At 44.6% G+C, this 72,089-nt stretch overlaps 1 protein-coding gene across 1 annotated transcript; it reads left to right on the forward strand.

The window, feature by feature from the left end:
* The first annotated feature begins 5,572 nt into the window (after positions 1 to 5,572).
* Positions 5,573 to 54,740, forward strand: LOC144693674 (beta-arrestin-1-like). Its single transcript, XM_078563551.1, has 12 exons — positions 5,573 to 5,704; positions 9,854 to 9,998; positions 15,843 to 15,903; positions 18,012 to 18,056; positions 20,716 to 20,915; positions 23,742 to 23,801; positions 28,589 to 28,662; positions 29,062 to 29,197; positions 35,263 to 35,347; positions 49,725 to 49,797; positions 51,750 to 51,887; positions 54,659 to 54,740. The coding sequence occupies exons 2-12, from the start codon at positions 9,882 to 9,884 to the stop codon at positions 54,738 to 54,740; spliced, it is 1,071 nt and encodes a 356-aa protein (XP_078419677.1). The 5' UTR covers positions 5,573 to 5,704; positions 9,854 to 9,881.
* The last annotated feature ends 17,349 nt before the right edge of the window (positions 54,741 to 72,089 follow it).

Consider the following 72,089-nt stretch of genomic DNA (forward strand, 5'->3'; position numbering starts at 1 on the left):
TGTGATGACATCTCCCAGAATATGTCCAGCCAGAGTTCGTAACCTTATTAAGAAACCCAATTATTGAAGATAGCACACAGACTTTTGTTTCAATGCCATTTCTACCTCAATTTCTTAAAAAAAAACTAAGCCAAGGCTTCGTTTGTCACAAGATCCCAGCCAGAATCTTCTGTTCTGCTCTAACTTTACTGTATAATACACAATGGTAAAACCGATCTCCATTTAAAAGCCTCGTTTATTTTAATTTGCACACTGGGTTCTTACAATAGATATTTTCAGCTAGAAGCTGGAATCTTAAATTAGCAAATGTACCTCAAATTTGGATGATTTGTTTGCACACAGAGCCGCAAGCAGGAAAGCACGTGATCTTTCAATGAGAGTTTTGCTGAATGTGCCACGGCACAACCAAACTTGCCTGCCATCTTCCATAGCAATGATTGGTGGTTTGCTAATGGGTACCACCTGACTACCTCATCAAGTGTGGCTTGCAGTTGGTGGACACTGCTGTCAATCTTCTGTCATCACCCAGAGGCTGATAACCCCCAGCTCTGCATGCCAGTGAGAATGATTTCTGTGCAATGAGGGAGCGTCAGGGCGCAGCCATTTAATGGACATGAGTGAGCAGCATTCAGATTCCCAAGGTGCAATACAGCACAGCACAAGTAGGTTTTTTGGGTTTGCCAACAGTAAATTGAACATGCAGAGTGGGCTAAAGGGTAGGGATCTCAAGGGAGCTGAAGACCAGGACATTTGAGCAATTTGGAGAAAACTGATGGGACACTGGGACATTTAGTGAAAAACCTGGACCGTCTTGGCAAAACTGGAATGTCTGGACGCACAAAAACTTTTACGACATGGTACTTGTCTGGTGCAAGCAGGTGAGATTTTGACGACTATTTAACTCTTACACCGAAGATGGACGCCAATGAACTTTTGAACTAAAAGTGATCTTTTACTGTGATGCCAAGCACCAGCAGTTTTAACTAGGTCATGCTCATGTGAATGAATCACTTAATTCAGGATATATTTCAATTGTGTAGATACTAGCATTCTTAATTGGCTTAATTGTCCATGTCCAAATATAGCAAGACCTGGACAATATCCAGGCTTGGGCTGACAAGTGGCAAGTAACATTTGGGCCACACAAGAGCCAGGCAATGACCATCCCCAACAAGATGGTTGCCCCTTGACATTCAAATGGCACTACTGTTGCTGAATCCCCCACTATCAACATCCTATGGGTTACCATTGACCTAAAACTAAACTGGACTAGGCATATAAATACTGTGGCTACAAGAGCAGGTCAGTGGCTGGGAATCGTGTGACGAGTAACTCACCTCCTGATACCCTAAAGACTGTCCATCATCTACAAGGCACAAGTCAGGAGTGTGATGGAATATTCTCCACTTGCCTGGATGAGTGCAGCTCCAGCAACACTCAAGAAGCTTGACACCGTCCAGAACAAAGCAGCCTGCTTGACTGGCACCCCTTCCACAAGCATTCACTCCCTCCACTACCAACGAACAGTGGCAGCAGCGTGTACCATCTACAAGATGCACTGTAGAAACTCACCAAGAGTCCTTAGGCAGCACCTTCCAAACTCACAACCATTACCATCTAGAAGGCAAAGGACAGCGCCACCTGGAAGTTCCCCTCCAAGCCACTCACCATCCTGACTTGGAAATATATCACCGTTCCTTCACTGTCGCTGGGTCAAAATCCTGGAACTCCCCCTGCTAACAGCACTGTGGGTGTACCTACACCATATGGACTGCAGCGGTTCAAGAAGGCAGCTCACCACTACCTTCTCAAGGGCAATTAGGGATGGGTAATAGATGCTGGCCTAGCCAACGACATCCACATCCTGTAAATGAATTTTAAAAAATTGCTAATTGGCATGGGAAACGAGTGTTCTTTGTGACAAAATTACAGTTTAGTCAGATAACTTCAATGCAGTTCTGAGGAAGTGCTGCACCTTTTGAATGAGGTGTTAAACTGAGGACCCGTCTACCTTATTGGGTGGACATAACAGATCATATGGCACTATTGGGGGAGTTCTTCCTGCATCTTAATCAATATTATCCCTCAATGAACATTACTAAAACAGACTAACTGGGGGTCATGATCTCAATGCTATTTGTAGGACTTGAATGTGCATATTAGCTACAAGGAGATCTACATTACAACAGTGACTGCACTTCTAAAGTATTTCACTGACTGTAAGCTGCTTTAGTACATCCTGAGGTCATGAAATGTGGTGTTATAAATGCAAGCATTTCTTTATAATAAGGGAATCCACTCAGTTATGTTCTCTGTTGGGGAGAACAGTAGTGAAGCTGAATGGAGATAGAGGAATGTAGGAATGGCTGCAGAATTAACCATTAATGCAATGAACAAGTATAAAATGGCTGAGCTAGCCACTGTATTTTAAAACAGAAGTAGGGTAAGAGGAGCTCCAGCACAACAAATCTGTTCTCCAAGCCAGATAATCTATTCTTACAGTGGACAGTGTTGATAATAAGTTCTGCTGAATTAAACTTCCCTGTGAGTGCTTTTCTTTCTAGTGTCTGAAGTCACTGATTACACAAATAATCAACAATAGTGGAACAATCACACCAGTTTGATGCTGAAAGTTCCTCTCTGACTGATCCCCAAGCTTGGTGAAGTTGGAAGTGACAGAACACCCTCACCAAAGGATAATTATAATTTTTGGTGACCATCTAAAATGGGTGCATGGCAGATTGGCTGCCTAATACACACCTTGTCAAACTTTCCTTTCCAATTGATCCAATATTGGCTGTTTTACACTATAACCAAAAATCAAATTCCATCCTATGCCCTCAGTAGTGGGAAAATCACTGACGAGCTGATGGGTAGCTGGTTTTGAGGACTCACCACAGATTTGCTTGTATGCACCCCAATCAGATCAACCATGATCTTATTGAATGGCAGAGGAGGCTTGAAGGGCTGAATGATCTGCTCCTATTCTTAATTCGTATGTTCATATGCCCCATAGCGAACTGCAATGAAATCTTCGTGGCCGTTTATGCATGTCAGGCTACTGGACTCATCCAACCTTTTGCAGCATGCTGCTTTGCATGGTTCCCAATGGCTGCACCAACACATAATGCTCAGAAAGTGGAAATCACTCTGTTCAAGTTCTGAACCATTCCACTGCTCTGTTTTGAGCATGATCCTAGTGGCTATCTGAGCCTCTTATTCCGTTTTAACATAGAAACATAGAAAATAGGAGCAGGAGTAGGCCATTCAGCCCTTCGAGCCATTCATTATGATCATGGCTGATCATCCAACTCAATTGCCTGCTCCAGCTTTCTCCCCATATCCTCTAGATATAAGCTTTCAACCCTTGCTTGTGGCAATGTGTAAGGGCATGGGCTGGGGCTGAAAAGGATATCTTTGGACCTCAAGCACCCATCTGTTAAGTCTTCCTACCCCTTCAAATAATTGTGGCACAGTAAATCATGACTGCTACCAGGCCATTCACATGCATAATGTGTCATACATCAAGTGCATATGAAGTGAGTGGAACTGTTTCTTCCCATGAATGCAGTTTCTATTACCAATCTACAACACCAGTTTTATGCCCAAGGCAGCAAGTTGAAAATCTCACCTAAAGATCTCTAGCTGTCCCTCACTCATAGAACAGGGATATCAATCAGCTAACAACTGTCAAATTCTCCAACCTTTCAATTCACTGATGCACTATGACCATAACAGATGCCTTATTTGATCATGCAAATGACTTTATTAATTTCCTATTGAAAACAGCGAGCAGCACAAAGGAGCCCTACGTTCTATCACCTGGCTGGATTTCCCAAAGCACAGAGACATATTGCTGAAATTCATAGCCCTACAGGCCCTAATCCAATAATATTCCCTTTATGAACAATTAAAGAGCTTACATTCGATCAACAAGCAACCAGGCTATGATCACAGGAAGAAAATCATGAATTTTATTGCTTGCTATCCTAGTAGAGCACACATTATGGGAAATTGCTGGATTTATCTTATTTGAAAGACCAAGAAACCTGAATGGATAGTGACCAAGACCAGTCATTGTCGCACTGGCTAATGACAGTTCAGGCTAGGCCAGGAGAGAGCTACATTAAAGCAGTGGCTGAGTTCGCTTTTCCTTGATGAGTAGCACAGCTTCTGTGTCTCAATCACAGCACTCCTGAAATTCAGCTCAACTTTTTGCTTGTTTCCTTTCCCATTCTCTCTCTTTGTCTCTCTCCTTTCCCATTTTGTCGGTGTGTGTCTCTCTCTCCTTTCCCACTCTGTCTACATCTCTCTCTGTGATGGAGTCAGGTGACCTGGTCCCTTTCTTCCCCGCCCCAGGTTACCCACTATAAAGTTTATAGTGTGGAACTTCTAATTTCTGCGTTATCCCAAAAAGTTCCTCTATCCTGGAAAAGATTGTATCTCTGTTGTCATATCTATCTGGAAAGTTAAGTTCTCTGAGTTGAGATTTGAACATTTAGAACACTGACTGCCCTTTTGAAAAGCAGACAACTTAATAGGAAGTTATTAGAAGTAGATAAAGAATGCTAAAGTACTTGTTTGTCTTCTTTCTGTTCCATGGTATAAAATTAATTTTTCCTGTCCTCCTTTATTCTCATCTTCCCCGACAGCACACATCAATCTGACCATCCTAGTCATGGTTGACCTGGACATCTGTTCTCAGATCTTTCCTATTAAGGCACTTGAGTTGGTTACCCACTGTGGCTGTCCGGGTTACTCACACTTCGCCACCTGAGCTTCCCATCCCTACCCTGTGCTCTTGCTCCTGCTCCTGGATCTCAGGCTTCGCTCTCTTGTCCTCTCCCCACAGCCTGGGCCTCTGGTGACTGCGGCCAAGGCTCAGGCATTAGAACATGGTGGCGGCTGGCCCAGAGTGCAGCACGCGGAGGGGCACAGGGCTGGGATTTTGAAATCTCCCTACGGGCTGGATGAAAAAATACAATGGGCCAGATCCGGCCCCTGGGCCACAGGAATTGGGATGCATCTCCAGCGTGACAGGACTTCTCCCCACCACAAAAATGCACTTCTGACCTCAACTAATTTTCCAACTTTGTGGTCTTGTTATAATTTTAGCAAGATTCCTAGGTAGTGCTCACCTGCAATGGGGATGAAGAATGGCTGTAACACACCAGCACTCTTGCATCCACTGTAGAATTGGCATAAACTCAAAACAAATGTCAAGACTTTCAAATTGATTAGATGGACATTCCCTGGGCAAATCTGTCAGCGACAGCTGTTCATCATTTGCATATTATTACAAGAATAATGAAGGTCACCAGTGGGTGGGAAAATGGTCCCTTTCTTTCCTCCACCATATTCTGCTCAGAAATTCATGGAAAGAGGACATTGTAAATCTTTTGCGTACAATAGGACAATTAAAAGATTATTAAAAGAAGCTTTATAATATGGAGTTGTAACCTTGGGAAGGATTTGTTGTACTTACATTGTCTCCTTATCACAAACTGTAATCCACTCAAATGCTGACACATGTTGTGACTACAAATTTGTATAATCGCTGACCTGCAACTATCAGTAAGTATTTCAATAGTTCATCTTAAGACAAAGGTTCGTCCCGCTCACTGACTGAGATATCTGAAGGAAGAAAGGGAATTTTCAAGACACTGTTGGTCTTTCAGTCCCAGACTGAGGTTGGCTGTTTGAGGTATTTTGTTAAAATGTACCTGTCCTATGTTAAATCAGGTTGATGGATAAACTGGGGCCAGGATTTTACATTGGTTGGATGGGATCGGCGTGGCCGGTTGCAGAGCCGACCACCAATTAAGGCCCGCCCAGCGTGGATTGCGAGCAGTAGCGCTGAGCGCTACCTGTGTGGGCGGGGGCAGGACGGAGAGTCGGGTCCAACGCTTTTTCGCAAACGCGCGCGGAAGAGGGCTTCAATCTCCCTGAGGCACAAAGCTGCTTCAGGGAGATTGAAATGCTTTTCAAAAAAGTAAATAAATACATTAAAAATTTAATGAAACATGCCTCCTCATGTGACTGTGTCACATGAGATGGGACATGTTTTTATTTTTCAAATAAAAGTTTTATTTAATTTGTAATAACTTTAGGAAGCCTCCTCCCGCTTGTGGATGAGGTTTCCTAAAAAACATAAAGGCCGCTTGGCCTTTTTGCCCAACCATTAGGTTGGACAGATAGCATAAATTTGAAGTTAATTAGTTTGTTATTAGGCCTTTCAATTATCGGCGGGCGTGCAGCTGACTCCGGCGCGCGCCTGCTGAATGAAATATCACGAGACAGCAGGATGATATTGGGACGCACGCCTGATGCCATCGCACATCATATTACGTTCCAGTGTATCGGGTGTGCGCCCACAAGCCGAATGTAAAATTCTGCCCTGGGAGATGAGAACCAGCATGTTGCATGGGTTTAAATGGCCTTTCTGTATTTGTCAGCTGCTTGTTTCATAGCAAGTAAACAGAATAATTAGAGAAAAATCTTGAAATAAAAGGTGAAATATTTTAATTTTGAATGATTATTAAATATTTTGCCTGTACTATTCAATTCCAGCAGTGTTAATCTATAAAAGGCTCCGAAAGTGCAATTTTACCATAACTTTTATTTTAAGGTTGAGAAAGTCAGGAATGAGGAGATGTTAGGTAGCTGTAACCAAAATTTTCAGAATTATTAAAGGAATTAACAAAATTGATTCAGGAACATTAATCCCTGTGACAAGGTGTTCAAATCCCCGGGGAATTGAAGTTAAGACTAAGAAGGAGAGTCAGGAAAACTTTATCACCCAAAGGGTAAATGATGGAATAGGTTCGTAGGGAAGGATTTTGAAACATTCAAATTGGACCAGAAGAGAATCATATGTGTTCCTTTTGAGAGAAGGAACTGTAGAATGAGGTGAGAAGGTAGTAGGTGGGTTTGATGAATCTGGTGAGAAGATAGACAGACAAGGTCAAGGGATATGGCAACAAGGTTGGTAGATTAGGTGACCCATAAGGTCAGGTTTGCTGGACCCAATGGGCTTTTTCTTAAAATTTCCCACACTCTAGAATGCTGTGCCATGTTTTAGAATATGTGACGTGTATTCAAATGTCTCAAATTCATCAGGCATTCGCACAAAATTTCCATTGGCGGGCGCATGCCGGAGTCGGCAGTGCACCCTCCAACAATTAAGAGGCTTATTAAGGCCATTAAAAAGCTAATTGAAATAAATTTTTCGCTGCCTGCCCAACCTCATGGTTGGTGGGCAGGCGAAAATGCCAAGCAGCCTTTGCACTTTTTTGGAAACCTCATCCATGGGCAGGATGAGGTTTCCAAAAGCAAATAATAATAAAATAAAAACTTTCATTTTTCATTAATAACATGTCCCTGCTGATGTGACAGAGTCACATGAGGGGACATGTTTCACTACATTTTTTTTTATTTTTCTATTTTTCATACGGCTTCACCTCCCCGAGGCAGTTCCGTGCCTCAGGGAGATTATGTAGCATGCACTCACGAGCATGTGCAATATTCGCGCTTGGCCCGCTCGCCCTCCTTCCCCCGCCTGCACAGGCAGCGCTAAGCGCTGCCGCTCGTGTTTCACGCTGAACGGGCCTTGATTGGGTCGCCAGCATGAAATTGCCTTCTGGGCCCGATCGTGGGCAGCAGTCAGCTTCCTGACTGCCCCTGCCGAGCCCGCACGCCAAGGGTAAAATTCTGCCCATGAATTAACTTGCAGAATGGGCATATAATTTCCAAATACATGCCAATACTGATAACTGAGATATTACATTTTGATGAGAAAAATAATGTGGTCACATTTAATTTAGAAAATACAAATCTAAACAGGATAGAGAAGCAAAGGGGTCTGGTAGTATACATGCACAAATCACTTAAAAGAGCAATACAGATTAGTTAGGTCTTTAAAGAAGCAAACCAAACATTAGTATCTATTTGTAGAAGGATGGAATTGAGAAGTAGAGAAGTTATGCTAAACCTGTATTGAACGTTGCATAGACCACACTTGGAGTATTGTGTGCAGTTCTGCTCATCATATTAGAAAACGAATATAGAAGAACTGGAGAGAGTATAAAAAAGCTTAACAAGGATGATATCAGAACTGTGAGGTTATACCTATCAGGAAAGGATTAACAGACCTGGTCTCCTGTCCCATTAAAAGAGAAGGCTGAGGGATGACCTGATAGAGATCTTCAAAATTATGAAATATTTTGAAGAGTAGAACCAGCAGAATATTTCCATTTGTAGGGTAGAGCAAAACCCAAGGCAATTGATATGATAGTCACCGAGAAATCAAATAGGGAATTCAGAAGAAACTTCTTTACACAAATATTGTTGAGAATGTGGGGCTCAAGATCAACATAACCTTTTATCCCTTCTCCTTCACATGCTTATGTAGTTTCCCCTTAATTGTATTTATACTATTCATCTCAGCTACACATGAATTATAGATGGTGATCCAGGTTTTGGAAGTATTAGGGGAGTTAGTGAGAGTTATCACTTTTGGTTTATTTTGCCCAAGCAAATTCTGTAATCAACTGTATTGATTTCTTATGTCTGTATAATTTTTATTGTTAATAAATCTGATTTAAAATTTATAACCTGAGTCACATTGTCTGATGGAATGTTTATTATTGACTTCTGAGAGAACACAGGAATGAGTATGTCATAGCCAGTAAGTTAGAAAGATTTCTATTTGACCCGAGTATATGGCTGGAATTTAAAGTGGGATAGTGTTCCCATCCATTGACTGGAAAGTCAAGGCAAGCCAGCCTTCATTGGCCCTGGAAGTTATGGCTAGATTTTATGATTATCAGGCATTTAAATGGCTGAAGTCCCTCTGAGATAGGTTGTCCCACCTCCAAAAGCTGCTAGCCAATTAGAGGGCCACAGTTCTGCAGTCCCAGCAGCGCCATTGGGAGCAGTAGCCACTACTGGGACTGAAGCAAGTCCCCAATTAGAGCAGTGATGGAGGCCAGAGAAATAGGCAAGTAAGGCAGGGTTGCAAGGTGAGATTGGGGATGTTGGTGGCAATCAGAAGGCTGGGCAGGGTGATCAGATGGGGCCTGCTCTTTCAAATGGGTGGGCCCTCAAGGGGCCCCAGAATGCCTGAACAGGAGGATCCCATCTCCAAGCCAATGGTCAGGCCGCCAGGATACACCTGGTGGTCTCATCACGTGTCAGGGGCAACACCGCCACTCCCCACTGCTGTTAGTAAATTACGAGCGACTGTGGAAGGAGAGCTTAAGTGATCATTATTTGGCCACTGAAGGGCCTCAATTGGCTCAAGGGTGGCCGAGCCGCCCACCAGCTCCCCGCAGCTGGTAAAATTCCAGTGGAGGTGGGCAGGTGATGGGCATGCTTGTGTCCAACATCCCACCCACCATTATCCCCCAAACCTAATAGCCCACTCTCAGTGAGGGATGTAAAATTCTCACCTATATTACCAGAGTTTACATGCATATTCGTGTATATAAGGTCACACTTCAGTTGGTAGCGAGTGAGAGCTTGTTTTACACAAGTGGTGTTTGGCAAAGAACACAAGAATAATGCCTGAGTATTAACCCTAAAAATAAAACAGGGACACTGCATGATGTAAAGGAAGTTACTCAGTTAATGACTAAAGGTTAGAAATGACGGCTTAGGCCATTTATCGAATTCCTTCTCCGCCATTTCAGCAAAGGTTATTATCTGATGTGTGAACAATTCACTTGCTTTCTAGCATTATCATTAACCAGTCTTCAATCTTTTTAAAGGGAAGTCTTTTTTAACAGAATAATGCCATAATGAGAATGTGCCGTTGTGTATTTACCATTTCTTTTTTACTTTTTTTGCTTCTCAGTCTATTCCATCACAACACACCAGGAAAGATGAGCAACGCCCAGACCCAGAATACCCCTGCTCCCAGCGTGGTTATTGCCAAGATGACCTCTCCACCTACAGCTCCCAAAAACATTGTCTTCAAAAAGACTACCCGTGACAAATCGGTACGTGACCTCCAATTAGCTTTCAGTTTTCCTCTCTTTTCTTTTTCCCCCTCACCGACCTAATTTCCGGCCTCCATTTTTCATCTAAGACTACAGCGTCACATTGATGTGTGGGAGTTTCAGGCTGTGCGAGCAGTCTGAAATTAGGGAAGGTGCACAGCCAGAAAACAAAAGCTACAGTGGTGACATTTAACCAGCTGCACAGTGGAGGTTGCAATTTTTCTGCTGCCGTGGGGGCTTTACAATACAAATGGCACAGATTCCAGAGTAGCAGCACAGACAAAATAACAAATGAAATCACTTCTACTGGGAGCATTGCAGTGTAATATACAGATAGCAATGCCTATCAATACACCAATTGCCTTAAATATGCTGCATAAACATACCTCAACACATCTATACTAGGTCCATGCTGACACTTCAGTGCAGTGTTGAGAGAGTGCTGAACTATCAGAGATGTTAGCTTTCAGTTGAGGCATTAACCGAGTTTAGTTGGAACTTAAAGATCCCAAAACAGTATTCAATGAGGAGCGGTGGAGTTGTCCCCAAGATTCTGGCTGAAATGTATCCCTCAGTAAACACAACCACAATGCTGTGTGGGAGCTTGCTGTGCACAAATTGGTTGCTGCATTTCATATATTACAAGTGACTACACTTCAAAAAAGCACTCCATTAGCTGCATTTTGGGATATCCTCTGGTCATAAAAGTCTAAGTACTTGCTTTCAGTAATCAACCACTGATCTGCAGCAATGCAATGTGATGTGTGATTTGTGCAGAAATTGGACAGGTCTTTGTCATCTACATTTAAAGATCAATCTTTCAGGTGGTCCTAAACTCAGAGAGGGGTAGGGATCAACCCTGAAACCATCTAGCTCTAATATCACATCATAAGGTGCATTATACATTAGACAAATTGGTAAAGGAGGGTGGTATCTACCATATCGCACTTGCTTCTAAATACAAGAAACCACTTTAAAACATTAAATTCAGATAGGGCAGGTGATTATATTTTCACCGTTTCCTTGAAATGAGTCTGTATGCAATGGCTACCTGTACTGACATTACTTCTTTGTTCCTTTAAACTCCTGCGTGTTGGAAGCTGAGCAAAATCCATGAATTAAAGAGATCCCTTGAAAAAAGATATCCTGAAATGTGCTTGATCTGAGTTTTCACACTTCTCAGTCAGCTGGGCTAGAAAAACAGGGCCCTAGACAAACTTGAAACTAGTTGCCGGTTATCGAAGTGTTGCTTAAAAGAGCATACTATGCAACTTTCTTTCCTCACTGCCCTGTGGCCACCAGAGGAAACAGAGTTGTAACCTGTTAATTAGCAAACCAGAGCAATGCTTATCAGCTAGTTTAGAGCAGCTAACCAGCTTCTCCTTTCTAGACTGTAACCAAGCAGGTACTCGCTTTGGGCCAGTGGTAGCATTCTCATCTCTCAGTCAGAGGGTTTTAAGTTCAAGCCTCATGGAAGGATTTTAGCACAGAATCCACACTGACTCTTGAGTGTAGCAGCATCTCCCCTCTGAGGGAGTTGTGCACTGTTGGAGGAGCTGTCTTTCAGTTGAGAAATTAAAACATGGTCCCCTTCACCTTTCTGATGGATGTAAAATATTTAATGGTACCGTTCAAAGAAGAGGAAAGGGACTTCCCCTGGACATCTTTGCCTCCCAACCAACATCACCACAACAGAGTATCTGGTCATTTATCTCATTGTTTTTATGGGACCTTGCTTTGTGCAAATTGGTTGCCATGATTCCCTACATTAAAACCATGAGTCCACTTAGAAAAAATACTTCATTGGCTGTGAAGCACTTTGTGATATCTTGAAATTATGTAAGGTCACTATATAATTGTTCTTTCTTTTTTTCTGTATTTCTTTCTGTAGTAATTGTAGCTTTAAGACTTATTGTATTGTATAGTATCACGTGAGAGTATGAATGAATCACTCACTGAAGTGTGGGGAACCTTAGAGTGGGAGTTCTTTTTCTAGTTGTGGAGCTGGATGGAAGCATGTAACTGCTGCTGCATCCCGTAAATAAAGTTTGACGTTTCTACTGAGAAACCTGTCTGGAAAATCAAGTCCATAAAAAACTGATAATGAGGATAAATCGGGTCCAGCATTGTCCCTTGCCCAGCAACTCTAAGTATCTTGTTTAAACAGAAGCAAAGGAAGATATACTCACGAGATATGACACATTTTAGCAGGATTGACCCCTTCAAACCATCCACAGCAGATTGGTGTCAATATGTAGAACACCTCAGGTTCTATTTCCAGGCAAATTAAATGATGGGGGAGGAAAAGAGGAGAGCAATTGTCCTAAGCATTTGCAGGAGTAAAATCTATAACTTAATCCGAAGTTTGACGGCCCTGAATGCACCCTATTCAAAGACCTTCAGTAAATTGGTAGACCTCATTAAGGGAGACTTTCAACCCAAACCCTCAGTCACCATCCAGGGGTTCAGGTTTAATTCGAGGGTTAGAGTCCTGGGGGAGACCATTGCTACATATATTTGAAACAACTGACTGAATACTGTGATTTGGGGGAAACCCTAAGTGATATGTTCAGGGCTCACTTGGTCTACAGTGTGCAAGATGATGCCGTTCAATGACGCTTATTAGTTGAAGTAAACCTCAAATTTAAAAAAACATTGGAAATAGCGCTCATGATGGAAAGCACTGAATGGGATGTGCAGGCTATACAAAGTGCACAAAATGGAGCCATTTTCCAGTTGGGGTGGGAACAGACAGCTGGGTGTGGCACAAAAAGCCGGGACTCCACCGCGAAGCAGGAGACAGTCCCCTCTACCCGAAAATGTAAAATAAATACAGGAAACAGCTCAGCAACAAATCTGAAAATGAATTGTTACTGATGTGGAAGCAATCATACTCCTGAAACTTGCTGTTTTAAAGAGGTGGGGTGCTATGCCATTAAAGAGGGCACATACTGAAGCATTGTAAAGCAAGATTGAGACACACTCCCAGGCTGCAAACTAAGTCAATCGAAGTACATAATGTGGAAGGACCAGAAACCACCAATTCTGATATTTACTCCCTCTTTAATGTAAAAGTAGGGAAGACAGAGCCAATCACTGTTACTGTGCAGGTAAACAGAAAACCTTTAAAGATGGAAGTGGACACTGGTGCTTCAACCACTGTAGTAGGAGAGCACACCTTCAATTATTTAAACAAGGGTACTCAACAATTGAATTTGGAGTAGACTTCAGCCAAATTGAAAACTTACACTAACGAAGCTATCCAAGTGAAGGGTATTACCACTGCACCTGTTTATTATAAGCACCAAACAGCACAGCTCCCAATGATAGCAGTAAAAGGTGAAGGACCAAGCCTTCTAGATCGCATTGTTTGAGGGAAATTAACCTTGATTGGCCAATGAGATTTCAAAAGGAAGCAGGAAGAGTTTCTGAGTTGGAAAAGAAACAAAGCAAGTTACTTTAGAATGAGCTTGGAGAGTCAAAGGGCGTTAACAGGATGTTAAAGGAGTGTGTAGCCATTCAGCAACTTGAGGAAATGAAGACTCTTAAACAGCAGCATGGAAGAACAGCAGAAGAAACTCAAGGAGACCCTGCTGAATTACAGAATTCAAGATGAAGCAAGTGAGCCTCGCAAAGAAAAGGAAAACCTGTTGAAAGACCTTCACACACGTCAAGGATCCTTCAAGTCAAAGTTTGTACCTCTGGAAAATTACGAAGAGAAGCAGAAAGAACTTAACATCACTGTGAAAAAACTGAAGAACCAGTTGGCAGGGAAGATGCAGCAATGTTCAAGGTTCCAGGAGGAAGGCAACATTACAAGAAGGAGACAAAAGAGCTGAAGAACTAGCCGAGTGAAACAAAAGAGGCATTAGAAGGAAAAGTTGTGGAACTTTCCAAAACACAAGTGGGTGATGAAGCTATGAGTAGCTCAACCCCTGAACGGAACCAAGTTGAGATTTCACCTGAGAGAAGTCAGGCCAACTGTGAAGTCAAGGTGAAGGACGAGACTAAACTCTGTGGTAGACAGAAGAAGACAAGATGGAAGATGGTTCAGAAAAGACAATGAACAACACCCCATACTACTACAGGTTAAACACCTTCAGAGCTACTAATGATGTGATGCCTCTGAACGAGATTAAGCCTTGTACCTCCCAATTTGGAGGGGCAGGTGGAAAAAAGTCAAGGGAATCTAAAAGCGACCGATTGGGCAGGATTTTTAGGTCGGCGTGCGGGTGAGGTCGGTGGGCCTGTGAGCAGCCGGGGGACAGACCGCTGCCAGTGACCAGCCCCCGACCACAATTTCATGCTGACTGGCTGCTAACTGGCCAGCCAGCATGAAACACATGCTGAAATGCTCAGCGCTGCCAGGGTGGGGGCGGGAGGAGGGCAGGTACTGACATAAGTGCGGGTGCGGGGGAGTGCGGAATGAAAGCTCCCTGAAGGCACAAAGCTGCCTCAGGGAGCTGAAGAACTTAGAAAGCAATAAATAAAGATTTTAAAATCCAGAAAAAATTGTCCACGCATCAGAATCAGTTATCTAAACATACACATGATGAAAGTTCTGTCCATACATTTTATTTTTTTAAATTTAATAATGGAAACCTCATCCCGCCCTTGGATTAAGTTTCATCAAAAATGCAAAGTCCGCCTGGCAGATTTGCCCATCCACCAGTCGCAAGGTTGGACAGACCACGAAAAATCGGGTACAATTGGAACTTTAATGGGCTTAATTGCCCTCTTAATTGTCAGCGGGTGCTTTTCCAACTTTCACGCACACCCGCTGACTTAAATATCACGCACTATTTTACGTTCGAGCGGGTCGGGAGCACACCCGCAAGCCAAGCTAAAAAGTCTGCCTGTGTTTTGCATAGTCATGAGTGAGAATTTACTGTTGGTGAAGCAGCAGATGTACAAAACTTCGGTGGTGGGTGGAATTGGTTACCTGGTGTAATAGTTTCTGTGACTGGACCCTTGTTGTACCAATAGAAGTAGAGGGCCAGATCACCTGCAAACATTTGAGAAGAAGGGAGATATCCCAACAAAATGATGCTCCACCTGTAATCATTGTAGAACCTGTGGCCCCTGTTGAAATTGTTCAGCCAAGGATAGACATACCAGATGTCTCTGTTGGAGTAGATAACACTGAACTGCCTGTGCCTAAAGAGGTACTTGATGTTGCTGCGGTTCCAGATTATGTGGATCCTGTAAGAGATTCGAAAGTCGTGGAGCTAGGACATTCCACCCAGATCAAGAGACCACTTGAGAGACTGACTTTATAATTCCATAATCTGTGTATATATTTGTAATGTCATGAAGGTAGATATTCTTGTAAATACAAACTGTTCAAAAATTTTAAAGGGGGAGGAATGTAGTAATTGTAGCTTTAAGGAATGTAATGACTGTAGCTTTAAGACTTATGTTGTATAGTCTTGAATTGTATAGTTTCAAATGACAGTGTGAATGAATTAGCTCTCAGCATGGGAACCTTAGAGTGGGAGTTCTTCTTCTAATTGTGGAGCTTGATGGAAGCATGTAACTGCTGCTGCTGTCTGTAAATAAAGTTCAATATTTCTAATGGGAAACCTGTCTGGAAAATCAAGTAACACTGTCTTACTTTATTTCATTCTTTCTTTCTTTCTTTTGTTCTTTCATTCTTTCTTTCTAAACTGCAAGGATTTTATTCTGAAACTAAACTCAGTTTAATCTTGGGTCATGAGTAACCACAATAATAAAATTATATTACATAGAAGCACAGGTTATTGTTGTGACAGGCAGAGGGTATAACTGGCATTGACTATCTCAGTCATGGGCTGTGCTAACAGTGTTTTATCTCTGCTTTCACAGATTGCTGTCTACTTGGGCAAGAGAGACTTTATAGCTCATGTCGCCCATACTGATGCCGTGGGTAAGTGCAAGTTCCAGCAGAGAACCAACTGCTTTAGGTAGCAGCTGTGTACTAACCTGTAATTACCATGTTTCTTAGTATTAACAAATTGGCCCTTCAAATAAAATTGCTTGGCATTGTGTAAGTTTCCCTGTTAAGTGTTTGTTAGCTGATATGAGAAAGAGCTTATGCTAACTTCCTCAGGCTTGATCTTTAATGAAAAGGTGGTATGTGACAATTATTTAGAGATGTCATTATGACCATGGAAGGAAAAGAAATGCAAAGCATAAAAAATCTGGAAACAGGATCAGCATAGAGTTGATGGCAATGCAAAGAAAAACATGGACTGTCCTCATGGTACAAACAAGGTTTCTACAGCATCAGTCACCATTGCCATCAAAATCATCAGTTTTGTCGCAGAGATACTACAGATTTGCACATGAGATGGGAAACCAAACCACAAACCACATTGTGAATGATTATGAATGATTAGGAATAGAACGTGGCAAACAGGGCTATGAATATTTAGTACATCTGCTCAAAAAATCAACCTGCTGTTTCCATTAAAATTCCAAGAGGCATTCAGAAATAGAGGCCGATAAGGACACCTGAGAAAAAACACCTTTGCAACTTTTAACGTGTCAAACTATTCTTTCTGAACAAAGCACAGGAAAAGGTTGCTGCTATTGACAGTTCAGCAATCCAAATTTATAATTATCATAATGTACAACCCCAATATAATAAAACTCAATATGTTTCTGATATATAACCCAACTTCAATGCAATAAACCTCCCAACATTATCCATCCCAATATAATACATTAACAATAAAACCTTCAACATAACCCCTCCACAAGATATTACATTGTCAATTACATTGAGGGAAGTGGTGGTATAGAGGTATTATCACTGGGCTAATATTCCAGAGAGGTAATGCTCTGGGGACCCAGGTTTGAATCCCACCATGGCAGCTGGTGAAATTTGAATTCAACAAAAATATGGAATTAAAAGTCTGATGATGACCACAAAAACATTGCCGATTGTCATAAAAACCTATCTAGCTCGCTCATGTCCTTTAGGGAAGGAAATCTGCTGTCCTTACCTGATCTGGCCTACACATGACTCCAGACCCACAACAATATGGTTGACTCTTAAATGCCCTCTGCGCAAGGCAATTAGGGATGGGCAATAAACACTGGCCCAGTTAGTGATACCCACACCCCATGAACAAATAAAAAATAATAATCCATCCTGAAAATAAAACAGCTCCAACATAATTCATCTATATAATATACCTAATGTAATATTTTTCTGATATAATTCAATATTTTTCCCCAATTCAATCTATCTCCAATATAATTTTTCCCCAATAAAACCCATCTCCAACATAATCCACCCCCAAACTTACAGATCTCCAATATAATATATCATCAATGTCCATCTCCCAAATAATGTAGCTATATAATGCAGCGGAGAAATTCATTTATGTAGCCCCGCTTCCATCGGTGCCATGCAGACATTATGTCGATTCCTGGAGGTCAGGTAGTTGTAGTGCCACCAGTGCCACCTGCACTGGTTTCCTGATTGATAGCATTGAGGAAACTGCACAGGCCATTCAGGTGGCAGCCTGTGGCAGTGCTTGCAGCCATCCCCACCCCCCGATCCCCCAACCAGCCTTGGAATCGACGTGGTCCGTGAGGTGCCACTAGAAGCAGCTCTATGTGAACAAATTACTCCCCCACAATATAAAACTTTTCTTCTGTAATCCATTCCCAATAAAATCTATCCAATGTGATCTAACTCCAATAACAGTACATACCACACAATGCCCCAAGACAGATTGTTGGCAGGATTGGCAGCGGGCATTGTTCCACATAGCATCCCAGGATTGGTGGCTGGGAGGGTTGGCACTGAATCTGGGCTGAATCACAGTGGTTAGTGAGAGGACTGGCACTCGGCCTGATTGATAGAGTGTCCCTGAGTTTGTTAATAGGAGATCTGGGACTGTTACTGTATGAATCACATGGTGTTCCTGAGCTGGTTAATGAGAAGGCCGGTTGGTGCTGGATGAAACAGGCCGCGTGGCCAGGGCTGGTTTCAGTAACTGACCTTATCTTGTTTCTCTGCAGATGGTGTGATTGTATTGGATACTGGCTACATAAAGGATATGAAAGGTGAGAAATCCCTCTCTTTGTTGAACAAAATAACCATCTGAACTACCTGCTCAGATTCTTGCCTTTCTGTAGGCTTGTCTAATCAGAGAAGTGAGGCCAACTGACATTAATTGTTTGAGGGCTGCAATAATAATCAAATCAAAAATAGAAAACATCGCACTTGCAGACTGTGCTTGATACACACTGAGCCTCACAAACAACAAAACCTCAAAGACACAAAACCTCACAGACACAAAGCCACACATTCACACTCAACCCTCACACACTCTGAGCCTCACACACTCTGAACCCTCAAACTCTGAACCCTCACACTCTGAACCCTCACACTCTGAACCCTCACACACTCTGAACCCTCACACTCTGAACCCTCACACTCTGAACCCTCACACTCTGAACCCTTACACATTCTGAACCCTCTCACATTCTGAACCTTCTCATACTCTGAACCCTCATATTCTGAACTCTTACACACTCTAAACCTTCTCACACTCTGAATCCTTACACACTCTGAACCCTCACACACTGAACTCTGACACTCTGTATCCTCACACACTCTGAACTCTCTTACACTCTGAACTCTGACACTCTGAACCCTCACACACTCTGAACCCTCTCATACTCTGAACCCTTACACACTCTGAACCCTTACACACTCTGAACACTCACACTCTGAACCCTCACACACTCTGAACCCTCTCATACTCTGAACACTCACATTCTGAACCCTCACACACTCTGAACTCTGACACTCTGAATCCTCACACACTCTGAACTCTCTTACACTCTGAACCCTCACACACGCTGAACCCTCTCATACTCTGAACACTCACACTCTGAACTCTTACACATTCTGAACCCTTTCACACTCTGAACACTCACACTCTGAACCCTCACATTCTGAACCCTCACACACTCTGAACACTCATACTCTGAACCCTTACACACTCTGAATCCTCACACTCTGTACCCTCACACATTGAACGCTCACCCTGATTTCATTTATGTCAATTAAAGAGCCGATTGGGTTCAGTATAAAACAGACTGCTGATTCACTATCACCTGTTTTATTCAACTTCCCAAGACAAAATTATAGCCTCTTTTGTCCTGCTCATATGTACACACAATAAGCCATGCACACACATGTACAGACAGATATCTTCTGCATGCACCTGTGTCCTCACATGTGTAAGTGCAAATGGGTAATAACATTGAGGTGTTGGGGCACACATTGGTATGTGGTGCACCCCTTTCAAGGTTGTATGTTGGGTACAAAACATACCAATTTCGCCTTGAAACATTCTGCACCCAACTTTCACAGCTATTGAATACATTGTTAAATTCCTGAGGCCCATTTTTTAGACATCCTGGGCAGATGTTATAAACATGGGTAAGGTTCCTTGAACAGGCTAACTAGGAGCCTGTTTGAAGGTACCATTGGAGTTTGTAATCAGCAGAACCAACGTCAAGCCTGCCCTGGTCAGTATTCTTCAGAATCCTTCTAATTTGTGTTTGTTAATTTGTGAAAAAAAAATCTCATTCAGGTAGAGCTAGGAGGAGCATGATGTTGCCCTTATTGTGTTGTGATTTCACCCTGCTTCATATGGCTTGCTCTAAGCCTCTCCTGGCTTTGAACTGGGGGACACTACCTAAATGACAATTCCCTCTAAATTCGCATTTCAGTGTGTGTGAGGCTCAGAGTGTGTGAAATTCACATTTCCAACTGGGCGAGCTGTCTATTGTAGTGTGACCAACTCAACCTGGAGATGCAGATGAAGCCCTTGGCCAATTTGTATTGATCTCTGGGTGTCTTGGTTTGGGTGTACCTTGGCCATGCAGTGCCAGGCCCAATCACAGGGCCAGTCAGTTACCCACTTTAGTATCTTCAGTCTTTGAAATGAGACTTTGAATAGCCTAGTTCTAATAGACTGAAGATACTCAGTTTACAACCCTATATTTATATTCTCAGATTGACACTCCAATCTACCACCCCAATTAATCTCATGTCTGAGCAGTTCACAGGCGGCCCAGTAGGTGTAAAGGCTTTGATTATTGAAGGTGCTTGCCTGATGAAACCCTGTTTCTCTCCACAGATGCTGCCTGACTTGCTGAATATTTCCAGCATCTTCTATTTTTATTTATTTGATTCTCCTTTCCTCTCTTCCTCTTTTCACAGGCCACCTAGCTGTGTGATTTACAGATGTTTTATCTTGCTTTCCAACACAGTAGACAGCAATGGAAAGATTGTCCAAGTATCTATAGCAGTACCAAAAACTGTATATTAAATTATGTTTGCTAAAGCTTTAAAAGACCACTTTCACGATTGCAGTGGATGATGGCATAGCCCGACATTCATAAATGCCAGAAATTATTGAAAAATGTACACAATGGGATTTGGTGACCCTCAGGTGGGAAGAAGAATTGGTGGGACTGCTGAAATTAAGAACTCAGAGCACAGGAAGCCATAGGTGTAAACCTCATTATGTCATGTCATGAGCCAACTAGTGAACAATAACTCATTGAACTGAATACAGGTCTACTCTGAGACAACCTGCAGTAGGGAGCTTTAATGAAATATCCTTGTAGTACAAGTTGCAGAATTATTTTGAACGTTGTTTGTTGCTGATGTCAGCCCACTATTACTTCTGGATCGTTGTTTCAGTTTTTTGCAGACTGCACTGTGCATTCCGCTATGGACGTGAGGATATGGATGTTTGTGGGTTGAAGTTCAGACGAGACCTGTATATGACCACGTTGCAAATCTATCCTCCTCCCTCGGGAGAAAAGCCTAAACCCCAAACCAAGTTGCAAGAGCATTTAGAAAGGAAGTTTGGAGATAAAGCTTATTCATTCTACTTCCAGGTATTTCTCTCCCTTGAGAAGTCTGAGAGTTACTGCCATCCTTGTCACTGGGGAGGAGCTAAAAGGCTATTTGATTATTTTTGATGCTTGTAATGGCTTAACCTGGCACAGCTGCTTTTCAATACTGCATACTCTTGGTCCCTCATACACCCTGGGTCCCAGCATGGTTCAGAGTTGAGGTTTTGCTAAAATGAATTAAACTGTTGCTAGATCCATGCCGCTCCTGCCTGCCAATGAATTGGGGGTATGGTGGCAGAGTGGTTATGTCTCTGGACTAGTTATAAATCCAGAGGCCTTGACTGATGATCCAGAGAATGAGTTCAAATCCCACTATGACAGCCGAGGGAATTTAAATTCAATTAAACAAAATCTGGAATAAGATATGCTAGTGTCTGTAATGGTAAATGAAACTACCAAATTGCCATAAAACCCCATTTGGTTCAGTAATTCCTTCAAGGAAGGAAATCTGTTGTCTATACACAGCCTGGCCTCCACACGACTCCCAGCTCCAGGAATCTGATTGACTCTTAACTTCCCTCAGTTCAACTCAAGAAGGCAGCTCACCATCACCTTCTCTACAGCAATTAGAGATGAACGATAAATGCTGGCCTGGCCAGCAACGCCCACATCCTGAGAATGATTTTTAAAAATATTGCCAAAGAGGCAGCAGAGGGAAGGACACACAAAGTGATCAGTTTCAGCTGAGCAATAACAACTAAACTTCTAGTCCTGCCACAGTGCGACTGCTGCTAACCTCATGCCATTCATGCTGACTCCATAAAGAATGTTCTCTTGTGTGTCCTGCCTACTTAAGTTGAAATGTTGTACTCCCTGTGCAAATTGGGCACTCTGAAGAGAGTCTTGCTACTGTGGGGAGTGGGTTATTTGCCATAACAGCAGGGTCGATGAAGGTAGCACATTTGATGTAGTCTACATGGATTTCCCCAAGGCTTTTAACAAGGTCACACATGGCAGACTTGTCTGAAAATTAAAAGCTCTTGGATCCAAGGAAAAGTGGAAAGTTGGATCCAAAATTGGCCCAGTGACAAAAGCAAGGGGTAATTATTGACTGGTGTTTTGTGACAGGAAAGCTATTTCGAATGGGATTCTGCAGGGCTCAGTACTGGATCCTTTGCTATACATGGTATATATCAATGACTTAGACTTAAATGTAGGAGCTATGATTAAGAAATTTGCAGATGATACAAAAATTGCTGTGTTGTTGCTCGTGAGGAAGAAAGGTGTAGACCGCAGGAAGATATCAATAGACTGGTCAGGTGGGTAGAAAAGTGGAAAACAGAATTCAGTCCAGAGAAGTGTGAGGTAATGCATTTGGAGAGGACAAACAAGGCAAGGGAATATACAACAAATGGTAGGATTCCGAGAGTGTGGAGAAATGTATGGACATTGGAGTAAATGTCCACAGACCCTTGAAGGTAGGAGGGCAGATAGATAAATGGTTAAGAAGACATATGGGGGAGAATCTTTGGCTCGGCGAGCAGGGGCGGGGCCCGCTCGCCGAGGCATAAAATGATGCGGGGTGACATCGGGCATGTGTCCCAACGTCACCGTGCGTCATTTAGATTTTCAGTTCGGCGGGCGCGCAGCTGACTCAGCTGTGTGCCTGCCGAACTGTCAAAGGCCAGTTAACTAACAATTAAAATAATTAATGAAGCTGCCTGTCCAACCTTAAGGTTGGCGGGCAGGCAAAGAGCCCAGACGGCCTTCGCATTTTTCATGGAACCTCATCCATAGGTGGGATGAGGTTTCATGAATGATTTTAAATTTTCACAAAAATTTTTATTGAAAAATAATGCACATGCCCCAGCTCATGTGATAGTTTCAGATGAGAGGACATGTCATAAAATTTTTTTCAACACTTTATTGAACTGTTAAAACTTAAAACTAATCTCCCTGAGGCACCCCTGTGCTTCAGGTAGATTTCTGCACTCTTTTACAAGCCAACTCAGGGTATCCACGCCACCCCCCCCCCCACCGCCCCCCCATCGCACAGGGAGCGCACAGCGCTTCCGGGTGTGCGTCACACTGGGCGGGCCTAAATTGGCCCGCCCACATAAAATGGCGGCGCGGACCCAATCGGGTGCACTGACCGGGTCTGCATCCGCCCCCGCACAACCCCCCACAACAGGGGGAAAATTCTACCCATGGGATACTTTCCTTTATTGGCCAAGGCCTAGAGTATAAGAGCAGGGATATTATGCTAGAATTGTAGAGAACACTGGTTGGACCGCAGCTAGAGTACCATGTACAGTTCTGGCCACAACATTACAGGAAGGATGCAATTGCACAAAAGAGGTTATAGAAAAGATTTATGGGAATGTTTCCAAGATTTGAAAATTTTAGCTATGAAGAAAGATCGGATAGGTTAGAGCTGTTTTCTTTGAAGGAGAAGAAGTTGAGGGGCAACTTGAGATTTACAAAATTAAGAGGTGCCTGGATAGAGTGGATTTAGAAGGACTGATTTCCATTAGCAGAGAGATCAACAACAAGAGGGTATAGATTTAATGTAATTGGTAGGAAGATTACAGCAATGTGTCCATGTTATTATAATGATATAATACCTTGGGCTTATTTACTGTGCAAGACACAAAATAAAGGGTATTGGAAGGCAGCTGAATTGTAAAATAAGCCCCAGGCTGCTCCCTCCCTAGACAAAATTATATGATGCAGGAGACATGAACAATTATGGTAAATAAAAAAGAAATACAGATGCGAAATACTACAGCTTATTTTTCTTAGATTTGTGCTGCATTGAAAGGTGGACCGACTTCAAAGTGTTAATGCTTTTTCTTTCTCCTTTGACAGTTCCCAGACTATCTACCCTGCTCTGTAACCTTGCAGCCTGGTCCAAAGGAAGTTGATAAGGTGAGATCTTTAAGACACTGCATGGGGTAATGGGGTGCGAAACTGGAATGAATGCCTGAAGGAATTGGAACACTGGCTCAGTACAGATCACATCTTATAGTGTGTTAAACCAAAGCCCAAATATTGCTGACATCTGCCCATGGGCTTTACCTAGAAGGTACTGAAGAAACTTGAGCCTTTGAGGCTGCGACACATGACCAAGTTGGTAGGGTCTGAATTTATGTCTGCAATTAAACTCACCGTCACAGTTTTAGTGAGGCAACCAGTAAAATTGGAAGGCCCCACTTAAGAAGCACCATGAAAGGTTAAAATCAGATCAGGAGCCACCTTGAACTGCTTGCTAGCAGATGTTGTTGGCTGGTGTCGGGACAGCACCGACAAAGTTTAGAAGGAAGTTACCCTCACTCCACAGCTTGTCCATGGTGCACTGGCTCAGAGACAGCCAGGTTGCTATTATGCCATCAGCATGCAGTCCAGACATTCAGAAAATACCGGATGGTGGTAACTCGCAAGCAGCTGTGTAATTGAGAGAGCCCCATCCATTGAGACAATGAACATTCAAACCTACACTAAAGTGTTTCACAATATAATTTGTCATTAGGAACTTCGGCACTGCACAATATAGGAATATTGTTGCGTCTGTAAGTGTGCACTCAATAGACTTGTGGAGGAAAACTAAATATTGTCAATCTCAAGGTAATGAATTCTTGCAGTGAAGACACAGGCATTCTCTAATGGCCTCATGATAAAAATGCACCGCCTAGGGTGAAACTAGTCAAGAAGGTCCCAGATTAATCACTGATTTGTATTAAAGTAGCAGTTGGGCTGTTACAATTTGTCTTGGCTTGGAAAGAAAGGAATAAAATTGTCTAGCACCCCTGCTTCTGATCACTATCCAGAGATTTCTGCTGGAAAGTACGTATCGGTGTATATTGGATGGTTGTGATGGTCCCCTGAATGTACTTGAGCAACTTCTCATACTAACACTATCAGCTAACATAGAAGAATGGCCACTTGAGTGGGGTAACATAGGGAAGCTAGCACCCATTGAGTCAATACCCAGGAGGACTCATTGGCCAGAATTTTCCAGCCCTGTTGGCGTCGGGCGTCGAGGCGGCAAGGGGGGACCGGACAATATAGCAAGAATGCCAAAAATTGGTTTCACACCGTCGTGAAACCAGTTTGCGATCATCTGCTCCACCCGTCAATGACACATGGGGAATCTAATTTCAATGCTTTAACATCTCATTATAAGCCCTGCTCACCAGAATCATCCACCCGTGCTGGATCATCCGGTCACATCGGCGTGATTGCATGCCGACATGTTTCACAACTGCACATAAGTGACATGCTCCTAACATAAGAACATAAGAACATGAGAAATGGGAACAGGAGTAGACCATTCGGCCCCTCGAGCCTGCTCCGCCATTCAATAAGATCATGGCTGATCTTTTTGAGTTTCGATTTCAACATTCCCATCTAACCCCAATAACCTTTGATTCTCTTGCCTAACAAGAATCTATCTACCTTTGCCTTAAAAATATTCAATGACCCCGCCTCCACCACCTTCTGAGGCAGAGAGTTCTAAAGTCGCATAACCCTCTGAGAGAAAAACTTCTCATCATCGCTGTCCTAAAAGGGTGACCCCTAATTTTAAAACAGTGCCCCCTAGTTCTGGACTCACCCACAAGAGGAAACATCCTTTTGACGTCTACCTTGTCAAAGCCATTCAGGATCTTGTATACTTCAGTCAAATCACCCCTCACTCTACTAAACTCCAGTGGAAACAAGCCCAGTCTGTCCAACTTTTCCTCATAAGACAACCCACTCATTCCAGGTATCAATCTAGTAAACTTCCTTTGAATCACCTCCAATGCATTTACATCCTTCCTTAAATAAGGAGACCAAAACTACACACAGTTTTTGAGGTGTGGTTTCACCAATGCCCTGTATAACTGAAGCAAAGCATCCTTACTTTTATGTTCAATCCCTCTCACAATAAAGGATAGCATTCCATTAGCCTTCTTAATTACTTACTGTACCTGCATACTAATTTTTTGTGACTCATGTACTAGTAGACCTAGATCTCTCTGCACCTCAGAATTATGAAGCCGTTCTCCATTTAAGTAATGCTCTGTTTTTTTGTTATTCCTGCCAAAGTGAACAACTTCACATTTCCTACATTAAACTCCTTTTGCCAGATCTTTGCCCACTCACTCAACCTATCTATATCCATCTGCAACCTCCTCATGTCCTCTTCACAACATACTTTCCTACCTATCTTTGTGTCATCTGCAAATTTAGCTACCATATCTTCACTCCCCTCATCTAAATCATTGATATAAATCCTAAAATGTTGAGGCTCGAGTACAGACTCCTGTGGGACTCTGCTCGTCACATCCTGCTGATCTGAAAAAGACCCATTTATGTATACTCTCTGCTCTCTGCCAGCCAGCCAATCTTCTATCCATGCTAATATGTTACACACTACACAATGCGTTTTTATTTTCTGTAATAATCTTTGATGTGGCACCTTATCAAATGCCTTCTGGAAATCCAAGTACAGTACGTCTACAGGACCTGGAAAAATTCATTAATTTTGCTTCCAATTTCCACCCCTCCATCATTTTCACATGGTCCATCTCTGACACTTCCCTTCCCTTCCTTGACCTTTCTGTCTCAATTTCTGGTGATAGACTGTCCACCAATATCCATTGCAAGCCTACCGACTCCCACAGCTACCTCGACTACAGCTCCTCACACCCCACTTCCTGTAAGGACTCCATCCCATTCTCTCAGTTCCTTTGCCTCCGTCGCATCTGTTCTGATGATGCCACTTTCAAAAACAGTTCCTCTGACATGTCTTCCTTCATCCTTAATCGAGGTTTCCCACCCATGGTGGTTGACAGGGCCCTCAACCGTGTCCGACCCATCTCCCACACCTCTATCCTCACACCCTCCCCTCCCTCCCAGAACCATGATAGGGTCCCCTTTGTCCTTACTTATCACGTCACCAGTCTCCTCATTCAAAGGATCATCCTCCACCATTTCCGCCAACTCCAGCATGATGTCACCACCAAGCACATCTTCACATCACCCCCCCCTGTCGACATTCCATAGGGACTGCTCCCTCTGGGACACCCTGGTCCACTCCTCCATCACCCCCAATATCTCATCCCCCTCCCACGGCACCTTCCCATGCAACCGCAGAAGGTGCAACATTTGTCCTTTTACCTCCTTCCTCCTCACCGTCCAAGGGACCAAACACTCCTTTCGGGTGAAGCAGTGCTTCAGTTGCATCTCCTTCAACTTGGTTTATTGCATTTGCTGCTCCCAATGCGGTCTCCTCTACATTGGAGAGACCAAACGTAGACTGAGTGACCACTTTGTGGAACACCTTCATTCTATCCGCAAGCATTACCCAGACCTCCCTGTCACTTGCCTTTCCAGCACACCACCCTGCTCTCATGCCCACATGTCCATCCTTGGCCTGCTGCAAAGTTCCAGTGAAGCCCAACGCAAACTGGAGGAACATCACCTCATCTTCCGATTAGGCTCTTTACAGCCTCCGGACTTAAAATTGAGTTCAACAACTTCAGACCATGAACTCTCTCCTCCATCCTCACCCATTTTTATCCCTTTTTTCAATATTCATTTTTATGTTAAAATATTTTTTAAATTTTTCATCCACATTTTTATTTTTATTTATTTTCAGTTTTATTCATTTATTCATTGTTTTATCCCCATCTTTTATCTTATTTTCAATCTTTTTTCTCCACCACCATCCTCTCCCCCACAAGAGCCATCTATTACTAGTTCATGTTGTTCTTTCCAGAGTGCTTACCCTTGTCCTGCTATTATCACATTCTGCTTTCTTACCTTAATGCCACTATCAGCACCTCCTTTAGCCCGTACCACTACCATTAACACCCCTTTGTCCTTTTGTTCGTGACATCTTTGTCAATCTCTCCTTTGCCCCCACCTATCGCTGGCCTTCTATCCAGCTTCACCTGCTCCATCCCCCCTTAAACAGTATAAATTTCATCACACTTTTACTTCTCTATAGCTCTGAAGAAGAGTCATACGGATTCGAAATGTTAACTCTGTTTTTCTCTCCACACATGCTGTCAGACCTGCTGGGTTTTTCCAGCATTTTCTGTTTTTGTTTCAGATTTCCAGCATCTGCAGTATTTTGTTTTTATCTACTACACCTGGTGTTTTCCCCTTTATATTATCTATGGAGAAGTTGAGGGAAGATGGTTAGAGTAGTTAAGCTTCAAGAAGGTGCCGTCACGGAATTGAGAAGGTGTAACCAGCCTTCCCACATCATTCTCTCTCCCAGTGTTAGGTGGTAACATTTTGAGTAATGACCAGAAGTGGGCTGGAGCATTCCACCTTATGCTTCATTCTCAGGTTTTTTCAGGGTGGGGGTGGGGGGTGAATGGGAGCCTACTCAAGCCATCCCGATACTGTGTGCACAGTGTGTGTTTAAAGGTTAGAACAAGAATATGATTGCTTGCTCTACCTTGCTTGCCAGGCACATATAGTGGGAAATTGCAGTTGTCCTGCCCTCAACTTTCCACCCACCATCTTTTGCCTTGTTCTTGGAGGCTCATTTGAGCTAGGGGAGCAAAGGGGCCCTGCTTACACTCACTGGTTGATTTTAGTGCCACTCCTTGGCATCAGGATAAGTAGGTTTTGTCCAATGGAAGTTTTAACAGGAGAATGATGGCCTTTCAATCCTATTATATGTATGATTTAGGAGATTTTTTCTGCTTTCTGTACAGTGTTGTGGAGTGGACTTTCAAATCTTGGCATTCTGTGCAAAGTCTCTCAGCATTGATGAGAATATCTCCAAAAGGTAAAGGTACTTTCATCTAAACATGGAGAGTGATTGATGTTGGTCTCTTCCTACGGGATGTTAAACTTGACAAATAATCAGGTAGAAAGTAACTGTTCTCAGGGTCCCCTTAGTGCACTAGAATGGCTTATACAAGTACATAATGTAGCAGTGTGCATGCAATCAATCTGCTAATGCAAACAGGCAGCTGATCCACTTGCATGTAAAAGTAATGGATAAACACAAATGTGAGCACAATAGATCCATATGCGAATGCATGCAATATATCCTCTAGTGTCTTGTGTTAAAGGAACCCAGATGATCACAGTCTAGTTCAAACACAGCTCCCTTACTAAAATCAGGACTGGTTATAATTAGCTGGTGTGGGTGATCCATCTTCCTAATTCTTTTCCCTTCCAGGAGTTCTGTGTCCATGGTTATCCGTAAGGTGCAGTACGCTCCTGAGAATAAAAATTTTCAGCCAGTGGCTAAAATTACTAGACAATTCCTCATGTCAGACAAACCTCTATACCTAGAAGCATCACTCAACAAAGAGGTAAGCATTTGATAAATCATGTTTTACCTTGGCAGTCAGATTTATAAATATACTTAATGACAGAACGTGCTTGTCTAATTGAAAAGCAGTTTTTGAAGTGAGGCTCCATTTTCCTGCTCAGGTAGATGTAAAAGATCCCATGATAATATTCAAAGAAGAGCAGGAAAGCTCATGGTGTCCTGACCCCTAGAACCATAGAACCATAGAACACTACAGCACAGAAAACAGGCCATTCGGCCCTTCTAGTCTGTGCCGAAATATTATTCCGCTAGTCCCATTGACCTGCACCTAGTCCATAACCCTCCAGACCTCTCCCATCCATGTATCTATCTAATTTATTCTTAAAACTTAAGAGTGATCCCGCATTTACCACGTCAGATGGTAGCTCGTTCCACACTCTCACCACTCTCTGAGTGAAGAAGTTCCCCCTAATGTTCCCCCTAAACCTTCCCCCTTTCACCCTAAAGCCATGTCCTCTTGTGTTTATTTCTCATAATCTAAGTGGAAAGAGCCTACTCGCATTTACTCTGTCTATACCCCTCACAATTTTGTAAACTTCTATCAAATCTCCCCTCATTCTTCTACGCTCCAAGGAATAAAGTCCTAACCTGTTCAATCTTTCCCTGTAACTCAACTCCTTAAGACCCGGCAACATCCTTGTAAATCTTCTCTGCACTCTCTCAATCTTACTGATATCCTTCCTGTAGTTAGGCAACCAGAACTGCACACAATACTCCAAAGTTGGCCTCACCAATGTCTTATACAACCTCACCATAACATCCCAACTCCTATACTCAATACTTTGATTTATGAAGGCCAGTATGCCAAAAGCTTTCTTTACAACCTTGTCTACCTGTGACGCCACTTTCAGGGAATTATGTATCTGAACTCCCAGATCCCTTTGTTCCTCCGGACTCCTCAGTGCCCTACCATTTACTGTGTATGTCCTACCTTGGTTTGACCTTCCAAAATGTAACACCTCACACTTTTCCGCATTAAATTCCATCTGCCATTTTCTGGCCCATTTTTCCAGTTGGTCCAGATCTCTCTGCAAGCTTTGAAAGCCTTCCTCGCTGTCCACAACGCCTCCAATCTTAGTGTCATCAGCAAACTTGCTGATGCAATTCACCACATTATCATCCAAATCATTGATATAGACAACAAACAACAATGGTCCCAGTACAGATCCCTGAGGCACACCACTAGTAACAGACCTCCAGTCTGAGAAGCAATCATCCACTACCACTCTCTGTCTTCTCCCACACAGCCAATTTCGAATCCAGTTTACAACTTCTCCATGGATACCAAGTGTCTGAACCTTCTAAACTAACCTCCCATGTGGAACCTTGTCAAAGGCCTTACTAAAGTCCATGTAGACAACATCCACAGCCTTTCCTTCATCTACTTTCTTGGTAACCTCCTTGAAAAACTCTACAAGGTTCGTTAAACACGACCTACCACGCACAAAGCCATGCTGACTATCCTTAATCAGCCCTTGGCTGTCCAAATAATTATATATCCGATCTCTCAGAACACCTTCCAATAATTTACCTACTACTGACGTCAGGCTCACTAGCCTGTAATTACCTGGTTTACTTTTGGAGCCTTTTTTAAACAACGGAACAACATGAGCTACCCTCCAATCCTATGGCACCTCACCCGTGGCTAAGGACATTTTAAATATTTCTGCCAGGGCCCCTTCAATTTCTACACTAGTCTCCCTCAAGGTCCGAGGGAATATCATGTCAGGCCCGGGGGATTTATCTACCTTTATTCGCTGTAAGGCAGCAAGCACCTCCTCCTCTTTAATCTCTATATGTTCCATGAAACTACTGCTTGTTTCCCTTCCTTCCTTATACACTATGCCAGTTTCCTGAGTAAATACTGATGCAAAAAAACTGTTTAAAATCTCCCCCATCTCGTGAGGCTCCACACATAGACGGCCACTCTGATCTTCAAGGGGACCAATTGTGTCCCTTACTATCCTTTTACTCTTAATATACTTGTAGAAACCCTTCGGGTTTACCTTCACATTATCTGCCAAAGCAACCTCATGTCTTCTTTTTGCCTTCCTGATTTCCTTTTTTAGTATTTTCTTACATTTTCTATACTCTACAAGTACCTAATTTGCTCCTTGTTGCCTATACCTGCTATACACCTCTCTCTTCTTAACCAGATCGCCAATATCCCTTGAAAACCAAGGTTCCCTATGCCTGTTAACTTTGCCTTTAATCCTGACAGGAACATGCAAACTCTGCACTCTCAAAATTTCGCCTTTGAATGCCTTCCACTTACTGACACATCCTTGCCTGAAAACAACTTATGCCAATCCACTCTTCCTAGATCCTTCCTCATTTCCACAAAATTGGCCTTTCTCCAATTTAGAATCTCAACTCGAGGACCAGACCTATCCTTATCCATAATTAGCTTAAAATTAATGACATTGTAGTCACTGGACCCAAAATGTTCGCCTACACATACTTCTGTCACCTAACCTGTCTGGTTCCCTAATAGGAGATCAAGTATTGCATCCTCTCTCGTTGGTACCTCTATATATTGATTTAGAAAACTTTCCTGAACACATTCGACAAACTCCAAGCCATCCAGCCCTTTTACAGTATGGGAGTCCCAGTCAATATGTGGAAAGTTAAAATCTCCTACTATCACAACTTTCTGTTTCTTACATCGGTCTGCTATCTCTCTACAGATTTGCTCCTCCAATTCTCTCTGACTATTGGGCGGTCTATAATACAACCCTATTAGTGTGGTCACACCTTTCCCATTCCTCAGCTCCACCCATATGGCCTCTGTAGATGAGCCCTCCGGGCTGTCCTGCTTACGCACAGCTGTGATATTTTCCCTGACTAGTAATGCCACTCCTCCCCCTTTCATCCCTCCCCCTTTATCACGTCTGAAACAACGGAACCCCGGAACATTGAGCTGCCAGTCCTGCCCCTCCTGCAACCAAGTCTCACTAATAGCAATAATGTCGTAATCCCATGTGCCAATCCACGCCCTAAGCTCATCTGCCTTTCCGACAATACTCCTTGCATTGAAATAGATGCACCTGAGAACATTTCTATCACGTATGGACCCTTGATTTCTGTCTATACATGCATTCCTCGCTTGACCTTTATCCTCCTCCACCTCACTATCTGCTCTAACACTCTGGTTCCCCTCCCCCTGCAAATCTAGTTTAAACGCCCCGGAGCAGCACTAGCAAACCTACCCGCAAGGATGTTAGCCCCCCTCCAGTTCAGGTGCAAACCGTCCCGTCGGAACAGGTCCCACCTTCCCTGGAACAGAGCCCAATTGTCAAGAAACATGAAGCCCTCCCTCCTGCACCATCTCCTTAGCCACGTATTTAGCTGCATTATCCTCCTATTTCTAGCCTTACTAGCACGTGGCACGGGTAGCACTCCTGAGATCGTAACCCTGGAGGTCCTGTCCTTCAACTTTGCACCTAACTCCCTAAACTCTCTTTGCAGGACCTCCTCCTCCTTCCTATCCACGTCATTGGTCCCTACATGGACCACGACATCTGGCTGCTCACCCTCCCTCCTGAGAATACTGAGAACTCAATCCAAGATATCGCGGACCCTGGCACCAGGGAGGCAACAGACCATCCGGGATTCTCGATCTCTCCCCCAGAACCTCCTATCTGTCCCCCTAACTATTGAATCCCCTATCACTACTGCTCTCATCTTTTCCCTCCCTCCTTTCTGAGCTGAGGGTCCAGCCTTGGTGCCAGAGACGCGACCACTACAACTTGTCCCTGGTAGGTCGTCCCCACCAACAGTATCCAAAACGGTATACCTATCGTTGTTGCGAACGGCCACAGGGGTGCTCTGCTCTTTCTGTCTATTCCCCTTCCCTCTCCTGACATTCACCCAGCTGCCTGCCTCCTGACTTTTAGGGGTGACTGTCTCCCTGAAACTCCTGTCTATTACTGCCTCTGCCTCCCGTATGATCCGAAGTTCATCCAGCTCCAGCTCCAGTTCCCTAACTCGGCTTCTCAGGAGCTGCAGCTGGATGCACCTTTTGCAGGTGTAGTCATCAGGGACAATTGTGCTGTCCATGACTTCCCACATGCTGCATTCAGAGCACTCGACTGCCCCAACTGCTGCCTCCATTACCTACTCCTAATTTAAAAGGACTTTACCTGGCCCTACCCCACTGGGAGCAAGCTCGTACTCAGCCTCTGCTCGCCCAAGCCTCTCGAGCCAAAGCCTCAAAGCTCCACTTCTTCACTGGGCCACTCGCCCACTGGCTGCTCACAGGCTGGCCGCTCCTCTTCAGCTTCCCCTCCTTTTATTTTCAATCTCTGCGCTCTTTTTCAACTGACCTGCCTTCAAGAGCCGCGCTCTTTTTCAAATGTTGAGGAGTCCTTCTCCTTGGTTCCCTCCTGAGTCGTGGTGACTGCGCTGACTTCTCCCAGAATGCTTCAGTCACTTCTCACCAGCGCCCTACTTCTCCCTCAATCAGAACAGATTATCGGATGAGTCTGCTGTTCATGGGAGCTTGTTGCATGAAAGTTGGGTGCCACTTTTGCATGTGTAACACCTGTAACTCATTTGAAAAGCAACTGTTTGTAAAGCATTTTGGGATGTATGGAGGAGATGATAGTGTTCGGTATATTCAAGTTCATTGAAAGACCAGCTATTCAGTTTAGGTACATTCAACCCCTCTGCTTTGAATCCGGGTCCACCTTTTATATCTGAGAAGAAAGGGAACAGGATTCTAATGATACTGTACGGCCTTAATCCAAAACATCTAGCTTGGTTCTCTGGAGAAGTCTATCTGATCGGGGGGCTGCATGTCAGGGCTCATTCAGTGCTGGCAGATCGCTGTGGTTAGTAAAACAAAGTCTGGTCATGAAAATGGATCAGGCCTCCGCCTGACATCATTGGCTGTCCCCCACACACCCCCACCCCGTGATTGCACACACAATAATTACAGGACATTAAGATCAGATCCCCTCCCCTGAGATCTAGGCCAGGATTTTCCAGCCGTTGGGCAGGCCTAGAGTGGTCGGGAAGCCAACTGCTGCCCGCGATTTCACACTGGCTGGCCAATTAATGGCCAATTAATGGCCAGCCAGCGTGAATCGCACGCTGCAGCACTCAGCGCTGCCAGGGTGGGGCGGGAGGAGGGCGAGCGCAGAAGTTTGCTCTTGCACATAGGTGCGCGCAGTAAAAGCAGCAGTAAAAGTAAGAGCACAGAGCTGCCTCAGGGAGCTGAAGATTTTTAAAATAAAAAATAAAGATATTAAAAATAATGAAAACATGTCCCCTCATGTGACTCTGTCACATGAGCAGGGACATGTTAAATATGAGTGTTAAAAGGTTTTATTATTTTTAATCACAGGTCGAAACCTCATCCCGCCTGTGGATGAGGTTTTGCCAAAAATGCAAAGGCCACTTGGCCTTTTCTCTCACCCACCAACTGAACGGCTGGACGGCCAGCAAAAAATTCGAGTCAATTAGTTGATTAAGGGCCTTGCTAGGCCACTTAATTGTCAGCCGGCATGCTGCTGCCACCCACAGGTGCCTGTCGACCAAAATATCACACAAGTGCGTGATGACATCGGGACACTCGCCCGACGTCATTGTGTGTCATTTTACGCTCGTTCGGGTCAGGCGCATACCTGCCCGACGAGAGAAAAATTCTGCCCCTAGCATCAGAGGACTGAGCAACACAATCATGTTCAGCTCTTCGTCTTTGAAAGAAAAGGAAATGAGAGGTTGATAATATACCAAGTGAACTAATGAAAGTAATCCTGAGTCATTATTTAAAGTTAAACCATGATTGTAGCACAGAGGTGTGTAAGTACAAACTGGTAATATGCAAAAGCTCAGGATTGGTATCAGGTTCTTTATAGGAAGAGTGATCAGTATTTGGAATGGGCTCCGCATGAAGTATTGAATGCAAAGCTTTGGAGTTATTCAACAGGTTGTTAGATTTTGTGAATGCAGGATGGTAGGTTGGGATGGAAGGATGAGTTAAGTAGGCAAAATGTGATCTTTGTGAAATATTGTCCTGATTTGAAATACATTGTTTTATAGATTTTTTACCATGGCGAGCCAGTTGAAGTCAGTGTTGAGGTGATCAATCATTCCAGCAAGACTGTGAAGAAGGTTAAAATAACAGGTACGACAAAAGGGCCGGGTGATTTTTAAAAATTCATTCATAACGTGGACATTGCTGACAAGTCCAACATTTAGTGCAATCCCTAATTGCCTGGAGAAGGTGGTGGTGAGCTAGCTTCTTGAACTGTTGTAGTCCATGCGGTGAAGGTACACCTACAGTGCTGTTAGGGACAAAGTTCCAGGGCTTGGATCAAGTGACAATGAAGGAATGGTGATATATTTCCAAGTTGGGATGATGTGTGACTTGAAGGGAAGCTTACAGGTGGTGATGTTCCCATGTGCCTGCTGCCCTTGTGCTTCTGGAAGGTAGAAGTTGTGGGTTCAGGAGGAGCTGTTGGAGAAGTGTTGGTGGCAACGTTGGCTGGAGTGCATCTTGTAGCTGGTACACACTATAGCCACATTACACCGGTGGTGGAGGGAATGATTGTCAAAGTAGATGGATGGGGTGCTGATCAAGCGGCTGCCTTTTCCTGAGTGGTGTCAAGTTTCTTGAGTATTGTTGGAGCTGCACTCATCTGCACATTCCTGACTTGTGCCTTGTAGATGGTGGAAAGGCTTCGAGGAGTCAGGAGGTGCGATACTCAACTGCAGAATACCCAGTTTCTGACCTGCTCTTGTAGCCACAGTATATATATGGCTGATAAAAACAAAAAGCTAAACGCTACTGCGGATGCTGGAAATCCAAAACAAAAACAGAATTACCTGGAAAAACTCAGCAGGTCTGGCAGCATCGGTGGAGAAGAAAACAGTTGACGTTTCGAGTCCTCACAACCCACGACTCACGACTCACGTGAGGACTCAAAACGTCAACTGTTTTCTTCTCCACCGATGCTGCCAGACCTGCTGAGTTTTTCCAGGTAATTCTGTTTTTGTTTTATATATATGGCTGGCCCAATTGAGTTTCTGGTCAGTGGTGACTTCAGGTGATTGTTGGTGAGGGATACATTGATGATAATCCTATTGAATCTAAAGGAGATGTGGTTAAACACTCTCTTGTTGGAGATAATGACTGCCTGGTAATTGTGTGCAATGTAGGTTACTTGCCACTTATCAGCCTAAGCCTGAATGTTGTCCAGGCTGCTTCATGACCTGAGGAGTTGCAAATGTAACTGAATGCAATGGACATCCACTTCTGAATTTAGGATTAAGGGAAAGTCATTGATGAAATAAATGAAGATAGTTGCGCCTAGGTTAACACCCTGAGAAACTCCTGTGGTAATTTCCTGGGGCTGAAACGATCAGCTTCCAAAAACCAGCTTCTTTTGTTCTAGGTGGATTCGAACCAATGGAAAGTTTTCCTCCTCATTTCCATTGACTTCAATTTCACTAGGACTCCTTATGCCACACTCGGTCAAATGCTGCCTTTGGATTTCAGTTCTTTTGTCCATGTATGTTTAAACCAAGGCTATAATGAGGTCTGGAGCTGAGTGGTCCTGGCAGAACTGAAACTGAACATCAGTGAGCAGGTTATTGCTGAATAAGTGCCATTTGTTAGTGCCCTAAACGACACGTTCCATTACTTTGCAGATGATTGAGTGGGGGGCGGGGGAGGTTGTGGTGGTGGTGGGTAACTGACCAGGTTTGATTGGTCCTACTTTTTGTGGCCAGGACATGCCTGGGAAATTTTTCACTTTGTCAGGTAGATGTCAGTGTTGTAACTCTTTTGAGCCAACCAAGTAAACTAAATTAACAAAATTAGGGACAAAGTAAAAGGCAGCCTCTTAAAGGGAAACAGCAAAAACAAAGACAAAATTTAAAGGAAACACTGTACTGAATCAGCTTAGTTAGAGATGTAACTAGATCTGGAGCACAAGTCTTTGGCCGGCTTGGATATTGTTGGGGCTCATAGCCTTTTCTGTATCCAGTGTGTTCAGCTAATTTGTTTCACTGAAGGAATAGCTGAAGACATTAGTGAAGAAAATGATAGCACTATAGAGTGGCAAATTCTTAGGACCAGGTGACTTCCACTCTTCAGTGCCATTATTTTAAGCAGAGCAGATGGAAGCATAAAATTACAAAGATAGATTAAGTGAATGGGCAAAGCTGTGGCAAATGGATTTCAAGGTAGGCAAATGTGAGGTCATTCACTATAGAGTAAAAATGGATAGAACAAGGTACTTTCTGAATGGTGAAAAGTTAGATACAGTGGAGCTCCAAAGAGACTTGCATGTTCAGATACGTAGATCATTAAAATGTCATCAATCAATGAAAATAAACAATAAGGCTAGTGGAATGCTAGCCTTATATCTGGAGGTCTAGAACAAAAAGGTGGTAGAAGTTATGCTCTAACTATGCAAAGCCCTGGTTAGACCACACCTGGAGTGCTGTGAACAGTTCTGGGCACTGTAAGACATAACCTTCTAGCCCTGACAGGTTAATTCACTGTTCAGACATGAAGGTTACAGGAATTAATGAGACAACATTCAAAGCCCAAATTAAACACTAATGTCTTTACTAAGTTTGAACAATGAAATATAAGCTATGTTTGCTGCCAACGTAGTGCATGCACAGCTGTACTCCATGACATAATTGCGAGTGATGGAGTAGGCAGCGGCCAGGAGCAGAGATGCTTATCAAACAGTTATTAAAGATGTTTTCCCTTGAATTTTGAAAGATATTTTAAGCAAATACAGGTGCTGTTAAAAAAAAATGCCAGGCCAGACCCTGTCTCCAAACCAGTAAAAAAAAACTCACATGCAAATGTGCAGACGGGTATCATCTGGAGAGGCAGCGGCCATCCTTAATTGGAAGGCAGTCCCAACATTGGCCTCTTAAGTGACCACCATTGGTAAAATCCCCTCCCCAACCCCACTTTGTGCAGGCTTGGGCCCACATTTGGACCTGGCTGCAGGACCCATGCATGCTAGTGAAATTACAGCCATAACCTCTGGAACATCAGTCCAAGTTACTTGAGGGAAGGAAATTTTCCATCCTTACCTGCTCTGGCCTACATGTGAATCCAGACCCACGGCAATGTGCTTGACTCTGAAATGCTCTCTGAAATCACCTAGTAAGCCATTCAATTCAAGGGCAATTAAGGATGGGCAACAAATGCTGGCCTTGCCTGAGACGCCCACATCTCATGAAAGAATAAAAAGAAAAAAAATGTTTAAATGCAAAATGCAATCTGATATATCACCACTTAGATCCCCAAGGGTCCACACTACAAGGATGCTAGTTCAGGCATAATCCCGATCTGCTCAATTGCACTGAGCAATTGTACTTTGAGGAAATGAAAATTGGTCAGTTTCTGGCATTTGATTTGCTACTCTAATTTATGTCCTGGTATCAAATTTAAAATCTACCGCATAGGGCAGAATCCTCCCAGATTTGCGCTGTATGCTAACGGCGGGAAAAAGAATGTTTTACCCACCGGCCACAATGTTAGCTTCTCATGCCATATCGCCCCAAACCCGCCTCATTAATCACGCATTCCTGGGAAACACACCATTTCGCTGGTGGGCAGCCTCCGATTCACCTGCCACGCCGTCACCTCACTGCTTCCTCACACCGGTCACCATATTTAAAGTGCAGCTGCACGCACACCTCTCAGTGCTTCCAGCCCTGGACTGCCGCACAGAAGACGTGGCCCCAAAAGGCAAGAAGACTGCAGCTCCCCCACCCCGATTTAGTAACGACTCCATGGTACACTTTTTGGATGCAGTGGAGGCTCGCCGTGATATCCTGTATCCCCTCTCTGGCCATAGGAGGGGTAACAACATCACCAATCCAGCTTGGCAGACGACGGAAGCGGTGGTCAGCGCCAACGTCCTGCAAAAGAGGACAGCCACCCAGTGCCACAAGAGGATGAATGAACTTCTCCGTTCCACCAGGGTAAGTCAATCTTCTCATCACTCTCAACTCACGCACTCACAAACCCATCACACATCCACGGGGCCCTCTCTCTGCCAGTTCAAGGGACATCACCATTCACCCTCTCACATTATCATGTCTTTCATTGTCCTCACCCTGTCCATGGCATCACTCACCACCCACACAGGCCAGGTATACTTATGATCTGGCCTGGCAGGCATCCTGCTTACACTCTCTTCATCTGTATTCATGCAGGACAAGCTGGCACACAACAAAAAGGAGGCCACAGACTGACGGAGGAATGCCTGAAACCAAGGTCCTCACAGACTTTGAAAATAGAATAATCCAGCTGGCCGGCGAGGATCTGGACCATTCCTGTGCTGACGGTGAGGTCGACAATGCTCAACCAAGTGAGGGTCCAGCAGTGCAACTTCCATCAGACAGCCATACTGTGAATGATGTGCCCTCTTTCACAGGTCAATGCCATGCACTAATTATCTCCCCTTGCTTACGCAGGCACATCTGGGAAACAGCCAAGGGGGTCTATATCCCAGGTCCTCAACTCAAGCTCTGAAGACACCTCAGAAGATAAATCTGCTGAAACCCTCATTGCAGTCCTGTCACAGCGCTCACCCGCACCCTCCACCAGCGCAGAGATACACACCTTGGTGGGACCAAACTTTAGAGTATCCTCAGGATCACAATCTGGTGAGCAGATCGCACTGTCTGGTCCACAGCAGGTGAAGGCAGTGACTTCCCAGGTTTCCAGCACTCGGAGGACTGCTGGAGATCAGAAATCGGTTGAGTTTGAGTCAGATGATGAGCCTCTGGGCTCAGTCATGTCACAGTTGCTGAAGCTGCAAAGGCAAGCTTGGGAACATCAGAAAGTGATGTCTGCTGCACTCCTCAGATTGCAAGGCATGATGGAGGAGCCAGTCCGCCTTCAGTCTGAGGGGATAGCGCCGACATGCCAATGCACTGAGGTTAACACTGCTAGGATGGCAGCTGCCATGGAGACCTTGGTCCAGGACATCAGTACTTCACTACTGCGCAGGCTGAACTCCATCGATGCCACCATAGTCAGCCTGCAACTATGTCAACACAAGAGGGGTGCGGGGCAGCTTAATCTCACTCCAGCTTCCCCTTCTCCTCAAGGAGTCAGCCAGGGGTACCCATAGGGAGGAGGATCAGCAGGTGCACAGCCCGGGCCCATCCACCCAGGTGACTCTGGGAGTTACCGGCCCATCCAAATCCCCTCTTCCTGTGACCTCAGCAGTTCCAGCTCCACAGGCCGAGGAGGGGGCCACTGCCACACACCAGGACCCCAAAAAGAGGTTGAGGCCCTCCAGGTCTCGGCCCTCCAAAGGATGCCTGCCAAGGCCATCACAGACAGGTTGTAGCAGTCAGCAGACTGCCTCCACTTCCGCAGTGAATATCGGGGGAGCACCAAGACATAGCAGCTGCGTTAGGAAGGTTAAGGAGATGAAACTCTTTTGAGTCAAAACAATTAAACTAAATTAACAAAATCAGGGACAAAGTAAAAGCAGCCCCTTAAAAGGAAACAGCAAAAACAAAAGACAAAATGCGAAGGAAACTTAACAACATCAAATCAAAATGTGATTAAAGGGATGAATAAAACACCCCAGTCCCCGTGGCGCCCATGAGCATGGAAGGCCTCGAGAGTGCCGGCAGACACCGCGTGCTCCCTCTCCAGGGACACCCGGCTGCAAACATAGCCATGGAAGAGGGGCAGACAGTCGGGTTGGACAACACCCTCGATCGCCCGCTGCCTGGACCTGTTAATGGCCAACTTGGCCAGGCCGAGGAGCAGGTTCATGAGGAGTTCTTCCTCCTTCCTCGCCCCTCTCTACACTGGGTGCCCGTAGATCAGGAGTGTAGGACTGAAGTGTAAGCAAAACAAAGTAAAAGGTTTTTAAATAACTGAAAAGGGGGTGCAGCCTACAACACCCTATATAGACATGGTCCACGGACTCCACAAGGCTGCAAAAGACGCAGGTACTTTGGGAGTCTGTGAACCGACACCCTCCATCCCAGGTCCCCGACGGAAAGTGGGAGGACACCTCCGTAGAGGGCCCCCCAATGGGGCCTCCGCTGCTGGATGGCAACAAGGCACGCTAGGGCATGCCTGGGTGGCAGGCGAGGGCGAGGAAGCGAAGGGTGTGTGCAGCAGCCCATACAGGAAACCCCTCCGCGCTGTACTAAAGGCCACGGAGGGCATTTCTGCAGGGTGGCTCAGGTTGCGGGGCACCGGCTCCCAAGGGAGGGTTCGGGGCTTGGGGCCAATGTGGAATTCCGCCCAAACAGGGGTACGCTCAGAAGGAAGACCACCACGCACCTGCACCACCTCGAGACCCAGAATGACGTTGAGGCCAAGCACGACTGTCCTAAGGTCTTGAATGGCATTGGCCACAAGAGGGACGTCCACGGACGTGTGATGCGCCAACTGCTGTAGAAGCATCCAGCCCATTCCTCTGCCACCCAGCATGCCCCCAACCCTGGTCACCCCAGCAGCCACAGCCCTCCCCTCTGCCAGCCACTGAAAAGGGTGGAGTGGCGGATTCCTGAGCAGTGGCTCTCTGACAATAGTCGCTACTCCTGACGATGGAGAGCTGTGTCGCGAGGTGACCATGTTCCAGACTTTGATCAGGTCCTGGTAAAAGACGGGCAACGCCTGTAAGGAGCCACGCAGGCCCCTTAGGTCTATAAACAGGAGCTGCATGTCATAATTCAGGCCGTGCACCTGGCGGAAGAAATATGTCGCCAGGGCACACCATTTTGGAGGAAGCTCGATGTAAAGGTATCGCTACAGGGCCTGAAGGTGGAACATTGCCACCTGGGTGCGCAGGTACACCAGCACCTGGCCGCCCTCCCTAAGCGGGAGACTCAGAATTCCAGCTGGGACCCGGCGCAGCGTTTTGTCCCAGAAGAAGTTGATGAGCATTCTCTGGATTTTTGTGACAAAATCCAGGGGAGGGGTCAAAGTGACCAGCTGGTACCACAACATGGCGGCGATCAGCTGGTTTATAACCAGAATTCGACCCCGGTAAGACAGCACTCGGAGCAGTCCTGTCCAAAGCCGCAGGCGAGTGGTGACTTTGGCCTCCAGCTCCTGACAGTTCACCAGCCAGGGTAGGGGATCCATCTGCCACTGACCGACAAGGACACTTGTCCCAGTTGATCTTGGCAGAGGATGCAGCAGATTAGACCTCCTGGCACTCACGCATCCTCCGCAGGTCAGCTGGGTCAATGAACATGAGGAGCACATCATCGGCGTAAGCCGAGAGGACCACCCCGATGCCCGGCCCACGCAGAACCAATCCCGACAATCTCCTGAGCAAGTGGCGCAGGAAAGGCTCCACACAGATAGAATACAATTGGCCAGACAGGGGGCAGCCCTGACGCACTCCTCTCCCAAAGCATGCTGGACCCTGACCATGATCCACCCTGACCAGTCCTACACCATCCCGGGCCACACCACCTTTGATAACATCCACCTGGTCCGGCACATTATCCACTTTTCCCAGAGGACTGGTCTGTCGAGCGCCTTTCTGTCCCTTGACCAAGAGAAGGTGTTCAACAGGGTGGATCACAAATATTTATTTGGGACTCTGGGAGCATTCAGGTTCAGGACACATTTCGTCGCCCGGATTCGACTTCTGTACACTGCCGCAGAGTGTCTAGTTAAGGTTAACGGGTCCCTGATGGTGCCCCTTCGCTTTGGGAGAGGAGTGAGTCAGGGCTGCCCCCTGTCTGGCCTCCCCAGCAACCGAGATGACAGTGGCTGTCGGTGGCACCTCCCTTTGCGGGAAGGAAGATGGATTGGTGGCAGGGGGAGGAATGGCAGTACCAGCTGTGGCCACCCGAGTGACATTGGCGACCTTGAAGGCGGGGCAGTTCTTACAACGTGCCCCACCTCTTGCAGGCATGGCACAGCACGCCATCCGCAGCCCAGAAGACGCTGTGAGCAGCCCCCTCATATTCCACATTAAAGCCCCTCTCTATGCACTCCTCCAGGGCCAAGCGGATGAAAACCTGGCACCGGAAGGAGTGCACCTGTCGGAGGGTTGCATCCTTGAGGCTGAGCGGGATCAGTGCAATCCCTGGCCTATCCTCCCCCAGTTGATGGCGGTGGGGGAGGAGGAGCTCACTGGGGACTAAGGGCGGGACATTGGAAACGATGATCCTCTGAGCAGTGGCCTCCAAGGGGTCCACCGCCAGAAAGATCCTGCCCACAGTGAGCCCCTTTTCTAGGGCCAGGTGCACCGCCTGCTTTTACGGCTTTCACTTTCAAGGCCACGACAATGGCTGAGGAGCCAACCACTCCAGCCATAGCCTTCCTGCAGGCCTTGATCATCATTTCGGGGTGGGTGTAGCTCTTCACCCCCAGAGCCTTGGTGAGGGGGCAGAAGGGTGACGGGGTCACGGGAGTAGCAGGGGCGCAGAAGCAGCTGCACCCGCATAAGTTTTCTAAGGGGGCCCCACTACTGGTGACAGCACCGCCTCACCAGTCAACCGAAGGCCCGGCTACAGGTGACCCTGTCCCAGCCATAGGGGCTGAGCCACACCCACCCCGAGCTCTATATCCAATGATTTCTCAACCCGGAGAGAAAGGGAAAGGATGGTGTAACCTCCCCCTCTGGGATGACAAAAACAGAGAGGAGACGAGGGAGAAGGGTAAAGGACAGGGAGACACAGGAGGGAAAGGGTAGAGGGTAGATAGGTGTCACTTGGTGGAATGGAGTGTGGATGGGAGTCTCAATGTTCTTCCTGTAGGGGGAGGGCAATGTCTTCACCAGGCAGCCTGGCACCCAGGAGTCAGCCCTGTCCTTCTTTACCAGGCAGCACCAGCTACCTGGACTAAGACACGGTCGGAGCGAGGAGGGGTCTGGGGTGAGGTTGGCAAGATTTTAAACAACACACATGCACACCCCTTCTCCCCCAAGCCTCTGCAGCGGTCTTCTCTCATCCCCCTCCAAAACACACAGCTGTCTTCAGCCCCCACCAAACAGAAGTCCAGACACCCACCTTGGATGTTAAACCAAACTGTCCTTGCCTCCTAGCCTCCCTATCCTGCAGCAGCAGTAGCACCTCCTCTCTCTCTCTCTCTCTTTCTCCCCCTTCCCCCCACCACCCCCCGACACCTTTCCCTCCTCCAGCAGCAGGAACAGCCACAGGAAATCCCACAGCAGCAGGAACAGCCACAGTAACAGCCACACAGCTCAGCAGTAATGAGCTGCAGATGAGCCCAATCAGGAAGCACAGCTGGGCACGGGTGTCCTTAGCCAGCTCCTCTCCCTGTTGCAGCACCGGGTTGTGAATGACACAGCAGGCAGTGACAATGCGTAACACACTCTGTGGGCTGTATTGGGGCTCCATCAGGCCGGTCCAGGCACTGGAATCTCATTTTCAACATTCCGATGGTTTGCTCCACCCAAGTACGAGTTGCAGCTTGAGCCTCATTGTACCTTCTCTCTGCTGCTCTCTGAGGCTGCTGCACAGGTATCATCAGCCGCATCTTCTGCGGGTAGCTCGTGTCCCAAAGGAGCCAACCCTGCAGCCCCTGTGGACTCTGAATGACGTCAGGGATCTGTGACCTACTGAAAATGTAGGGGTCATGGCTACTCCTGGGAACCATGTGCAGATCTGCGGGATGCGTTTGTGGTAGTCAAACAGAAGCTGAACATTCAGCGAGTGGAAGGCCTTGCATTTGACATAGTTGAACACTTGTTGAGACGAAGATCTGATGCCATGTGAGTGCAGTCGACGGCACCCTGCAGCTGTGGGAAAGCTGAGATCTGTGCAAATCCCAGCACTCTTGCATCCTGGCTTTCCTGGCCCTGGGCGAAATGCGCAAAGTTGTGTGCCTTCGCATCCATGACATCGTGGATACATTTGTAGGTGGAGGCTTGTGATATCCCACAGAGTGGCGTAAAAATTGAGAGCTGTTGTCACGTTCACAGCCACTGGCAGTGGATGCCCTCCATGTCCCCATGGCGCCAAATCCCGCAGCAGGTGACAGGTGTGACCGACCAGTTCCTTGGACATGTGCAGTCTTCGGCAACACTGGTCCTCGGTCATCTGCAGGAATGACAAGCGCTGTCTATAGATCCTGGGTCAGCATCGGCTCGCTGGCTCTTTAATAGTGTGCACAGGAGTCCCAGCCATCCCTTCTTCCTGAGGGTGTTACTCTTCCCTCTACACAGCCAGGCACCTCCGTCACTCTCTTATCCATCGTCTCTGCTCTCTGTACGCCTCGAGGCATACAGCTAGTTCACCATGCTCCAGGCTCCTGATGCCCTCCTCCTGCAGGATGAAAGAGAGAGATGTGTGTGTTAGCATGGGTGTACTAGGAACTAAGATAATGTCGCAGACACCACCATCACCATCTCTGGGTATGTCTTGTCCCACTGACAGGACAAACCCAGCAAAGGTGGCGGCACAGTGGTATACAGTTGGGAGGGAGTTGCCCTGGGAGTCCTTAACGTTGGTTTTGTACCCCATGAAGTCTCATGGCATCAGGTCAAACATAGGCAAGAAACCTTCCACTGATTACCACATACCGCCCTCCCTCAGCTGATGAATCAGTGCTCCTCAATGTTGAATACAACTTGGAGGGAGCGCTGAGGGTGGCAAGGACTCTGGGTGGAGGACTTCAATGTCCATCACCAAGAGTGGCTCGGTAGCATCATTATTGACCAACCTGGCCGAGTCCTAAAGGACATAGCTGCTAGACTGGGTGTGCGGCAGGTGGTGAGGGAACCAACAAGAGGGAAAAACATACTTGACCTCATCCTCACTAACCTGCCTGCCGCAGATGCATCTGTCCATGACAGTATTGGTAGGAGTGACCAGCGCACAGTCCTTGTGGAGACAAAGTCCCACCTTCACATTGAGGATACCCTCCATTGTGTTGTGTGACACTACCACCGTGATAAATGGGATAGATTTCGAACAGATCCAGCAACTCAAGACTGGGCATCCATGAGGCTCTGTGGGTCATCAGCAGCAGCAGAATTGTACTCAAACACAATCTGTAACTTCATGGCCCGGCATGTCCCCCACTCTATCATTGCCATCCAGCCAGGGGATCAACCCTGGTTCAATGAAGAGTGTGGGAGGGCATGCCAGGAGCAGCACCAGGCATACCTAAAAATGAGGTGTCAACCTGGTGAAGCTATAACACAGGACTACTTGCGTGCCAAACAGCATAAGCAGCAAATGATAGACAGAGCTAAGCGATCCCACAACTAACGGATCAGATCTAAGCTCTGCAGCCCTGCCACACCCAGTTGTGAATGGTAGTAGACAATTAAACAACTCACTGGGGGAGGAGGCTCCACAAATATTCCCATCCCCAATGATGGGGGAGCCCAGCACACCAATGCAAAAGATAAGGCTGAAGTATTTGCTACAATCTTCGATCAGAAGTGCCGAGTGGATGATTCATCTCAGCCTCCTCCAGAGGTCTCAGCATCACAGATGCCAGTCTTCAGCCAATTCAGTTCACTTCACATGACATCAAGAAATGGCTGAAGGCACTGGACAGTGCAAAGACTATGGGCCCTGACAATATTCCGGCAATAGTACTGAAGACTTGTGCTCCAGAACTTGCCGCGCCCCGAGCCAAGCTGCTCCAGAAGCCACAACGCTGGCATGTCCTTGGCAAGGTGGAAAATTGCCCAGGTTTGTCCTGTACACAAAAAGCAGGACAAATCTATCCTGGCCAATTACCGCCTCATCTGTCTACTCTCGATCATCAGTAAAGTAATGGAGTCATCAACAGTGCTATCAAGTGGCACTTGCTTAGCAATAACCTGCTCACTGACACCCATTTTGGGTTCCACCAGGGCCCCTCAGCTCCTGACCTTATTACAGCCTTGGTTCAAACATGGACAAAACAGCTGAACTCCCGAGATGAGGTAAGAGTGACTGCCCTTGACACCAAGGCCCCAGTTGCCCGAGTGTGGCATCAAGGAGCCCTAGCAAAACTGGAGTCAATGGGAATCAGGAGGAAAACTCTCAGCTGGTTGGAGTCATACCTAGCACAAAGGAAGATGGCTGTGGTTGTTGGAGTCAATCATCTCAGCTCCAGGACATCACTGCAGGAGTTCCTCATGGTAGTGACTTTGGCCCAACCATCTTCAACTACTTCATCAATGACCTTCTTCCCATTGTAAAGTCAGAAGTGGTGATGTTCGCTGGTGATTGCACAATGTTCAGCACCATTTAAGACTCCTCATATACTGAAACAGTCCATGTCCAAATGCAGCAAGACCTGGACAATATCCAGACTTGGGCTGACCAGTGGCAAGTAACATTCGCGCCATACAAGTGCCAGGCAATGACCATCTCCAACAAGAGAGTATCTAATCATCGCCCCTTGATGTTCAGTGGCATTACCATCACTGAATCTCCCCACTATCAACAACCTGGGGGTTACCATTAACCAGAAATTCAACTGGACTAGCCATATAAATACTGTGGCTACAAGAGCAGGTCAGAGGCTAGGAACCCTGCAATGAGTAACTCACCTCCTGACTCCCCAAAGCCAGTCCACCATCTACAAGGCACAAGTCAGGAGTGTGATGTAATACTCCCCACTTGCCTGGATAAATGCAGCTCCCACAACACTCAAGAAGCTTGACACCGTCCAGGACAAAGCAGCCTGCTTGACTGGCATCACATCCACAAACATTCACTCCCTTCGTCAGCGATGCACAGTAGCATCAGTGTGTACCATCTACAAGATGCACTGCAGGAATTCACTCTGGATCCTTAGACAGCACCTTCCAAATCCACGACCACTACCATCCAGAAGGACAAGGGCAGCAGATACATGAGAACTCCACCACCTGGAAGTTCCCCTCTAAGTCACTCACCATCCTGACTTGGAAATATATCACCGTCCCTTCACTGTCACTGGGTCAAAATCCTGGAACTCCCTTCCTAACAGCACAGTGGGTGTATCTACACCACATGGACTGCAGTGGTTCAAGAAGGCAGCTCACCACCACCTTCTCAAGGGCAATTAGGGATGGGCAATAATTGCTGGCCCAGCCAATGAAGATCACGTCCTGTGAATGAATAAAAAAAACCTCTCCTTTTTTAAGTCTGAAGACCTTTAAAGCATCCAAGGGAGTGCTAGCCACCACTTGGTTGGCCAGAGTTTAGTGCATTGCATGGCTGCCCGAAACCTAACCGTCCTCCACTCCTCTCCATCTTAACGACTGGCGGCAGCTTTGCCCATTGGACTGCATGCAATGCTCTCAGCTCAGGCGCAAGCATTCTCCTAAACCGCACTGCAAGGCTGCACTGTTAGCTTGAACCATGGGGCAGACTGGTCCAAACCAGGATGCTGACATTGCAAGGGGCTGTGAGCACCTCCATCAGTGACTACCCCACAGCCAGCTTTCGCATGGAGATCGAACAACGTGCCCAGTCATCCAATTGTTCTGCAGTCCACTAAAATGCTCATTAGTTTGTTGTCTGTGCCCGAGGGATGAAAAGCTCTGGAGCATTTAATGGCACTTTCAGGCCTCTGCGTTGCTTGAGTGGGCAGATAAGCTAGAGGCCCGACTCCAAGCATGTCAATGTGGCGGCACCTGAACTGTCTCAGCTGCAGAGGAATGGTCACTTTATACAAGGTTTTCCTAATGCGTGGCTTCCTAATGCTTCCCTCCTCCCCCCTTCCCACAAATGTTTGTGCACTACCATCAACCACAGTGCAGCCTTTGCCACCCCCTCAATTCAGCTCAAACGCAGTGCAGCCCTTGCCCCGGCGCTGCATTGCCAGCCAGCCAGGAAAAAGCGACTTGCCTGTGCCCTCGCTTGAATGCGCAGTGCCTCAATCTTGAGGTCCACAGGCGACCCTCGCGAGCCCTGTGCAATGTTGCTGTGCACTCACCTCCGAGTTCCCCTCGAAGTGCAGCCTGCCAGGTGCACGCCTTATAAATGCTGTTGTGAAACACACCGGCATGCAACCATGCTGACGTACTCGGATGATCCAACTTGAGGGGATGATTCTGGCGAGCTGAGCTTATAATGATATGCAGATGTATTACAATGAAGTTCCTGAAGTGCAGCTATGGTCAAAATCCATAGCCTGCCATTGACAGGTGGAGCAGACAATTGGAAACTGGTTTCATGATGTTGTGAAACCGATTTTTAGACTTCCCGCCATGTTGCCCACTCATGCCTACCATAACGCCAGTGGGCACAAAAAATTCCATCCATAAGTTCATAAATGCTGCCAAGACGCTCCCTTCTCAATTAATTAATTAAAATAGATGCCAAAAGGCAGGTCATGTCAAGGTCATATGGGACCTTGCTTTGCACAAATTGTCTGTTGTGTTTTCTCCATTACAACAACTTCAAAAGTACTTCATGGACTTTAAAATGCTTTGGGACATCCTGTGGCTGCGATGATGCTAGATAAATGCAAACTCTTTCTTTCTTCATACAGTGAACTGTTTTTGTCCCCATGAACATGATGGTGTATCTTTGAACTGTTCACAGATTCTCAACTGTATTGTCTTTGCCCTCAGCTGATCAGCTTACGTCAGTGGTGCTGTTCTCGCATGACACATACAGCCAGACAGTGGCTCAAGAAGAAGTGGAGTAAGTGAAACACTCAGTCCAGTTCAGAACCCTATTTTGGTACAGCTTCCTAGTAGCAAGTTGTACAAGCGAGACAAGGAATGTTTGCTCAGTATGTGACCTTTTCTTTCTTCGATAAAAGCAACCGGTGAAGAATTTGTACGTCCCAGTCCAGTTCTCAGCAGTTTAACGGCCCAGACACAAAGAAAATAAATGCACACATCTTGAAGAGCAATGTGTTTGCATTTCTGTGTAACCTGTTGGCCTCTGGCCTGCAATAGGTCAACAGTGTTGAATATAATTCTTACTCTTAATAATAACAGATTTGAAAAGCTAGAGACAATAAAATGTCTGACCATTAACTTTGTTTATTACTGTTTTGGAACATTCATCTTAAGACCACATTCTGAGCGGAACGTGCAGTGCTACTTAATTCTAGTTGAGTTTTACCTTTGTTGAATGTTTTATGACCCTTAGGTTGTTGGACATACAACCCAATCTTGGTCCAAATCCTGTTATGATACCATCTCCACAACCTTTGGTTCCAATGTTTGCTCTTCCCAAACTAGTGCCTTTAGTCCTTGAGTGTCATTGTGATCAAAATGTAAGGACCAGGAGTTTCAGCTCGGGGTGCAATTGGGAAAACATGCCCAGAATACACTGGACACTATGCCAGTGTTGCAGAGGTGAAGTTATGCCTAAGTTTTCACTTAAAATAAGCCCAAAGCAAAAATCTCCCCAAAACAGTACAATCAAGCAGTGTTATCGGTCGCAATTGCTTATTGATTGGGGAGGCATTGGCATAGTGGTGTTGTCACTGGACCGGTATTCCAGAGACCCAGGGTAATGCTCTGGGGACCCAGGCTCTGAATCCCACCACAGCAGATGGTGGAATTTGAATTCAATAAAAATCTGGAATTAAAAGTCTAATGATGACCATGAAACCGTTGTCAATTGTTGTAAAAACCCACCTGGCTCACTAATGCCCTTTAGGGAAGGAAATCTGCCGTCCTTACCTGGTCTGGCCTACATGTGACTCCAGACCCACAGCAATATGGTTAACTCTTAACTGCCCTCTGAACAAGGGCAATTAGCGATGAGCAATAAATGCTGGCCGAGCCAGCAATGCCCACATCCCATGAACAAATATTTTTAAAAATTGGCCAAAGGGGCTTCCAGATTACAGAATTGAACTAATTAAAACTGAAAATCTGTTCAAGTAATTGCTGCAATTGGTCTTGTATACCTTAAAATGGAACACCAGTTCAGACCAGTACTCTTATTTCCCAATATTTACTGCTTGTTCCCATTAGGAGAGGAAGAAACAGGTCCATTTGTGGTTTCAATTAACTGTTGGTTACAAATTAATTTAAAGTAATTGTAGCATCAGTATGTGAAACAGATCTGACTGCTGGTCACTGCAGCTCATCAACAACAGATCAAAGTGATCATGGGTGCCTGTGCACCTGAAATTCTGGCTGCAAGATGGTGAATGCTCTGAATGGGCCCAATCAACAGAAGCAAGCCATGCCATCCAGGGGGCATGGCCACTTTTGTGGACAGGGACTGCTTTGGATGAATTGACTTTTGAACCAATGTAAAATATGAAAACAATTATGGGCATATTTCACTTATGCTTTAAATTCCCTGATCCTTTGCACTATTTCAGTCAGTTCCACCTAGTGCAGAAACTCCCAGTCGGGCTGTTTATGTTTATGGGAAGTATTTGGATTTATTTACAGCATGTATTTGAAGTGCTTCTGAGTCACATTTAACATGTTTACAGGTTATACTTGTAGTGCTTAAATGGTTTATTATCAATGTTTATGGAGTATATTTGGGTGGTTATGGACAGTATATGGTAGCTCTAGGACTTGATTGGGGTTGGGGGAGGGGAATGGGGTTGCAGTATGTACAATATGTGTTTGGAGTTTGTATTCATTTGTATTTCACTTGTGTTGATTCTTAATCAGTGAACAGGTGGCTCCAGGTTCCACTCTAAAGAAGGACTACACACTCTATCCTATAATTGCTAATAACAGTGAGAAGCATGGTGTGGCACTGGATGGCAAAATCAGACATGCGGACACCAACTTGGCTTCTACCACTATGTAAGATGGAGCAAGCTTTATAGTGCAATGAGTAACTCACGGGACAACATTTTCTTTTGAAGATCCATCTCTTGCATGTAAAATGTTCCCTGTGTTTGTGTTGGGATTCAGGTATGTGCAGTGAACACCACCTCATTTAGTCATCAGCAACAATTTTCAGCCCCCTTTAACACCATTAATTTATCCAAATCATGTGTAGCATTACACTAATGGTGGAGAAAGATTTCTGAGAGTGCAAAACGGAGTTGCACACAATAGAGTCCTCACTCATGAGATTATGTTTTGGGGTGGGGACTTCAGTGTGTTCAAAGAATTTCAGTGATGCATGTACAAATTGCAACATTTATTTACATGCAAGTTGTGATATTCATGTATATGTAGTGTTGATATTTGTGTACATACTCTATTGTGCTGTTTATGTATATCTACAGTGATATTTGTGTTGATGTTTAGTTGCAACTACAATTAGGTAGAAATTACAACACAAAAACAGGCTGATTGCCCAACCAGTTAGTATTGTGTTCATCCTCCAAGCTAAAAGTAGTCCTCCTGCAGCCCAAATCTTTGCTCCCATGGCTGGTAGGTCGAGTCAGGATATTTCCTGCTCACTGCATCCACCTCAGGGATAAGAGTGCCCTGAATGGCGGGATCTTCATCCTGGGGGTTGGATATTTGACAGAGTCAAGACTGCCGCTCCCGGTTGCAGATCGAAGGTGGCCACAGGGGCTGCCAAGTGTCAAAGCATGCTGTTTAAAACAGCTGCCTCTGTTCCATGGGTCTTTGTCCTGGTTGTTTTTTTAAAAATTAGGCCCTCTAGCTCTCACCCCTCACACTCCATCACCACTCACCCACTCCCCATGTCCATACATGTCAACCCATGCCACCCACCCACACCCAATGGCCCATCACATCCTCCATGCCAACCCATGAACACCACCCACCCCCATGGCCCTGTATAGCCCCTATACCAACTTAGCCCCCAACTCATGATCCACCCATCCCCATGGCCCCTTATAGCTGTATACCAACTTAATGCCAACCCATGCCCTGGCACTAGTTTCTAAATTGGGTTGTGATGCAGCCATTTTTGGCCACTAATAGGCCCACTATAAGGCATCAGTATAGTAGGCAGGGAGCATATGCACATTTCTGGCTCTAAGTGTGGGACTAACCATATTGGTAAAGGCTAAAAGAATCAGATGCATTGCCCATGACTGAAACAGCAGACCTTTGGTCTTTTGCATATGCAAATAAGGAGCCCAACACCAGTTTGAAGCAAAAACAGAATTACCTGGAAAAACTCAGCAGGTCCACCGATGCTGCCAGACCTGCTGAGTTTTTCCAGGTAATTCTGTTTTTGTTTTGGATTTCCAGCATCCGCAGTAGTTTTTTGTTTTTATCACCAGTTTGAAGCCCCCATTGTATAGTTTGCCTTGACACAGGGTGCACTCATTACAGAAACCCTATTCAGCTGTAATATGAATATTAGTGGGAAATATCTGACCTGATGAGGGTCACTTCTGTGTTTGTTGGCATACTAAGCATTTGCCAAAACTGCAGATGATGGCTGTGGTCAGTATGAGGCACTGCCTACTTGATTTATTTCTGTTAACAGTGTTGTATGGCCAAAACAACATTGGAACTTCCTTTATAGAATACTTTTGAAGAATTCCAGGTGTCCAAAATGCAGAAACCTACCTCTAATTGTAATATGAAAGCGATTGACCCCCTTGTAAGGCTTTCTGAACCTCTTTAAATTTGATGACAAATTTCATGCTCTGACTGCAGTTAAGGGATGGTGTTGGAAAGTGACCTGTCCTTAGATTTTCACCCTTGTCTCTCATGCATGGAGACCATGCATGCTTGTTATCTAAGGTGACTCTGAGATTTCCTCCCCCCCCCGCTCCCATTGTGAAAGCCTTACTCTTCTCAACAGATCCTCACAGCAACCCAACTAGTTGGAAGCCCAGTAGTGCTGCAATACTGGCACTGTGGGTACATTTTCAACCCATTCTCTGCCACTTTCTTGGTGTGATTTAGGCAGGCAGTGCAATGGTTGGCTGAGGATGAACTCAACCAACAGTGTTGGAGTACATCAAGCTTTTAAATCTGAGAGGAGGAGGTGCCGAGTTGATCTGATTGAAGTTTTCAAGATTATGAAGGGAATCTACAAAGCTAATTTAGGCAGATTGTCCCCCGTGATGAGGGGTTCAAATCCAAAGGAATACAAGTTAAAAATAAGGAAGTCCAGGAATAGGCAGAGAAGTCAGGGACATTTTATTTTAAAATCAAAATATTATAAAGGTTATGTAATTGTGAAATAAATGATCAGGAAAGGGTATTGAAGTGGAGGAGACTAATAGACAGCAAATTCAGCTATCTCAGAATCCAGCTGACTTGAAGGAAGTGCAGGGCAGAGAATTACAATAATTGTGTTGCAACCCTAACTCAGACTCCTGTTCCCTTAAGGCCCTATGAAATACTGGGAGCCAGTGATTGATGAATTTACCTGTGAATATGTTGATGAAGTGGGAAGGGACTGAAGGACATGAGAGCTAGTTTTCATCCTCAGTGCTCTTAGCTCTATTAAATTCTTATTACAAAGCCCTGGTTTTTGAAACAGGTGTGTGGAGGAAAGGCAACCAATTACCCCATGGTTAAAAAAGGGTTAAATTATTGAACCTGTAGAGGCTTTTTCCTCTTTCTGTAAATGTTTTTTTCTAATGTCTGTCTTCCTCAGAGGAACTAACACTGCCATTTTGTGTTTCCAGCTTAAAAGAAGGAATAGATCATGAAGTTTGGGGAATTCTCGTCTCCTATAAAGTAAGGGTGAAGCTGGTTGTATCTGGGTAAGTGTCACACAGAATTTCTCTTCCTTATTCTCTGAGATCTCTTCCCCAGTGACTGACCAACATGGCTTCCCTGTTACAAAGAACTCCAGGCAACTCATGACTGCAATTGAGTTAAAACCCAAATATCTTATTTTGTTTGAAAGGGATTGAAATGTATTACAATGTCAAATGAACACAAGACTTCTACACTAAGCTAAAAGCAAAATACTGCGGATGCTGGAAATCTGAAACAAAAACAAAAATAGCTGGAAAAACTCAGCAAGTCTGACAACATCTGCAGAGAGGAATGCAGTTAACGTTTCGAGTTGAAACATTAACTGTATTCCTCTCCGCAGATGCTGTCAGATCTGCTGAGTTTTTCCAGTTATTTTTGTTTTTGTACAAGACTTCTACACACTGGAGGTAAAATTGGTCCACATCAGTCGAATAGAATGAGCTCATTGCGAGTCAGGAGCTCACTGCAAAACTGTACAATAATTTGGTATGAGGCTGTTTAGGGTCATTGATGGGGGTCAATTTCACTCTCACTGTCGAGAGATGACACAGCTTCAAGGGTTGTCGGATTATACTGTGCTGCTTTCAGCCTTCCTGAAGGAACAAACTCTTAGTGCTCCCTCCTCCAGCAACATAATTTGGGGAACACAGGGTTTAGTGAGAGGGAGGAACTGAAAGAAATCAGTATTAGTAGGGAAATGGTGTTGGGGAAATTGATGGGATTGAAGGCCAATAAATCCTCCGGGCCTGATAATCTACATTCCAGAATACTTAAGGAAGTGGCCCTAGAAATAGTGGATGCATCGGTGGTCATCTTCCGAGATTCTAGACTCTGGAACAGTTCCTACAGATTGGAGGGTAGCTAATGTAACCCCACTATTTAAAAAGGGAGGCAGAGAGAAAACAGTAGTGGGGAAAATTGTAGAGTCCATTATAAAAATTTAACAGCTGAGCACGTGGAAAACAGTGGCAGAATTGGACAGAGTCAGCATGGATTTATGAAAGGGAAATCAAGCTTGACAAATCTACTGGAATTTTTCGAGAATGTAACTAGTAGAGTTCATGTGGGGGAGCCAGTGGATGTGGTTTATTTGGACTTTCAGAAGGCTTTTGACAAAGTCCTACATAAGAGATTAGTGTGTAAAATTAAAGCACATGGGGGTAGCGTATTGAGATGGATAGAAAACTGGTTGGCAGACAGGAAACAAAGAGTAGGAATAAATGGGTCTTTTTCCGAATGGCAGGCAGTGACTAGTGGGGTACCGTAGGGATCGGTGCTGGGACCCCAGTTATTCACAATGGGAGGGTGAGGAGGATGCAGAGATGCTTCAGTGTGATTTGGACAAGCTGGGCGAGTGGGCAAATGCATGGCAGATGCAGTATAATGTGGATAAATGTGAGGTTATCCACTTTGGTAGCAAAAACAGGAAGGCAGATTATTATCTGAATGGCTATAAATTGAGAGAGGAATGTGCAACGAGACCTGGGTGTCCTTGTACACCAGTCGCTGAAGGTAAGCATGCAGGTGCAGCAGGTGGTAAAGAAGGCAAATGGTATGTTGGCCTTCATAGCCAGAGGATTCTCGTACAGGAACAGGGATGTCTTGCTGCAATTGTACAGGGCCTTGGTGAGACCACACCTGGAATATTGTGTGCAGTTTTGGTCTCCTTATCTGAGGAAGGATGTACTTGCTATAGAGGGAGTGCAGCGAAAGTTTACCCGACTGATTCCTGGGATGGTGGGACTGACATATGAGGAGAGATTGAGTCGATTAGGATTATATTCGCTGGAGTTCAGAAGAATGAGGGGGGAATCTCATAGAAGCCTATAAAATTCTAACAAGACTAGACAGGGTAGATGCAGGAAGGATGTTCCCGATGGTGGGGGAGTCCAGAACCAGGGGTCACAGTCTGAGGATATGGGTTAGACCATTTAGGACTGAGATGAGGAGAAATTTATTCTCCCAGAGAGTGGTGAGCCTGTGGAATTCGTTACCACAGAAAGTAGTTGAGACTAAAACATTGTATGTTTTCAAGAAGGAGTTAAATATAGCTCTTGGGGCGAAAGGGATGAAAGGGTATGGGGAGAAAGCGGGAGCAGGCTATTGAGTTGGATGATCAGCCCTGATCATAATGAATGGTGGAGCAGGCTCGAAGGGCTGAATGGCCTACTCCTGCTCCTAGTTTCTATGTCTCTATATTTCTTGCAGGCTGAAGCTAAACAGCAATTTTGGAGAGACTGATTTTTGTACTTAACACAGATTTTACCATAATTTCCTTGTACTGTTCCTCGGGACATACAACCCATGAAGAAATTTCTCATTTGATGGCTTTCCTGCTAGGCAAATGCTCAAGCCTGCTAACTTTGGGGTATGAGCTGGAAGAGCAATGTGGCAGAATAAAATGTTGGAGATCCGAAGTTTGGGGCAAAGGTTTACAGCTGTGGGTCAAGTTACGATCTCAGCTGAGCTGTACTGGGCAAAGCACTGGACAGTGGGTTGGCACTGCCATAAGCAGGGAGAGAGAGGCGGAGTTATCCTGTGTTGCTTAATGTCCCTACCCTATTCGGTGAGAAATGGTGTGTGATGTGGAGCAGGCCAGGAAGAACCAGTGACTGAGGGTGAAGGGAAGTACTTTATAAAGGAGGAACTCTCTCCCAGTGCCTCACCAGCATGGAACTGACCTCACCCAGGACAGCACTAGCTCTGTTTCAATTACCCCAGACAGGAGGCAAGAACGCAGAATCGGATTATTGATTACTACCTGGTCCTAGTGACAGAAAAGCATGATTGTGTGGATTGATGAGTCAGGTAGTGATGCTCTCTCTGCAGCACTGCCAGCACTTGCTGTCTAGGTTCATTCTGCAGGATGGGCTTCAATTGGTCAAGCCTCTGGAGGGTGATCAGCACTTGTGGCACCATAAAACAGCATAGATCCATCCATCTGGATCACAGAAGGGAGAAAATTGGCAACAGCTTTGCCCACAATAGATAGGTCCCAGCTCTAAGCACAGTCTGCAAGGCTTTGATTGATTGCTTGTCTGCCTTACCTCTGCTTGCGTATGACTCCTGCAATAGCTCCTTCCCCCCAGGGGTCCCACTATTAAGAAAATGCTAAATCACAATCTTTGGGTTAGATTTGACCTCAGTACCCAGGACTGAAAGGTCAGTGTGCTTGCACACAACCACCAGTCACCAATGGAAGACACCCTTAAGAACACTTTTCACTGGACATTTAGAAATGTCATGATTGCCATTTTCTTGTTGATTAAATTCTCATTGTTTACCTTTCAGGATGCTGGGAGATGTTTTGTTCAGGTAAGCTTTTATATTAAATTATTCAAATATCAGATTAATCACTTACCTCATTGAGGGCTTTCTGAAGATCAGAATCAGAGTTTGATTTTCAACTTACCACTGAGTGTAAAGTTGGCATGGTGCCCATTATAAAAATCATCCTATGGGGCTAGAAGCACAACCCAGAGTAGGTCAACATCATACAGACTAGATAGCTTCAAGTTGGATTTCTGGTCTGTGTTGAATTCCCACAGCCTTCAGGGCCCTCACTGATGAGCACTCAAAAGTGACTGTCCTGCACAAAAAAACATGTGTGGACATCAGGGGAGGACTAGATTATGATGCTCCCCACAGCTGAATAGCCTTTTGGCACTCGTGACCTAGGCTGACTCATAAAGAGTTACTGCAGTACTCTCACTTACTGTGGGATAATATCTGAGCATGAATCATGGAGTTTCAGGAAAGAAAAGAAAGATTGGACTTGGAATGCACCACACTGACACAGCATTGTAGGGAAATACCAGAACCTTGCTAGTGCCCAGACTGAGCTACACTGGCACAGCATTGTAGAACAAGATGGGCAAGAACTGCTTCACATCATGACCCAGCACTGTCTCGCAACAAGATAGAGAGCTTTCCATTTGTTCAATGTTGACAGGGAAAAGTCACTCAGGCCTGTGTCTGATATATCAGTACTAGCCATGACACTTTTGGACTGTACCAATCCACAGTTGCCCTCCTGTTTCATCTAGAACAATGAATGTATGCTGGCTGCTCGGGGATAAGGGATATTCCCTCACCAACTGGCTCATGATTCCTCTCAGGAATTGGGGCACAGATGCATACTGCCAATAGAATGAGTGTCTTGCAGCAACAAGATTGAGAAAACTGGTGTCCATTGATGTCAGCACAACTAGGATGAAGTCCTTTAGTACAGCTCACAGCACAGGCACTGAGCTGCTCTCCCACCTCTGGCGAGCAGCTTTCCTTGATATCTCCCTGCTTCCTGATAAATAGCAGATACCCCTCGTCCTGTTGACCTCCTCCATCCTTACTCCAACCCAGCAATAGCAAATTGGGTGGCTCTTACAGTTTCTCCTGTGCCTGCCATTGTCCATAATCTTCAGTCACTCTTGCTCGAAGCTAAAGTGCAGATTGCCTTTAAATGGTGCCAGCAATATGTAACATCTATTCTATCAATAGGTGAACTGCCTGAACAGTGTGAGTAGCGCTGTCAGTCCGCCTATTTTTATTTAAATAAGATAGCAAAACAATTTTGGGGCCTTTAGTTGCATCCAGTGATCTGGTGCGAGCTCTAAGCCCATTCTATGCCCGGAAATGCATATAAACCAATTTCTACCCAAGAATGTATTTAACTTGTATCCCATTGACCTCATATTTAAGCATCTTTCACACCTGGGAGATGCTTTTACTATTGCTTCCCTGCTTCGTAGATCATCGCAAACAATTCTCACTTGTTGAGTAAAGAAGTTTCCCCTTGTAAAATGTATATTTAAAATTTACTTTTTAACTACTTAAAACGTATTTCTTTGCTTCAATTTTCCTTACTTCTGTAGAAGTGATATAAGGTTTAATTTATTTATCCCACTTAATATTTTGCACTCTTTGGGCTAGATTTAATGGTCGCAGCAGGGGGCTCGTCCACCAGCTGGAGAGCCAATGGCAACCCGCCCAGGCCATTCCCAAGCACCCTGGTGTGATTGAAAGCCAATCAGGTGCTTACTTGGTTAGCGTCCGGGTTCCCAGGGTTTAAGGGTGTCCTGCCTCCAAGAGCTGCTGGCCATTTAGAGGTTGGTGGCTCTTTAGTACCAGCAGTGCTACTGGGAGTGACGGCCATTGCTGGTACTGCAGCAGTCCCCAGGAGGGAGAGCAGTCATGGATCCCAAGAACATGGTTAGTGAGGGGGCTCACTAGGGCCTGCTTGACTGGCCCCACCAAGGGGAGAAGGGATGATCAGTTTAAAGAGGTGGAGGGGGAGCGGGGGACCTTCCCTCTGGGGTAGTCATTGCCGCTGGTGGGTTCCTCCAGAGCAGGAGGGACCTGACCAGGTCACAGGGAGGCCACCAGGGTAAGCCTGGCAATCTCCCCACATGGCATTGGTCCCCCCACGTCACTGGTAGAATAATTGGTCACTCAAGGACCTCAATTGGCTAGGCATGGGAAGGCTTAATTGGGCAAGTTGGATAGGCGATGAATAACGCATGTCCCAAGTCACTTAGAATGTATCCTTTGATATATGTTTGATCACAAATTTCTGTTATCACCTCTAATTCTCTTTCCCCAAGAGCTTTTAGATGTTCTGTTATTACTTCATCTATGCCTGGAGATTTTCCTGTACTCATCAAATTCAAAGCATTCTTTACCTCTGATATCATATTGTTTGATCCTTTGTTTAACTCTGTGCCTTGAGGACTGCCTCAACTTGGATCATTGTACAATTCACTTAGGTATTCTGTCCATCCTTTTGCTACTGCATCGTTTTCAAACGATATTTTACCATCTTTGTCTTTTATGCACTATCTATTGGCATCCCTCTCTAGATCTGGCAAAGATTTCACCTTCTGGTGCAGAACTCTCATTTTGTGATTTCTTTTCAGCTCCAATATTTCATCGCACATCTCATTATACTATTTTTCTTTAGCCTGCCTTCAGGCATTCTTTATTTTCTTTCCAGTTGCATCATTATTAGGTATGTTTCTTTTCTTTCCCCATTCTATCATCACTGCTAGTATCTTATCTGTCATCCATTCCTTGTCTCTTTTCCTTTTCCATTTGGCAATATTTCTTTTGCAGCATGTTTGTTCTCTCTTTCATGTTTCTCCATTTGCTTTTTATTCCTGGTTCTTAGACCTCTCCTTGTTTGTTATGATCCCAGCTGAGGTTACCACTGGACAAGTCTGATCCCAGAGAAGAACCCAGCTTGACAGATCCTAACGTTTACTTATTTGTGTAGATACATGGAGAGTAGTTACTGAACAGAGGCACAGGAGTCAACTGATGAGTTTTTTTACTAAAGAATAAAACATTTATTCTGCAAGAAAAGGTGAATTATATTACAATACTCCTTCACCGTCTATACCTTTATAGATATATACAGATTTGTAGGATAGACAAGTCACAAAAGCTATCATATACTCTAATGTACACAGAAAGTACTCAGCCCATGTAAACCTATGGAACCCTGTGGTCAGACACACCACACTCTGAAACCAAGTGACAGATGCCACCTCAACCGGATGCTATGGATCTCTCCTCAACTCCCCACAGACACTTGTCATACTGTGAGCCAACCAGTCTCACTGCACTCTGTCCTTCACACAGGGGATTCCAATCTCCACTCTCCAGGACCTCACCTTGGAATCTTCTTCCAAACCAAGGCTTTCTCTCAGATGCCTTCCACAAGGGTTCACCTCCATGGTTTTGAATTCTCCTTCTGATGTTCCTCTTCCCTGGGTGACCACATGCATTCAAGCTGCCTTCCATGCACTGTCTCTCTTACCAACTCAGCCATCAACAGTACACAACTGTTTCACATGCCCATAGCAAAGAGTTACAGACCTTCAGTTGTCTCTTTGAACCTTCTTGCCTCTTGCAAGCTGTTCTCACTTTAAATCTGAAGCTTGGAGCCTTTCTCTCTGCCCTTCACTCTTAACTTCGCACAACAGGACCTTTTCCCAGGTCTCTGTCCTTCCTTTGACTACAAGGTCTCCTTTGGACTTTTCCCTCTTCCTCCCTCCTGGATGTTTGGGGTTTTTCTTCGCTTGGGACCTTTTTGTTCTTTTGGGAAATCTGCAGTTCCCTCTCCCAGTGTCCAGCCCCTTTGGGTCCTTGCTTCAACTGAACTTAAAACTGCTATTTCTTTTGGTTCTGCGTGTATGTCTGTGGGAGGAATCTGCCTATTTCCCCCCACCTCCCCCCGCCCCACCCCCTGCCCACCCCCCGCCTCATTGCTAGGCAACAGCACTGTTGTCCCACCGTTGTATGTTTACCTTCACTTTGTAGGGGTCATAAAACACCTCATTAAAATGCAAGCAGCCTTTTAAAGTGAAACTAAAACTCCATTTGACCTTTCTTAACACAAAGATACAGAAATACAAATCAAACTTAAACTTTAAAGCTAAAACTCATTCCTAACACCCACAAATACAAGTATAGCTTACTTAAGCTCCATCCAGGCCCACAGCAATGTGGATGACACTTAAATGCCCTCTGTACAAGGGCAATTAGTGATGGGCAATAAATGCTGGTCTAGTCAGCGACACCCACATCCCATGAATGAATAAAAAAAAACTATCTCTATTTTCAAACAGTCTGATTCCTCAGTCCTGAGACATTAATACTTGTTTTTCATGTTAAGAGTGAATGACTCTCTGATGTTCTCATCCTATAACACGTCAAGGTGTAAATGGTCGCACATCTTTTTCTTTTTTTAATATTTTCAATTTCATCAATGATCAAAGACAATGATCTGAATTTATATTCATGCCGGGATAAGTGTGAATGTTCTTCATACTGTTTCTAAAACATTATTTCACCATCGCACAATCTATTTGATTTTTTATACACATCACCTGGACTTCTTCAAGTGTCTTCTTTTTGGTTGCTTAATAAAGTGTTTGCCACCATTAGATCATTTTAGAGCTTAAGTAATCTTGAAAATCATAAAAGAAAGAAATAAGAACATATTTGAAGCAGAAATTGGTGAAACACAGTCTGGATTTAGACCTGGGAGAGAATTTTCCCCCGTCAGGGTGTTGTATGGGGGCAGGTGGGCGATCGGGTCCGCACCGCCATTTTATGTGGGCGGGCCAATTAAGGCCCACTCAGCGTGACGCGTGCCTAGAAGCGCTGAGCGCTCCCTGTACGTGCTGGGGGGGGGTGGGGTGGGGGTGGGGGGGCCTGAGTCGGAAGATCAATTTTAAGTTTTAAAACTTTTAATGAAGAAAAAATTTAAGAGAGTGTCACATGAGCTGGGACATGTCAACGAACTTTAATGAAAAAATTTATTTAATTTATAAACCTTTCATGAAACCTCATCCTACCCATGGATGAGGTTCCATGAAAAATGTGAAGTCCGCCTGGGCTCTTCGCCTGCCCGCTAACCTTAAGGTTGGACGGGCAGCTTTCTCAATAGCCTTAATTAGTTAATTAATGGCCTTAACAGGCTTTTGACAGTTCGGTGGGCGCGCAGCTGAGTCTACATGACGCGCAGTGACATCGGCCCTGCCATATTTAAACTGAGAACAATCTTCAGAAATATCTGGAAATAAACAAGAACAAACATACTTCATAGACTATGAATGAGCTTTCAATTGTGTTTATCACCAAAAGTGAATAGATGTGTTGCTGAAATGTAACATTGACAGCAAAGATGTGAGATTTACTCAGAGCCTGTATTGAGACCAAATAGTGAGCATCAGGCCAGAAGAGAGAAAATTGGATGTTTCAGTTGAAGAGTGGAGCACGACACAGCTGTGTACTGTTTCCAAAAGTTTGGATCTGTACACAGAACAAACATTCAGAGAATTAGATGTGCTTCTAGGGGTAGTAATTGAAGGCAAAAACATAACAAACTTGCGGTATGCTGATGACACAGTGCTACTCACAGAATCAGAAGGTGCCCTACAAAGTATCATGGATCATGTAAAATCTAGAAGTTTCTAATATGGATTGAGTACAAACACCAAAAAGACAAAACAATGGTAATTAGAAAGAATACATTAGAAGAAACTAGAGTGAAGATTGAAGTGGATGGTGTCACACTGGAACAAGTAGATAAGTTTGTCTATTTAGGACAAAAAAGATGGTAGATACGATTCAGACGTTAGAAGAAGAATAGAATTCGCCAGAAGTAATTTTGTGAAGATGAAGGATGTCACAACAACAAGAAAACTGAAGCTTGTAACAAGGAAAACCTCATAAGATGCTACAGTCTATCTACTTTCCTGTATGTCTCAGAAACCTGGACCAAGATCTGTGGAAGGAAATAGAGACCTTTGAAATCTGGTTGCTGAAATGTATGCTAAAAATTCCATATACAGACAATAAGACCAATGAAGAGGTACTTGAAATAGAATGAAAAGACCTCTAAAAAGTGATATCCAGAAAAGAAAATGTCAGTATTTTGGCCATTTGATCAGAGCTGAAAAACTACAGACATCTTCTAGAGGTCAAAGTGGAGGGCAGCAGAAAGAGGGGTCAACCAAGGCATAGTGGGATGACGACCATAACAATGCAGTTGCAGGCGAGCTATAGTGGATGTGTAAGAATGGCTCAAGACAAACATATCCAAATGCAGCAAGACCTGGACAATATCCAGGCTTGGACTGACAAGTGGCAAGCAACGTTCACGCCACAGAAGAGCCAGGCAATGACCATCTTCAACAAGAGAGAATCTAACCATCACCCCTCAACGTTCAATGGCATTACCATCACTGAATCCCCCACTATCAACATCCATTGACCAGAAATTGAACTGGACTAGCCATATGAATATTGTAGCTACAAGAGCAGGTCAGAGGCTTGGAATCCTGAAGTGAGTAACTTGCCTCCTGACTCCCCAAAGCCTGTCCACCATCTACAAGTCAGGAGTGGGATGGAATACTCCCCACTTGCCTGGATGAGTGCAACTCCCACAACACTCAAGAAGCTTGACACCATCCAGGACAAAGCAGCCCACTTGATTGGCACCACATCCACAAACGTTCATTCCCTCCAGCACCGACGCACAGTAACAGCAGTGTGAACCATCTACAAGATGCACTGCAGGAATTCACCAAGGCTCCTTAGACAGCACCTTCCAAACCAAGACATCTAGAAGGACAAGGGCAGCCGATAGATAGGAACACCACCACCTGGAAGTTCTCCTCCAAGTCACTCACCATCCAGGCTTGAAAATATATCACCGTTCCTTCACTGTCACTGGGTCAGAATCCTGGAACTCCCTTCCTAACAGCACTGTGGGTGTATCTGCACCACATGGACTTCAGCAGCTCAAGAAGGCAGCTCACCACCACCTTCTCAAGGGAAACTAGGGATAGAGAGTAAATGCTGGCCCATCCAGTGAAGCCCACACCCCATGAGTGAATAAAAAAACATAAACAAAGCCTGACACCATGACAGCAGATCTCCTGGTAGGAATAGCTACAAGTAGCAGCATTAGGAAGGGTGATGGGCTCTCCACTCCCCACCTTCCTGCCCCCTGCCTCCCAGCCCACTCTCAGGGGGGCAATAAATTCTGCTCCTTATTGAGGTTCTCCATAACCTTCTCACTTGTCGGTAGATTTTGGCCACGTGCCTTTCACATGTAGGATCAACCTTGTTGCTCTTACCTAAAGAATAAAGCTTGGCAGTGTACTAAGGGATGCTGTGACCATTGCAGCTCAAGCCAACAGGATAAGAGGGTCACGGGGCGACAGGGGGATTGAATGTGGAGTTGGAGAAAATTGAAGGAACTTCATTCATGCTTTGTACTGTCGGGTATTATTCAGATCCTCCTGGAACTTTGTGTTTGTGATTTTCTTGTTTTGTTTCTCCTTGGCAGTGATGTTTATGTGGAATTACCCTTCTTGCTCATGCATCCCAAACCCCTAGCCGGTGAGTATCAAATGTACTGTAAAGTTAAATGAAGAACATTTGCAAAGGGGGTTGAGTGGAGGAATGGTTCTGCATTTAATTATATGTAATTGCTGCAATTGGAAGTAGTTCAGTCCATTGGAGTGAATGGGGAGGAGTTTGGTTCATTAGAATTCTACATAATTGGAATAAATAAGAAGGTGCTTTGGTCCATTCGAATCCCATATAATGGGAGTGACTGGGAAGGGGCTTGGCGTATTAACATTCTAAACAATGGGAGTGACTGGGAAAGAGGTGGGGGGGATTTAAATGCAACTACAGAGGCTGAAATCTGAGGGATTCCGATGCCCTTTATATGTTTTCATGTGTGACTGTGCCATGGTGCTCATTGATCCTACTTGTGTCTATGTATGTTAGTGTTTTATAATTGAATTTTGACATTGAAATAAACATACCTTCAGCTATTCTTTATTTCTTCTTCCTTGCATCCACAATTCATAGGAAACCTGTAAGTATCTGGTTTATTTCTTTCCACATTTGCCTGATTGTTGCTCCTGAAATCCAGAACTTTTGCTGCAATCATTTTATCCCAACTATTTAGATTTAAACTTAGAGATTTTCCCCCATCTAGAGACACATGAGACAGACAAAGCACATGCTTATGTCTGTATCCTGTCACTTGTTGTTCCTGAAACAGGTCAGTCTGAAATCAGAGACCATAGCTTGAGGGACAGCACTCTGCACCAAGCAGGAGACTGTCCTGCTCTTACTGCCTGCCATTGGCATGGTGGAAGGAATTACAGGTTGATAATTCACCTCTTTAACCGTGTTATGAACACACATTCTGTGGCCATCAAGTCCTGGCGTGGGATTTGAACCAGGAGCTTCTGGCTCATCTTGCGCCACAAGATGTTCTCCTGTGTAGAGTTTAGTGAATAAAAATACACCACCTTCTTACACAACTGTCAGATTGGATCAGTACATTAACCTCCTCTCATTATATCCTACTGGATTACCACATAAACTCAATTCCCTCACTACACCCCATTAGATTGCCATACAAACTCGGCTTCCCTAATTGTTCCGGATTTTACTGTAGCAGGGGATCTATTGGCATCCCTCATCAGTTAGATTGACCTTTGCACATTTAGGTTTGTTATGATCCCAACTGATGTTACTACTGGACAAGTCAGATTCCAGGGTGCATCCCAGCTTGATAGATCCTAACTTTTTTTTTGTTTAGATATGTGGAGAGTGGCTACTGAACAGAGTCACAGGGGTCAGCTGATGAACTTTTAACAAAATAATAAAACATTTATTAAACAAGAAAATATTAACTATATTACAATACTCCTTCACCCACAACTATACCTTTATGGTACATACAGATTTGTAAGGATAACTCAAGTTACAAAAGCTATTTTATACTCTAACGTTCATAGTAAGTACGTAGTCCATGTAAACCAATGGTTAACCTGTGGTCAGACACACCACACTCTGAAATCAAGTGACAGATGCCACCTCAAACAGATGATCTCTCAACTCCCCCTAGGTGCTTGTCACACAGGGAGCCAACTACTGAACTCCATCTTTCACACAAGGGCTTCCAATCTCCACTCTCAAAGAACTCACTCTGGAATCTTCTCTCAGGCACCTTCCACAAGGATCCACCTCCAGAACTCTCCCCTGGCTGGCCATGTGCATTCAAACTTTCTTCCACGCATTCTCTCTCACTGACTGAGCCTTGCCAACAGAACGCCACTGCTTCACATGCCCGTAGCACATTCCCTGCTGTCCCCTTGGACCTTCCAGCTTCTCACACACTTATATTGCTTTAAATCTGCATCCTGCAGCTTTCTTCTCTTTAAGCTTGAAGTCTTCCTATATGCTCCTTTCCTTTACTTCCAAAGAACAAGACCTTTTTCAGACCTCTGCTCTTCCTTTGACTAGAAGGTCTTCTTGGGACCCCTTCTGTTCCACTCCCCTGGATTTGGGGACTTGCTTCTTCAGCTTCTGGAACCTGCTTTTGCAGTTCCTTCTCCTGTGTCCAGCTTCTCCTGGCAGCTGGCTTCAACTTTAGTTTGGGACTTGCTATCTGTCCCTCTGCTGTCCAGCCTCTCTGTAATCCTGACTTCAACTGAATTCAAACTGAACTGAAGCTACTTTTTACCCTGTGGGGCCTCCTGTTACTAGGCAACAGCACAATTTTTTTCTACTTTGTCTTTTTTTGTAACTCCTCTTCAAGAGTCATAAAATCTTCACGAAAATGCAGGCACCTTTTAAAGTGAAACTAAAACTCAATTTCTCCTTTTCTTAACACACAAATACAGAAATACAAATTAAATTTAACATTAAAGCTAAAACTCATTCCTAACACCCACAAATATAAATATAACTTTTCCTGACAGGTTTTAAAATGTTTTGTGTGATAAGTGGCTGACAGTGCAAGCTGATCACATCGTCGTGAGGAAAAGTATCTGGGACCAGAGTGATCAGCACATGCAACTGTATATCTCTTTAATCAATCAGATTTTAGAGTTTGAAAATAAACAGTGGAAGGGCCGAGAAGGAATTGTAAAATTATTAAGTGAATTCAATGTCCAATTGAGAACAGAGAGCAATAAAGGGAGGGACAGAAAGATTGAATTAGGAGAGGGAGAAAAAGAGACAGAAATGAAACTTCTCAAAACTTTTTAAATTTCTAACAATAAAATACTGAATGAGTAAGGCTCCAGTTAATTTTCATTGCCAGAGAGGTTAATTCGCAACAATTAACACTCAGTACGTTGTTAAAAGAGTATTTAGACCAGAATAACAAGACTTAACTTTCCTTGGCCAGTGTAGTTTATATCAACTGCGCAAACAGAGGAACTTACACCATTCAGTGCATTTCAATAGGAAACCAGACGGTGAGACGCTGCATTCATGAAGCTAATAGTGAATAGCATAACTTGGACATTAACTTTTAGATATTCACATTTAACTGTGCATCTGTCCCTCTCCTGAAGTTGTGCCACTTACTCATACATAATGACGAGCACCATTAGCCTCACTATTATTTTGACAGCAAACTCTGGCCCATTATATGACACTCCCCTGTGAGTGGCACACACCATTTTGTGGGCTATCCCTTGTCCACTAACCACACTTGTTCAGCTGATTATTATGTGTTCCATGGCTGCCTATTACATTGTACGTACAAACCATATGAGGACTGTATATTTTTGATAGTTATTTTCTTGTCTTTGTTTGTTCTCAGTGTTGATGATGATGACATTCAGTTTGAAGACTTTGATCAAGGTGGCCCAATGGCGGTGACAGAAGATCTCAAGGAGGGGGCAGAATCTCCCTTCGACGGCTCAGATGCCACTCACTAGAACCCAGCTATTTGTGCGGAGGAAATTCAGCAAAAAATAGTGTTTATTTAGTATAGTTGCTTCACTTCTTGAGTTTTCAAGAAACTTGTAAGTTATCTCAATACTCCCAGGTTTTGTACAACGTGGGACATTTAAGGTTTTGACAGTTAGAGAGAGCTCTGCCCGCATGTGAACCATTCGAACCACGCACAGAAATTATCCTGAGCAGGATAGAGTTCCAGCTAAACAAAAACAGAATTACCTGGAAAAACTCAGCAGGTCTGGCAGCATCGGCGGAGAAGAAAAGAATTGACGTTTCGAGTCCTCATGACCCTTCAGCAGTAGAGTTCCAGCTATTGAGAGGCCACAGGATGCTACCTGCTGGAGCCCCAAGTGCAAATTTTGCTTTCAAACAGTAGAAATGCACATTAAGATACTGCTAGATGTACTAGGGAAGAATGAAACATTTTCTTAATGGTAAATGATTAGGAGCTATAGATGAGCAAATGGATTTAGATGTCCATGTTCACGAATCACGAAAAACTAGAGTGAGGGTAGAAAAAGTAATCAAAAAGGCTACTGCACTGTTAGCCACTATCTCAAAGAGGCTGGAATACAAACTAGACAATTGTTACCTTTCAGTGTACAAAGCCTTGGTCAGACATCAACTGGACTACTGTGTTCAGTTTTGGACACCACACCTGAGGAAGGGCCCATTGGCTTTGGGAGGAGATGCACTGCAAGTTCATCAGATTGGTACAAGGACTTAAAGGGTTAATAATAGGCAGACAGGTTCAATAAACTTGTTTTGTATTCCCTTGAGTTTAGAAGGTTGAGGGGTGATTTAATTGAGGTATTTAACATATTGATGGGATTTGATGGGTAAATACAGAGAAACTATTTCCTCTCCTGGAGGAATGTGGTTTATCCTTAAAATTAGAGAGATTATTTATGACTGAAGTGAGGAAGCACATTTTAAATACAAGGTGGTGGAGATCTGGATCTCTCTTCATCAAAAGTTTGTGAATGCGGTTGAAATGAAATTTCCAAGACGGAGATCAATAGATTTTTGATAGGTGAGGATATCGAGAGAGATGGAGCAATGACAGGAAATTAGAGTTGAACTGCAAATCAGCCATGATCTAACTGAGTAATGGAACAAACCAGAGGGCCTGAATAACCGATTCCTATTCCTATGAATAGGTAGAGCCTTCCTCATTTGCACCAACCATGTGCTTTTGTAACTTATTCCACAATTCGATTGTCCTTTGGATGGGAATGATCCCCCTGACTTTGTTTACTTTTCTTGCTCCTGAGTTTCCTCATTTTACAGCTTATGTCCATGAGGATTTGACTCCTTCACCACAGGGAGTATTTAGCCTGTATCCGGTTTGATAATCCCCTTCATAATCTTGGCAACTTCATTTGATCAACTTTGAGTCTTTTCCAACTTTGTCAACTTTTTCTCTGAGGTTAAAGATTTGAGACAATGGTGTAGTGGTAATGTCATTAGACAACTAACTTAGAGGCCCAGGCTAATGCTCTGGGGATATGGGTTCAAATTGCACCAAGGCAACTGTTGGTGGAATTTGAATCAATTAATAAGTCTGGAACTGAAAGCTAGTCTCAGTAATGGTTACCTTGAAACCATGTCGATTGTTGTAAAAACCCATCTGGTTCATTAATGTCTTTTAGTGAAGAAAATCTGCCACCCTTACCTGGTCTGGCCTACATGTAGCTCTAGACCTATAGCAATGTGGTTGACTTCTAACTGCACCCTGAAATGGCTGAGCAAGCCACTCAGTTCAAGGGCAATTAGGGATGGGCAACAAATGCTGGTCCTGCCAGCGACACGCACATCCCATGAATGAATAAAGAAGTGCTCTTTGTAGTGGGGCTGATTAGATGTTTTTTAAAGAATAAACTTCTCAAACTTCAGGGATTGCACTGAAGCTAAAACTTCTTGACTATCCATGTAAAGACAATCAGTGCTCCGAATCACGAGGTTTGGACTTTGTCTGACAATTCCCTTGCAGCCATTGATGTAGAAACTGCTAGCCATCACTTACTAACTGACTATGTGTAAAACGAAATGTAATGCCTAATTCAGATTCTTTCGATAAATGAAATAAAATGGATCAAATAGTCAGCCTGTTCCATGCAATATTTATTATGGAAACTCGAGTCCAACTTTAAAGGATAAAACCGATAAAAACAGAGGCAGGAAACCTTGTAAAATGACTGTGGGTGCATATATTTTGGGACACCTTTTAATAAAGCAAGGAACTGATGTTGAATAAGCCATTGTCGATTTATTATGGCAGCTCTGGGCACCCATTATAAAAAGGATATTCAACCATGGAAAGGCTATAGCAGCTTTGAGTAGAAAGATATCAGGAAGGAGAAGGTATAAAGGTAAACAAAGACTCAACAAAGGCTGGGTGGGGAGTTAATTGAACCAAAAATAGAAATTCTGAATGGTTTTTGAGGGGTTGATTAGGACGATGAGGTACATTTCAAGGGCAATTGAGCAGACAAAATGCTAATTTGATGGGAGAGATTGTTACTTTGCTTAAATGTCAGTGTTTAACTTTCCGAATCAAGTGCTTGCAATCCTCCAGTTAGAGTTCAATATGGGCTCTTCAAGTCTTTCAGTCATAGGTTTAGGTGAAAAAAGGACCAATGATTAGTGAGGGAGGAATTAAAGTTGTGACTTCACACTGCTTGCTTTGAATTGCTTTATCAGTGTGTAGTGACATGTCTTCAGCTTGGGGATTAGCGACCAGTGTAAGACTGAGCAATTGGCACTCGGTTGCTCTTGGTCATTTCTTCGCAGCACTAACTCAGCAAAACCTTGGCAACACAAAACTGTTTGATTCATTGTATTTGACTTCAACTTCTAAAGGGAATTGCCACTGTTTATTTGAAGGAGTTTCCAAAAAGCTATTTCCAAAACTGGACACAACCCCAGAATGTATAATGCTCCTTTCAAACTCACTGTATACAGTGAAATGCTGATTACAGGTTTGAGGGAACCTACATAAGCTAATTCTGCACTGCTGATTTATGTAATGGCAGGTGCCTTTTACAAAATCTAAATTTACAGACG

This window comes from Cetorhinus maximus, chromosome 19, assembly GCF_964194155.1.
Source record: "Cetorhinus maximus chromosome 19, sCetMax3.hap1.1, whole genome shotgun sequence".
Taxonomy (NCBI): domain Eukaryota; kingdom Metazoa; phylum Chordata; class Chondrichthyes; order Lamniformes; family Cetorhinidae; genus Cetorhinus; species Cetorhinus maximus.

Excerpts from the sequence above, each read along its gene's own strand:
- LOC144693674 (XM_078563551.1), top strand. The coding sequence starts at position 9,882 with ATGAGCAACGCCCAGACCCAGAATACCCCTGCTCCCAGCGTGGTTATT. Across the intron at positions 29,198-35,262 it reads AAGCATCACTCAACAAAGAG|ATTTTTTACCATGGCGAGCC; the intron begins GTAAGCATTTGA and ends ATTGTTTTATAG. Across the intron at positions 35,348-49,724 it reads GAAGAAGGTTAAAATAACAG|CTGATCAGCTTACGTCAGTG; the intron begins GTACGACAAAAG and ends CTTTGCCCTCAG.